Here is a 69,762-nt window from a genome sequence, read left to right as displayed (position 1 = left end):
TGGTTGAAGGCCGCCTCCAGCTGCCGTCGCCGCTGGATACGGCTGTACTCATGACGGAGGTTCTGGAAGATCTGCTCTGTAACACAAGAGGGGCAGCAGCAGGGTCAGGTGGAGGCTGATGGTGTAGGGTGGGGGTGATGGTGTAGGGTGGGGGTGATGGTGTAGGGTGGGGGTGATGGTGCTGACGGTGTAGGGTGGGGCTGACGGTGTAGGGTGGGGCTGACGGTGTAGGGTGGGGCTGACGGTGTAGGGTGGGGGGTGACGGTGTAGGATGGGGCTGACGGTGTAGGGTGGGGCTGACGGTGTAGGGTGGGGGGTGATGGTGTAGGGTGGGGGCTGACGGTGTAGGGTGGGGGTGACGGTGTAGGGTGGGGGTGACGGTGTAGGGTGGGGGTGACGGTGTAGGGTGGGGCTGACGGTGTAGGGTGGGGGTGACGGTGTAGGATGGGGCTGACGGTGTAGGGTGGGGGGTGATGGTGTAGGGTGGGGGCTGACGGTGTAGGGTGGGGGTGACGGTGTAGGGTGGGGGTGACGGTGTAGGGTGGGGGTGATCCTTGATTCCTTCAGAGCCTTCCTGTGTGGGGTAACTCTGGGTTAGAGCCAGCTCCACACACGGCCGACGCGCAGTTTCAAAACAACACGCACCCAAACATCCCAGAAGGAGGTTAGCGAAGGCCGAGTGGGGCGCAGTCCAACTGGAAGTGCCCTCAGAGGGTATTACCCAACGGCCTGGGGCCCCATCACAAGGGTGTCTGTTCACCAGCTGACTCAGTGCCCCCCCCCCCCACCTCAAGAGGAGGAACTCAACCCTACTTCCTGCTCTCCCCGCCCCGTGCTCCTAACTGGGGTCTGGCCCTGAGCACACTGGGGGCGGGTGGACGACGACGATGACTATCTGCCCGCCCCAGAGAGCAGAGGGTGGTCCTGCCTCCAGACCCCCCTGCCTCGGTTATCTGGGGCGGTGAGGCCATGACAGAGCGTGATAGTCGACCGTCGCCCCAGCTTTCTCGTTGGAGGCCATTTTGTGTCGTCTCTCCAGCCAGCGTGAGGAGGATTGAGGGGCCTTCTATGGTTCTAATCCCCTCTGGGGGTGTTGGTTCACAGGCTGCAGCAGAGGCTGTAGAGCCCTCAGTGGAGGGGACATACCCCAGGGCCCCAGGCTGTAGGGCCCTCAGTGGAGGGGACATACCCCAGGCTGTAGAGCCCTCAGTGGAGGGGACATACCCCAGGGCCCCAGGCTGTAGAGCCCTCAGTGGAGGGGACATACCCCAGGCTGTAGAGCCCTCAGTGGAGGGGACATGCCCCAGGGCCCCAGGCTGTAGGGCCCTCAGTGGAGGGGACATACCCCAGGGCCCCAGGCTGTAGGGCCCTCAGTGGAGGGGACAAACCCCAGGCTGTAGAGCCCTCAGTGGAGGGGACATACCCCAGGCTGTAGAGCCCTCAGTGGAGGGGACATACCCCAGGGCCCCAGGCTGTACAGCCCTCAGTGGAGGGGACATACCCCAGGCTGTAGAGCCCTCAGTGGAGGGGACATGCCCCAGGGCCCCAGGCTGTAGGGCCCTCAGTGGAGGGGACATACCCCAGGGCCCCAGGCTGTAGGGCCCTCAGTGGAGGGGACATACCCCAGGCTGTAGAGCCCTCAGTGGAGGGGACATGCCCCAGGGCCCCAGGCTGTAGGGCCCTCAGTGGAGGGGACATACCCCAGGGCCCCAGGCTGTAGAGCCCTCAGTGGAGGGGACATGCCCCAGGGCCCCAGGCTGTAGGGCCCTCAGTGGAGGGGACATGCCCTGTCCTCTCTAACGCCTCCACCAGAGGCGTTAGAGAGGAATGTTCAGGTAGGCTACACTGGAGCAGTCCAGCTAGGAAGTGATCAAGGATTTATTGAAGACTAGTTAGCGATGCTAAAGTGTAGGTTGGAGATGGTTATGTTTAGGTATGAGTTATAGAGATGGTTACGTTTAGCTATGAGACTATAGAGATGTTATGTTTAGCTATGAGACTATAGAGATGTTATGTTTAGCAATGAGACTATAGAGATGTTATGTTTAGCAATGAGACTATAGAGATGTTATGTTTAGCAATGAGACTATAGAGATGTTATGTTTAGCAATGAGACTATAGAGATGTTATGTTTAGCAATGAGACTATAGAGATGTTATGTTTAGCAATGAGACTATAGAGATGTTATGTTTAGCAATGAGACTATAGAGATGTTATGTTTAGCAATGAGACTATAGAGATGTTATGTTTAGCAATGAGACTATAGAGATGTTATGTTCAGCTATGAGACTATAGAGATGTTATGTTCAGCTATGAGACTATAGAGATGTTATGTTTAGCTATGAGACTATAAAAGGTGGTTATTTTTAGGTATACAATTGTTTACAAAACCATGATAATGGTCTTACTTTTAAGGGAGGTATTTATTTGATTACAGCAACAGAATGTAAAGTGATTAAATTGACAGCATTCCAACTGCTTGATGTGAGAATACCAGACCACGCCTAGCTTTAAGAGGTCTACGGCCTTCATACATAAAGTAACACCTCCACCCTCTTTACCACATCAAATCAACACACAAACCACCCCTCACATTTTACCTTGACGTACAAAAATACAAAACTACTAGGATCCCAACCAAGACTGTTGCCTGGCAACAGTGACCCAGCAATGACCAGGCTAGACAATCAACGTACTGGTCTGGTCCAGAACTGGGATCAGATCAGGACACTCCACTACGTTCATAACCAACAACCAAGAATCACCAAATACTATACAATGTTAACACAATCTCTTCAATACCTGCGATAAAGATAAACGACACTAGTCGAGGGTCGTTTATCACGCGTGAACAGTGGATCTACCTGCGACCGGGGCCAAACGCACACCCGTACAGGTGTGTCTCCACCCAGAAGCAGCCCCGACAGGTGGGATTGACAGCTAATAAAGTATGGAATTCTTCTGCTGCTCCTGTCCTAAGTTCAGCAGAAGGTTCCCCCTGACCACATCTCCGGACTCTCAGTCACTAATGAAAGCCAAACAATGGCTGGCACTCCCTCACCCCTCCCCCCCACTGAATCTTCCTTTCACTTGCATTCTGACTCGTTCCCATCTCTGGGTTTCTCTTTGGCTTTGGAGATACTAGCGTAATTCCCAGTGCTTCTAGTACAGCTGTACTGCCACCGAGCTTGGGAGAAATAAACACCCCCACAGGAAGCCATCGACGGTCCACCCTTTAGCTCAAACATTAGCTGCTAACACTGAGCCCCGCTCAGGGGGAAACACAGGAGAGAGACACACACACACACACACACACACACACACACACACACACACAAACACACACGCTTTCATAAGCACCATGACGCTGCAGTTCAGAGTCCAGTGGAGTTCGCTGATTTTCAGACACAATTCAGATCTTTCATCCAAAGAAGAAAATAGATATTTGATGAAGATGGTGTATAGAAAGCAGGCTCATTGTCGATGGATAAGCATCTGGTTGGGCCAACTAAGACAAAACAAATCAAGCCTTATTGGTCAATCAGTCTCTGCTCTCTATAGATATTACACCTCATATTTCTATGAAGCTCTGAAGCTCGGGGGGGGGGGGGGGGGAAGTATCTGCCGCAGGACAAAAGATAACGATGGCAGACAGGCTCTGCTGGAGTCCAGGTATGAGCCCTCAGGGGAGAGGCTGCATGGAGACCATCAGGGACGACATGCTGACCAAAAACAGCGGACAGGTGAGACCACCTTAGAGCCGACAGCCGAGACCGCCTTAGAGCCAACAGGTGAGACCGCCTTAGAGCCGACAGGTGAGACCAGGTCACCTTAGAGCCAGCAGGTGAGACCAGGCGAGACCGCCTTTGAGCCGACAGGTGAGACCAGGTCACCTTAGAGCCAGCAGGTGAGACCAGGCGAGACCGCCTTAGAGCCGACAGGTGAGACCAGGTGAGACCGCCTTAGAGCCGACAGGTGAGACCGCCTTAGAGCCGACAGGTGAGACTGCCTTAGAGCCGACAGGTGAGACTGCCTTAGAGACGACAGGTGAGACCAGGTGAGACCGAGGGACCACTTAGAGGGACCACTGCCTCCCCGGTGGGATGGAACCTCCACTAGCTGCTCGCTAACGCGTCAAACATTTTGTGTGCACGTTGTTTTGATAGCTTTGAAAGCTCTTTAGCCTTGAATATTATAGACTCCCAGGACCCGGGGAGACCCCAGGCTGGGTTTGGGGGCCAGAACCCCATTGACACCAAACAAACAGAGTGGGTTCAGGGGCCTCTGGCTACCGTCGGGGCCCGGGGAGCCACTGGGCACCAGCTTACACTCATTGAAATTCTCCCCACAGTCACTCTGAGTCAATACGTTTTATTGAAACAGGAAAGAGGGGCTCCGTGGAATAGGGAATCACCTTCCTGCTAAAGACACGCCGCCCCCGACAGCCAGAGGTGACTGGCACATGCAGCACCCGCTTATAACGCAGGCCTCGCATGTCAGATACTGATACAATGAATAATAAATAAGGAGAAATCATGGGAGTATTGGTACTGTGCTCCATCTTGGATAAAGAGACGACGAGGGGAACATGACAACCCAGAGCTTGGGCGTCTGAACTACAGAGCTGGAGATGTTGTGTGACAAAGCAGGGAGGGCCATCAGAGAGGGCGATAGATAATGAAGGTTCATGCACTTTCGTAATGTACGGGGGAAATGTCCTTTCCCTCCTTTAACCGGTGTGTATGCATACTGCCTAAAGTCTCGGGACTAGACTGAACCCTAATCCTAGTCCTGGGATTGGCTCACCGCCTTCTTATCCGACTCAACTCTTTCCAGGAAGAGATTGAGTAACATCAAAATACAAGAAAAACCCTTTTTAAAGAAACAGAAACTAACAGCCCAGGCATTAGCTACTGTCGACCTGTGGGGATCTCCAGGCCCAGACACAACGAGACCCGTTCTCTCCGCCTGAATGCGCTGGTTTTCACACCAATGGGGGGGCTGGCGGAGAGAAGGGAGGGGAGGCTGTCCACCCCCCCATCCCGCACCGGACACTCGAGGCCCGGTGAAGAGCCCTACCGGCTAACAGCTCATTAGCAGCCGACCAGGATTTATATTCCTAAAAAGTGTCAACGTTAGGGGTCTTTAAAACGGGACTCGGTTGAGAGCCGCCGGACAACAAAAGGCAGGACCCAGAGTTAGCATACAGGCCCATTGTTTCACAGCTATTGTGTTTTAAATCAATGTTTAAAGGGTTCTCATTGTTTTTCATTGTTAGCCACCGTACAATGCTCTTAACACGGGCTTTAGAACGGGGTTCGGCGGCGATGGTTCAGTTCGGGAGACAATTCTAGAAATAGGATTTGCTCCAACAATGCGTGAAGATAAGTTGTGTTTGAGGAGCATTGGGGCCGACGTCTGCTGTTCAGACCTCCACATGAGAGACAGAACCATCCGCACACCGAGGGCCTGGTGCTGGGTCCGCCAACACCAAGGGCCCGAGTTAGAGACGGAACCATTCGCACGCCGAGCGCCTGGCACCGGGTGCGTTCGGTGGGTCGGTCGGAGCAAGGAGAGGCTCTTTGTAGAGAGCTAGCCGACCTAGCGGTAGCTCAGCGAGGCTAGAGCTTTACCTTCCAACCCCCAACCCTGGCTCACCCCCTCCCCCATGTCGGCCCCATCCCCCCCGACCCTCCATCTTAACCACATCCATACCTGGGGTCAGCCGGGTCTCCCCTCCGGCGGTGGGAACCGGGGACATCGAGGGGCTGTCGACCGGCGGGCGGAGGCTGCACCTCTGCGGGGAGGGAGTGCTCGGAGCCCCCGGTAGCGGGCTGCACCGCCTCCGCTTGGGGGACCCGGGGCTGAGGAGGGCCTCGAACTCCAGGGATCGCTTCAACGTCGCTCCGCAGGCCATGGCGGTCCGCGGTACCGAAGGATTACTGTGATCTGAGGGGGAAACGACCCGTAGAAAGACCCGACGTTTTTTCGCGGATCTCCCGGTTCCTTTCTTGTGGTCACAGCGACGACTGGAGCTGAAGCCCCGCCCTCTCGTTCATACGTCACACGGCGGAGCGTACCATCCGGAGTGGATCAGGGGGGGACTCAAAATAGAGTCATGGTGTACATAATTACGCAGATAGATAGAATTATTTCTTGTGGTCACAGCGACGAGTCTCCGACTCAGCTCTGAGCGGTACCTCCGATGGTACGCTCGGTACGCTCCCCCCTTATCCACCTTGGATGGTACGCTCCGCCATGTGACGTAGAGACCAGGCTGGTTCATACGTCACAGGGCGGAGTGTACCATCCAGAAGGGGGCAGGGGGGAGCTCAACTTTCAAAATAGAGGTATACTAATTACGCAGATATTGGATACGTATGTTAAATAAATAAATGCTACGCGATTGTTTTTCCATTCTACGCTGGAATTAGTAAAGTTGATATCTATTCGTGGATGTTTCTTTTAAACCGTTTTTGTCTTCACGCACCGAGGTTCGTGTTTGTTGAGCTGTTTTGAATTGAACTTTAAAGGTTCACCAGGCCTCAGATCTCCAGGTCAATTGAAAGCAGTCCGACTCAGAGAGGACCATTCACTGCATCATCAACATCAGAGCTCCTCAAAGTCTTAGTGTCCTGGGTTCATATTCAAATACGTACATTCCTTTGTCCAGGAAGTGTAGTCCTCCTAGTGTCATTTGGGGCATTTCAACCTCATTATTTATTTATAACATAGTAAATCATTTCTCATTCCTCACAGAATCCATGGCAAGCAAAGTGTGAACATGAAACTGGGAGGACAAGGATCTGACCAGTAAAGAGCCGTCCAGTATTAAAACTCCCCTCACACTCGGCCAAAGCATTTTTTTTAATACTAATCCACCGTTACTAACACTATTTCCTACGTTTTTGTACTCAGTGTAACAGTGCTGGATATTTTCAACACAATCGTTACATTAAAAGCATTAAATGCCTCTAATATTCATAATATTGTTGTACACAGAAGTCCTTTTGTACCTCAAACCAGACTTTGGGCAATGAAAGATGCACTACATTGCTTGAGTCCTTCACCCAGCACGGAGACGGAGTTTACAAAAAAGCCCAACAACACATGTGTCTCCTGAGGAAGCTGAAAGGGTTCGATGTCAGAAAGGACATTTTATTAATGGTTTATCAGACACTGATCGAATCTGTCATCTCCTTTAACATTACATCTTGGCACAGCTTCATAGCAAGCATATGCAAGGGAAAACTGGCTAATTAAGGAGGCAAGCAAGAAAACCAGCATCCAACAAAAACAGCTTTCAGACTTGCACACTCAAGCAGTGGAAAGGAAGACCAATTCCATTCTCCTGGATCCCTCCCACCCCCTCCACGGCTGTTTTGAGCTGCTTCCATCAGGCAGAAGATACAGAGTGCCCCTAGCCAAAAAATCTCTCTATACAAAATCCTTCATACCCAAGGCAATACACACACACACACACACAACATACTTCTTACACAAGCACCACATACAGAGAACAGACTGCCTCCAATCAAAGAAAATTTTCTAATATGGCAACATGTTGGACAAATAAAGCTTTTGAACTTTGAACTTTGAAAGGAAACCAATCTGATGGGAAAATGGGTTGGATTAAGGGTAACTCTATCACATCATATGTTAAGAATATACATTAGAAATCTAAAATATATGCGCGTAATTCTCTTTGATCAGGTTCTGTGTGTATGCATGCCTGTCTGTAGGTCGCCAACTGCTATCGCTTCTTACTATTAAAACTAGTTTCTGTTTGGAGTCGGACGCACTCAGCACTTCATTTGAGCTAAAGAACGGGGGGGTCAAAGGGTGAATGCTGAGGTCACAAAGGTCCTCTCTAGGCTCTGTGCAGCTGGGTAGCATTAGCAGCGCAGCTAGCATTAGCAATACATTCAATCACTTATGGGGACATGAAACATTAATGTGTAAAAAAAAATTAATGTATTCTGTTAGAATTTACCATAATTTGCCGCACAATTACCTTAAATATCTATATATAGCCCTATATTTAGATATAGGACGTACAAAGTGGAGGATTGGGAAGGGAGTCCATGAGCCTCTGGCCTGGGAGCAATAAATAGGATCTTATCTTATAACACATAATATTATCCTTAATATAGTAATATAGTCCTTATATATAATAATGATATAATATGACATGGAGCTCCTCATGGTCCCACAGCCTGTCCTGAACAGAAGCCGTACATTCACGTTGAATCTCGAGACGGATGAACTAATACCATAACGGTGTCATAACCTCATCATCGTCGCCATATTCTTATATTACATTATTATTGTTGTAGATAAAAGGTTGTAACTAACTATATTTAATTAAGGTGTCCTAATTAACCTTATACTCCGCCCCCGTCACCTCCTCCTGCTCCTCCCCCCCTGCCCCCCTCCTCCTGTACCCCCATGCCCACTTCCTGCTTGCTCCCCCAGGGGGTGGTCAGGCCATAGGAGCTGATCCCCGTTCCGGACATCTCGGGCTGGGTCTGTCCTGACCCCCGGGGGGGCGGGGTCCCGGCCCTCGGACGGCAGCAGGCCCCTCCCCCCGTCAGGCACCGCAGCCGGACCACCAGGGCCAGCCGGATCTCCTGGCAGCGCAGTGCGTAGAGCAGGGGGTTGACGGCGGAGTTGACCAGGCACAGCATGCTGCAGAAGGCGAAGGCCCTCCTCTGGGTTCGGCTGAGCACCATGGAGACGTCGGCCAGCATGAAGCCCAACACGGGCAGCCAGCAGCCCACCAGGATGAGCAGCACGAGGCTCAGGGTGCGCGCCAGCTGGAGGTCCAGCCTCACGCGGGCGCGCTGCGGGGCGGTGGCGGCCTGCAGGGCGGCCATGGCGGCCGTGTGGAGGCGGGCCTTCCAGAGGATCATGGCGTAGGCGGCCAGGATGACCAGCAGCTCCAGCAACACGGCGGCCGTCCAGCAGACCAGGAAGCTGAGGCTGACGTAGGGGAAGAGCTCGGTGCAGGCCGGCCACAGCTCGGTGGAGCAGCGCCAGCCCATCAGCGGGAGGAAGGAGACCAGGAGGGTGGAGGTCCAGAGCAGGAGCAGGGCGAGGAGGGCGCGGCGTTGGGTCAGCACCACCCGGTAGCTGTGGGAGCGGTGCAGGCACAGGAAGCGGTCGACGGCGGTGAGCAGCAGGCTGCCCACGGACCCGCTGAAGGCCAGCGTCACGCCGCCCAGCTTGAAGAGCGAGGCGGCCGGCCCGTCGTGCCGCATGAAGAGGTGGAAGTCCAAGAAGCTGGCGGGGTAGAAGACGCTGGCCAAGAGGTCGGCCAGCGCCAGGCTGCCCATGAAGAGGTAGGTAGGGCGGCGGCGCAGCGCCGGGCTGCAGGCGATGACGCCCAACACCAGCCCGTTCTCCAGCAGGGCCACGCCCCCCGCCAGCAGGCTCAGCACCCCGATGGCCGTCTGCTCCCTGGTTGACAGCACCATGAAGCAGCTCAGGTTCTCACAGGGCCCTGGGGCTGGGGGGGAACACAGCGTTACATGAAGCAGCCCAGGCCCTCACATGGATACTAACAGTGAATGTCTTATTAGATACGCGGAGCAGGCAGGGATGAGGGCATCCTGCTCAACTCTGCGGGCATTCAGGTTCTAACCCAGAACCCATTCAGGTTCTAACCCAGAACTTTTCCCCTGGCAGTGAAACCCTTGAACCACGATACAGTTAATGGTTTCCACATAACAATCACATAGTTGCAGAATGATTGAAATAGGCAGAACATGTAATGGGTCATCGAAAGCCATACACCATATACACATTTACACACACCCACACGCACACACACACACACAGTTCACATGTGGGTACCTGTAGGTATTACTGAGGAGTTCTCCATCGATGGTCTTAATACCTTGGTTACACCAGAGGTGGAACCCTCCCACATATGCTGTCTGCTTCAGCTGTGATTCGTTTCTGAAGAAATTAGTTAAATTAGTTTACTTGCAGTCTTTCCCTGCAAAAGTGCAGTCTTTCCCTGCAATATTCCGGAACATTTCCTGCATTGGTTTATGTGGAATGGGGTACATGGATCAAGGCCTATTATTACATTTTTTGTGTTTCGATTTTTTCTCACATTTGGCATAACGTCTAGATAAATCATGATCTAGGCCCTAGATGTCCCAATCACTCAAGCCATGTGACCTGCTAGGTGCTGTATGCTGCCCCCTTTGGGAAATAAATATATGTTCTTTACTCAAAGGTAAAAGTAATCGGTATTTCTGCTAGGATACACATTAAATACATTTATTATGTGTAATGATCGTTATGGGAAAAGATTTTATAATTTGACCTCTTCATGCCCCTCAAGTTATAGCACATTATCTAAGGTACAAAGTCTAAATCAAACTTAAGACTAAATGCATTATCCCGATAAATGGAACCTATTGAAAGAAATATAAGTACATGAATAACTTTGAATTTGTGCTCATCATTCATGTATTTTACATTTGTTGGTTCTAATATTTATGTCTTTAAAGAGTTAAATTGACCACCAGTGGAAAAAGGTTGGGGCGAGATGGGTCAGTCTTTCATAAGGGTTCCCTAGAAATTACACCACTCTGAGGACATCCTCTTCCCGTATTTGCCGTCTCTGAGGCCTGCTGCTATTTCGGTTTCCTCAGACCCACACCGGAAACGTAGGCAGTAGTAAGGGCCAGTAGAAAAAATACATGGGCATTGTCATATAAATTGATGAAAAATATTATTTTGTACACAATTTAAGTGTACAAAAGAATATGCACAATAAGATTAACTACTTTGTGGTCATTCCTCTTCTTAGGAGATCAACCTTTGTCACATTAACAGTAGCACACCCCCAGCTGCGTCGAGGGGGAATACCCACCACCTCATCCTCTGCTCAGCCAGCCCCCCAAACTAAAAGTAAACTCTACATGCTCTGGTCCGGAATAAAGATAGAAAACGGCTTTGAATCCATCTCAAACAGACTCCCAAAACAAACATGACTTAATAAACATAAAATACCTTGAAGATGATGTTTTTCAATGATACCTTGAAACCACCTTTAGAGACCAATATTTCTGATGAGATGAAATGATGTTGATAGAGTAGGTGGTGGCGATGTGCTCTGGGGAGATATCCTTTACACAATGTGACGGGTAGCACACAACAGCAGAGGATGTCTGGGTTGTGGTGAGGAGGAGGAGATGGCGGCAGCCAGTAGATTGACACATCGGTCACCACTTATTCATGAAGCGGCTTGTTTTCAAATACGTTTAAAGAACTTAGCAGAAGCCCGGATTCATTTTGAAGTGAGGCTTAGAACAATCAAAGCATATCTAAAATGCTGCACCACTACCACAACTAGTGGCTGATAGCTACTGGCCAGGGTGCAGTGTAGCATCATTAATGCTTGTCCTAGTTACCTCAGAGTGGGTTCATTTCAGTAGTGCCTAGTGTGGGAGTTATTGCTAGATATTGTGAGCAAAATATTCCTGTAAATGTTTTTTTAATCAGATGTGCAGTACAACATGGTACTGTACAGTTCCATCCTTATGGTTGTACAGGAAACTATACAATAAGTTGACTGAAGTGTTCCAACACTTGATCCAGGGGTCCTTCAACCAAACCCTCTATTACCGGACCGAATCTTGCGACAGCCTCACCTGAATTAGGCCATTCCGTGCTTAAAACAGGCACTCTTCTGCCTTCCTTCCTTTAAGACACGTTTTAACCTGGCAGAAAACTGAGATGTTTGTGTTTGGTTTGATGAACACTAGGTAGGGCCTACGTATTTGAACTGTTTACACACAGCCTGTAGATAACGATAGAATGAATCAATGCATTTTCTATTTTTACAGCCTATCACACATATAAGTTAGTCATGTGGAAGACATCATTTATTTCAGAATGATGAATAAATGTGGTTGCCTTTTTCTTGTTGGCACTCTTAATTACTCTTAATTACTTGTTGGACACTGTTGAGAAGCCAGGGAATAAAGCATTTCATTGGCCGTTCCGGGCAGAAGACAATCAATGTGAAACTCGGTGTTCCTTCGCACTTTTGAGAGACGTCAGAGGTCCTTGATGTGCCCCCCGTTGGAAGCCCCCCCCCTCAGACCCTCGCCTGCTCCACATCAAAGATCACTCACAAAGCTTTTGTCTCTCTGTGCAGTAGGGTCTTTTTTAAGGGCCCACTTGTAAAACCCTTCTGTCCAGTACGGTCCTTCAAGGTGTGAGGGCCCCACCACAGGGGTCCACCTAGACATCAGAGCAGAAGACGGGCCTACCATCAGACTCAAGGGCCCCACCACAGGGGTCCACCCAGACCTGAACAAGATTGGTAATGGTTAGGGTTTGGGTAAGAGCTAACGCTAACCCTCATCATAAACTCCTGCAAACAGTTAGGACTGATCGAAACACGACCTAAAGGAGAGCCCTTCTAACCAATCGGAGGCGAGAATAGGTGAACCTGTTTGGGAAAAAATATTTCACGGCCAGGGACATGGTCGGTTCAGACCTGTGAACCAAACCAGTTCAACAGTCCAGCTCCTAACTGGCTTCGGTTCAGACCTGTTGAATTCCGTCTAACATAATTGGCCGTCTGTGTTTAGGGACAGGCCTGTGGTAATATGGGACTAGGAGGATGCGTTGGGTTAGTTTGTTTAGGGACAGGCCTATGGTAATATGGGACTAGGAGGATGCGTTGGGTTAGCTGGTTTAGGGACAGGCCTGTGGTAATATGGGACTAGGAGGAGGCGTTTGTTTAAGGCTCTTAAGTTTGTTGCCTTAGTTTGTAACCCTGAATCTATTCAGGGATGGGGGTTAAGAAACAGGGGATAGTTCTACAGTACTCAGACTGCAACACGTTCAAGACACAATAAGACCTAAATAAGGCAAAGGTTTAACTTCTTATATATGGCTCGTGCTCATATATCGTTCAGTTCTGCTAAACCCCACACAACTGTTTCAATAGGAATAAAATAGTTCATTAAAGAATAAGCCTCCTGAGAGTAGGGTTAATGAGATGAAAGGACAGAGTTCAGTGAGATAAGGGTGGTGTCTCAGAGGCTTTAACCACTCCTCACAAGCAACAGCTGCCTGTTCAACTTTGGTCCTGAGAGATTTATGGCGTCAGACAGCCAAACGACCTCAGACTCCTGACACAATACCATTAGTTAATAAAAACCCACAAATACAGACTGCTAGTTCATAATCACGTAACCTCAAGGCCTTCAGATTTTAGGACTTTCTTCCTTCCTTGTTCAAACATTTTTTAAATTTGTTTGTTAATTTATTTTTTAATTTGTTAATACATTACCGTAACATTCGTTGATTGACAGGAAAATACATGCTTCAAGAAATAATTGAAGCGAAACTGTTTCTCTGACCGTGGAGGTATCTCTGTGTTGTGTTTCTGGTCAGGAAGGGGCCCCCGAACAAAGGGCCAGAAGGGTGGGGGCTGGGTCCACCACGTCATCTCTCTCTGGCAACAGGCGTGAATGGGGCCGGGGCGTCGCTGATTGGCTATTCTCCCCCAGATGCGCCGTGCCATTGGTGGGAACTCGAATGGCTCGTGCCCGTATAAAAAGAAGCTGCGGAGTCCATTTTGTTGCAGTCGTTCAGAACGTAGTCGGGAGGAGTGAAGACAGAGCGGATATAGAGCGGAGAAAGAGCGGAGACAGACCAGAGAAAGAACCTCAGAGTCATCCACGAAGTTGAGATCTCTCGTTGGACATACAGTCCCTGTAGTTCTCAGTTATCTCGCTCCGAGGCGTTGAGGCACCCAGCGGACCAGACCCGAGCAGGAAGTCGGTAAGGAGAGCCGCCATGTTGTTGTTCTTCTTTGTTGTGGTCGGGCTCCTGTACCGGGTCCTGGGCTTCTGTACCGGGACTTGGGGTCGGGTTTATAATCGTCTATCGAGATGGTAACTCTATGTTTGATTTAATTCTGTGATTGATACATTGTCGCCAGACCATGTCGCGACAGGAGAACCAGAACAACAGCGACGGGTTGTTTTTCCCACACACGCACACACACCATTGGATTACCACAGTAATACTCCGTAATGTTAACTTATTTTCACAATAAGACACGTTTTAACCAAGACACTGTTAAAGTTTACCGATAAATGACACCGTTTTTACTAAACCGTCGAGTTTCCTTTGTCTCTGTCTGACCGTGACGCACTTGGAGCCGAGGTGGCCCTGACGTCACAAGGCTCACCATGACCTATATATCTATCGCTAAATATTTACCTGATCGTCTATAAATGTACTTCTTTTTCATGTTGTCTTTGTTTCTAATGTTTTTGTGTTGTGTCTCCAGAGCTCGGCTTCCTGAGCACCGTGCCCGGCCTGGTCAGGTTGATGTTGAGCAGCTCTCCGTGGCCCATGAGCAGCTCACCCCGGAGGACAGGTAGACCCAGGACGAGGACCTGGAGCCCGGCTAGGAGGAGACACCTCAGCTCCGGCAGCTCCCCCAGCGGCACAACAACACAGAGGTGGGTGGGGGAGGGGAGTGACGTCAGCCGTCTGAGGCGCGACCTTGTTGTTGTTGTTGTCGGGACACCCCGGTATTAATAGGGTGCTGGACCCTATTCAGCCCCTTATACAATATGTCCCATCATGGCTAGGTATTTTTTGTGATTTTTATACATTTTTCATAGTTTTCTTCAATTTGTTCATTGCATTTAAATAAAAGTCTGCATAACCCTGTCTCAGGTAGTTTGTTGGATTATCTTCTGATAAATTCTCCAACAGTTAATTAATTGTGTTTTTTTTTTTTTGTGTGAGCCATTTTTAGTGCCAATATGTTTTTTGTTTTTTTTTGTGATATGTTGTATTGGTCAAAAGATTGATCTATATCGTGAATTTGTAATTTATTCAAACCGTGTATAAACATGCACGTTTTTTTAAACGTGCTCTTAGGGCATGATGTGTTTAGACGGTAGATGTCTACGTCTGGTTGGCGTGTTTTGACTGATCGGGGGCCTTCTCTACCAGGACATGTTGCTCTAGTGTTAACGTGAAGGCCACTACAGAACAGGAAGTGGAACGGGTGACTATCCCGGGTGCTCACACTCCCTCCCTCCCTCTGCAGGTGACGTCTAGTCTGACAGCCATGGGAGGCGGAGAACGCTACAACATTCCAGTGTCACACCCTGAACGCCAGCTGCCAAAGAAGACCAAGCAGAGGGGGCGGGACCAAAGCGTGGTCATCGCCGTGGCAGCGGCCGCGGGCATCATGGGCGGCCTTCACAACCACCGGCGGGGCGATAAGAACCCCGCCTACCCCGGCTCCCTGGAGGCGCGGCAGGCCGCGTCAGCCGAGAAGAAGGGGGCGTCGGTTCGCTTCGCCGCCAGCTACGACCACAACTGGGAGGGCGCCGTGTCCCACCTCAACACGCTGCTCGCTGGCCAGGGGAGCCCAAAGTTCGCCGGGCCCAAGTTCAGCGAGCCGCCCTCCCCCAGCGTGCTGCCGCGGCCCCCCAGCCACTGGGTGTCCTTCCCCATGCGCTCCGGCGACAGCCGCGAGCTGATGGCCTTCCAGCTCAAGAGCCTCCTCAAGGTTCAGGCCTGAGGCGGACTCACCTTTGACCTCCCCCCCCCTTTAGTTCGACCCACCAACGCATGAACTGAGGCTCCGTGGGGGGGGGGCCGTCGCCCGGTAGCAACACAGCGGCGCCCTAGTGGTCCGAGGGGCCGTCAGCGCGTGGTGGGCATCGGGTTTACAGCCCGGTGCTACTCCCAGCGCCCGCCGGTCCTCACCTGGGCCGCTGCTGCCCTGCTGCTGGGCGACGCCCCCCCCCCACAGAGTCTGTTTCCCTAACGGACGATGGACTGGGTTCCCTTTGTGCTCCTGCTCTTCTGTTTTGTTTTGCTGAGGCCCCGGGGGCCCCTCTCAGGCCCTCATTGGAGGCGTGGAGGCTCTGACGCTCATCCACACGTAGCATTTACGTCCCCACATACTCAGCCCAGCTCGTATGTTTACCTTTTATGTTTGACCCAGTTATTTTGTTTTGACCTGTACCTTTATTCTGAAAAGACACTTAACAGGGATGGGGAGAGATATAGGAGGAGGGGCTTGCGTATCATGAGGTCCAATCAGAACCCCCGGTACCGGAGGGTCACCAGAGACGATTGCGCCGGGCCTGCGACCGTCAACTCTTGTGTTGTTTTTTAAAATGCGCTGTGCGCAATGCACTCTGGGAGTTGAGCTCGCACCCGGGCTGAGTCCTCACAGCTCATTATTCTGTGTGTGTGTGTGTGTGTGTGTGTTGTTCCGCCGTCCCCTGAGGCGGTCAGGCGGGGGGGTCCCAGTGCCATATCAATCCCGGCCATGACCCGAACCCCGCAGAACTGTCGTCTCCTTGCCGCCCCCGGTCCGTCGCCATGGCAGCAGCGTGGCGCCTGCGGAGGCCAGCGGCCTTCGGGCCGCTGGGCTGCGCTGCTGCTGAGGCTTACTGGGGCAGGCGGGGGGGCAGTGGGAGACGACCCCGGGCCCTGCTGGAGGGCGGCCCCCCTCCCTGTGTGGATGTGTGGTATGAAAGAGTGAATAGTGTGGCCATCCACAAAACGTACAGAATCTCACTGCCGCCCCCCCCCCCCCCCCCTCTTGCACTGCAATCAGACGCGTGGGGCGTAGACTATCCCCCCCCCGGGGGTCTCTGGTCTGGTGAGCCCCCCATACACCCCTCCTCTCCACCCCCTCCCCCTCCAGACAGCAGCTGTAGTCCGCCCCGGCTGGCAGAACAAAGTACCAGAGCACGAGCTCCGAAGAGCCATGTATATAATGAAATGTATAAAAATACTTGTAGCATATGTACATTATGCAGGGGATTTTCTTCCGCCCTGCGTGACAAAGTATTTTTAGTAATAACACTGAATGTACGGCGCTACGACGCGCCTTTACTTCAAATGCTGAGAGTTATTTTTGTTAAAAAAAAGAAAATCCTTGCATAGCGTTGCTCTGCACCCTTCACTGGTCTCTCTCCAGTGGTCTGCTACCTGCACTGGTCTCTCTCCAGTGGTCTGCACATGTGTTATTTTCTACAGTGTAGGGTCATGATGCAGGAGGTGCAAGATGAGCTGATCTAAACCGTAAACCATTCGACCTCTTTCTGGAGACTTTTGCATGCATGACCTGTGGTTATGATTCTGCTGATTTTAACTGTATTTTAACATCGCCCTGACCCCCTTAATTTTGAGACCCCCTATTGGAAAGGTTCTAAATGCTCTTGCCCTGTAATGGAATTTTAATTTAAGTCATTGTTGTCAATTTTTAAATTTTTAAAAGGTCATTTTTAAAACGCCAAAATGTGTTGGTTGTAACCGTCATCCTGTCCCAACATTCGAAGGTAAACTTAAGCCTGATTTGCACAGTATTGTAATGTTAGTCTATTGCCCCCCCCCCCCCCCCCTTCAGTATGCTGAAGGGTTGTTATTTTGTACCTGAAACGCCAAATTCAATCCTCTGTTAACCTCCGCTAGCTGATGACTGAATTTGGTGATTCATGTGTATCTGGCCGTCCTCGCTGACATGTTAATTGTATTGAGAAATGTCTGTCATGCATGCAAAAGTCTCAAAGAATTTAGAAAAAAAACAATTGGCTGTTAATTTGTCCCCCCCTTGTTCGAAGTCACCGATTATCAGAGATGTTTGCCCACCATGTACAATTTGGCTTTAATTCGAAGAAATGTGAACGAAATGCACTAGTTTAAACAAATATTTATACCAAAAAAATAAATCCCTTCCCTTACCCCCTAATGGTGTTGTCTGCCTCTTGACTTAAAACAATGTAATCAGGATTTTATTAGTGACAGTCAATTCTAGATTAAAGCAATATTGGGATACATTAGCAACTACTTATTGGAGGATATAGTATGTTGATTAATAATTAATCAGATATTTTTTATTAGAGCTTGACAGATTTACCTGAGTCAATAACCCAGAACGTTAGATTCATTCTGGGCCGCTGTAGTAGATGGTGTTGACCAGTTACATACAGAGGCTCCTTTATCTAGGAGCCTCTGGTTATTTACTTCACAAGCAGCTAGTGGAACCTCCCTTGAGGGTCCACTCCCTCCTGCTTGTGTGATTTGAGGGCCACCGTACTACTGAGGGGTCCCATGACGAGTTCTGAAGAACTAGAGGGGACCTGGTGGCTCAGCGGCTTCCTGCTGCACTCCCAGTTCAACACTAGTTCGAGCCCCAATGTCTTTAAATCGCAGTCCTGTTGAAGACGTGACTGCAGTCTCAGTACCAAACATAAGTGCATGCACCAACAGAATATTATTTTTCTCATATGTAAGGGATAATGTTCATAGAATATCAATTAGGCAGGCTACAATATAGCCCACCGTCTTAGATTAATCGTGCAGGCTTGTAAACTGCCTACACAATCCATTATTATTTTTAAAATCTCAGCTGGTTTGATATTTAAATGACAATTATTTTGGTGATTGGGTGCAAGCAGGCAAACGGGATGGCATCTTGAGTGAGGGGTAAGTAGATTGTTGGTTCTATTGCCCCGAGATGTTAGAGGATCTTTGGTTCTATGGCCCCAGACTATGAGATGTTAGTGGATATTTGGTTCTATTTCCCCAGAGGAGAAGTCAGTAGATATTTGGTTCTATTGCCCCAGACTATGAAATGTAAAATGGTTTGAAGAAAAAAAAGAAGTTAAACAAATAGCTAAAGTTTGAATAAATTTGAGGTAGAATATAGAATAGTTTAGCGGTTCAAGATGGAAATAGTTGAATCAAGTCAGTGTTGGTGTGTGTGTCATCACTTGTAACCAGGAAGTGTTGACGTTATTCCTTCACATCTAGGTAATAGAGATCTCAAAAAATGAGGCTTACACCCTTGGAAAACTGAGTGTCAGCTTTCATATATATCGGCATATCGTTGTGTAGACAGCATAAAGATATTTAAGCATTGTTAGCAGCTAGCTTCTATCGGAAGTAAACTTCATATGTAGCAATCAGCTAGTCTTTAGCCATATAAACGGCGGTCCCCACACACAAACACCCGGTTTATAACCATCCAATCGATGAATCATTGAAGAGAGCCAGGGACACTAACAGTTTAGGCTTAGCATTGCGCTCCGCGACGTCGTGGCTATCACAGCAGCTAGCTGGGACCCCACGGAGTACAAACGGGAGCGCGTGACGTCATCACGTCAATGGAGTCCAAGTGAAAAAATGTGGAAGGTGTTTCCGTTTCGAGAAGAAACCATTTTAGGTACAAGCGAGAAGCAGTTTTTTGGGACGCCAATTGAGACAACTTTCCAACACCAAGACATGTCTAACGGCGACAGATACTATTACTACGGCAGGGCTAGAAGCGTCTTACATGGTCGGTTATAGTCAGTCAGACTCCACTATGATGAGGACCTCATTGTCCTGCTACTGTGACACGGCTGAGTCATGTTGGGGGGGGGGGGGGGGGCAAACTGACCTTTCAGAAGATGCCTTCAGACAGACAACACCTTCACGACAGTGACATGTCAGACAGCATTTGGAATAGCTTCCATTTCGCTTACAAGGCAGTGAATTCTACGCATTACAGTATTTAATGCAGCAGAATTATAAACAAAAACATGTGGATCTGTCGGTGGTTCTGGGGTACTCTGTAGGATCCAGTGTCTCGGGGTAAATGGCTGTTAAGTTAGGAATCACTGATCTACTCCGTAACCATTTGGACAAGATAACATGAAAGTAAATGATACGTTTTTATTAGAATACTCAAGTATTCTACGTCTGAGCAGGTGGAAACGGGTCGATACTCAATACTTGTCATTAAAGTCAATACTTTTAATATCATTTTTGAAAACTAACAAATTAGTATGACTTGTTTGTTACAACGGACGCTGCCAGAAGCAACAGTATTTCATCTGAAACAAGACTTCCAAGTCCAAGAAGTTCAGGCCAATCTTTGAATTTGTCCATTTATTGCCAGATACAGAAAGCATTGAATACAAGTTGACGACCACGTTCTTCTCCCAAGACGCCACGCACACTTTGCACGCAAAGAAGTAGAAAAAACAGATTCAATGCTTTGTACTCTACTGAGTCAAGCTACTAGAACCCAACAGAACAAACTAAACAAAACAGAAACACGTTAAGTAGAAAAATATCACTTTGGTGAACTGCGACCACTGTCGTCAAACAAAAAAACCAATTAGACCAAATGATCCCGACTAACGTCCGGTCAGCTCGCTAACTAGTCAGCTCACCGGGGCCACGGATACTAAAGATGTCTGTGGGGGGTCGGCCAGGCCCCTAGCGACCTGGCCCCCTGCCAACAGACACATCTAAAAACACTGGGGGGTCAGCGGGCGTCCGCCTCGCGCCCCGCCCAGGAGCGGGAGCGCGAGCGGGAGCGCGACAGGGAGCGGGAGTAGGAGCGCCGGGAGCTCTGCCTCTGGCGGCCCCCGGAGGAGGGGGGGAGGTCCTGCAGCGGGGTGGCCGAGCGGGACGGACTCTTGCGGGCCTTGGGCCGCTGTCTGGCGGGGGAGCGGGACGCAGAGCGGCTCCGGGACCCGGGGCCCTGGGGGGGTCTGTGGTGGTCCCTGGGGGGGCCTCTGTACCTGGGGAGAGGGAGGAGTACGTTGGGGCTCGAACCAACAACCTTTCGACTGGTCACCAGGTAGGAGGGGATTATTTGGTGGCATTTTCTTACGAGGGGCCGTTCCTTAGAAGCTCATTTGTCAACGAAGCAGCCCACTTTAACGGGACGCTATTGTAACCGTTCCAACCCTGGTGTTACAACGGCTTACGGGTGTGGTGGCAGACCTACCTCTCCTGGTCAGGGGGCGGGCTGTGTCTGTTGCGGCCAGCGGAGCGAGACCTGGGGGGGTAGGAGGAGTAACTTTAGTCCACCAGATCTGATGTTACGTAGGGATTTAAATGACGCTTAGCCTTTTGATATCTCCCTTTGTACCTTTGTATATTCATATAGTCACAATTAATACTTGTTGTTCCGATACCGTTTTTTCCTTTCCGATACTGATTCCAATTCCTGAAATATAGTATATACCGATATAGCATCTAGCATTGTTACTGCCAATAGCAATCCTTCTTATTGTCTCCAGAAAAAGGTAATATACATTTATAATTATTGTAACATGCAGAGCATGTGCTTGACATGGTCTTCGCCCTTTGTGGTCAATGAGCTAGTCATGTGATGTATCGGTGAATAGACTAGCCTACTAGCCGATACCACATTGTAGGCAGTACCGGAGAAATTTCCGATACTGGCATCTATTGGAACAACTCTAGTCACATTGCCGAATCAAAACTCGACTTATGATAACTTGGTAAGGATAAATATTCATCTTAATAAGGATGGAGTCATTGTGTACATCACGTGACCTGGTAGTACAGACCTCAGAGTGTGGGGATGTGAGGGTTTTTAGTGACGTTGCTATGGCGTTATGATGGTGTTGGCGACGTAGTGGCGTTGTTAGTGACGTTGTGGAGGTGTTAGCAAGTGACACTTGACTAGTGGCGGCGGCGTGACTCACTCTCGGGGGCTGTTGGACCTGCGCGGGCGTCGGTCATGGCCGCGGGCGTCTCCGTGGCCTCGGCTCGGCGAGCGCCGTCTCTCGTAGCTGCGGCTCCGAGAGCGTCTCCTCCGGCCCTGGCGGTCCCCGTCGTCGTGGCGCGAGGACCCCCGGGGGGGAGAGTCCTTGGTCTTCATCTGGTTGGGCGCTGAAGGGAGAGGAGGGAGCGGCGGTGAGCCACGCCAGCCGGGGCTAGCCGGCTAGCGGGGCTCACGCTGGCTTCATGAGGGCGGGAGGAGGGTGCATACTCTTGCGGTCTCCCTGGGCGAACTGGATCTCGATCTGACGGCCGCAGACCCACTTGCGGTCCAGGTTGTGGAGCGCGTCCTCTGCGTCGCGGACGTCCTCGAACGTGCTAGGAGGGTTAAGGCTTTTGGCGGCGGCAACACAGGAGCCAGGCACTAAGATCTGGTGTAAACCCTGACGTCTTTACAGCGTCAGCCCCCTGCTGTCCACAGGCCGTCCATCAGACCGTTTGGGCGGTGGGTTCACTTAGGACTAGTGTGTGGATCAATAGGTTCACTAGAAGGGAAAGTCTGATTGGCCAGATTGGAGTGATTTAGGTGTGAAGAGACAGTAAGACAGTATGGAGTGGGAGATTCCTAGAGATGGGATTGGGTAGGATACAAAACATTTGACTTGTTACCTTTAACATGCTTGACCTTTGACCTTGACCTTGTGCTTGCTCTTTATTGGCTTGGCAGAAGAACTTGACTTGTTTCCTGCTTGTCTTTGCCCCATAAACTCTTTTCTTTCATTCTTTCTGTTCCTTGGGCCCATCTCTCTGTCTTTGTCTTCATGCTCTTGGTCTTAACGGAGCTACTCTAAACTGGACGGCTCCAACTGTATCTTTACCATCTCTGAGGTAACAGAAGAGATCAGGGTTAGCACGTCGTCCCGCGGCAGGACGCTACAACAACAGTCAACCTCCTCTCGTCGCACTAACATTCACATTTACATTTATCCAAAGCAACTTACAATAAGTACATTTGTCAGGAGAGAGGAACAAGAATACATCGCTGTTCGTACCGTAGATGTACTACTGAGCACTTACAATCGCTAGGTTAACCCATTCCCCGTATACAGCAGAGATAGCTAGGATAAGATGACAAAACATGATCATATCTACAAATACATCATACAAACATTTATCAGACGCAAATCAGCTAGCTCCTTCCTCCGGAGGAGGCGACGCTGGTCCCTGTGAATCAGAAGGTCAGCTCTGTGTTAAACCCACCACGGGGAGAAAGGATATTGGATGTAGGCGAATCCCCGGGGTCGGCGGTGGTAGAAGTCGAGGGGGATGTAGACGTCGACTATCGGGCCATAGCGAGCAAACTCACGGCGCAAGTCCTCCGGCCTGGAGGCATGGAACCAGACATTAGAGATCCCATATCAAGCGTTTATAGGCTTGAAATTGCATTGGGGGGGGGGGGGGGGGGGGGGGGGGGGTACTACTAGAAAAGGGTTACATGCCTGTTTGTTAGAAATACCCCTTATTATTCACACTTCATTTCTGCAAAACCAATTTCAACATCTTTAAAAACGGTGCTTTGTATCATGTTTCTTAAAGACCCCCTCCCGATTTGCCCAGTGATTGTGATTTGTCGAACGCGTTGCGCGTGTGTGGGTAAATTAGAGAAGTTGTACACATTGCGGGTAACCGGGAGGCGGGGCCAATCCACTTCAGCACCGCCCACTGCTCGTTAACGTCACAGCGTTACGAGAGTAAAGTTTGAGCACAAACAAGCTGTGCACTTATTGAGGGGCGTTCTCAGTGGGCACGAATACCCCCCCTGCCTCGGACTTAGCATACGTAATATAACAGTCTAAGGCAAAGGTCGAAAGGCATGATAGCACCCCTTTAATGTTTACCCTGCAGGCTGCAGACCCGGGGGTTCAACACCTCATGTGTAATGGTGTGTTCCAGATTCCTCGTACACCACCCGCACGAGTTGCAAAGTGGGACATCGCCCACCCTTCTAGCGGCATTTCACCGAGGCACCCCGCTCTTTGGTCGTAATATCTCGGGATTCTGAGAGTCCACCGAGTTCATTGAGGCCGACCGTACGACTCGACAAACAAAGATGGCTGCGCCCGTAATGAGATGCATTTTCTTTGTATTTGTACCGCGTTGGACACTTTAACGTCGATTTTAAATGCTCTTACACACGATTACATTGCTGCTTTAATCCGGTCACCAATGTGTGCATTGCACGGTCTGGCTGTGCGTACAATACAACGTCAAGTTGTGTCGTTTGTTTTCGAGCTGGTTTGCTAAAGAGGCTAATGTAGCTAACAATAACCCAGATGTCCACATAGACAAACGGGAACGCTACAAGTAATAAATTACGTCACAAGAGCAACTCGTAAGGGTGGTATACGAGGCATGTCGAACGCACCATAATAAATCCGCCTCGGCCATCGGTGCACACTCTCTCTCACAAATATGAGACACTTTAATACTGTATGTGCGTGGATCCATCCTGGACAGAAACCCCTTGGGCCGATTCACGGTTCAAAGTATAATTCACATGACCCTGAGGCGCAGAAACCCGGAGCGACAGAGATATAAACGATGAGACACAACACTCCATGTGGACCGCAGCAGCGGCGCTATCCCAGAGCTACAGCGGGGTTACAGAAAAACGACGAACAAAAGCTCGAGCCGCACATGCGCAGATGAGCCCCTCCAGCATGGCGACACCAGAAGCAGAAAGAGAGCAGAACGTAGTTTGGCTGCAGGGAGAGAGACCGAAAGGGGCCACATGTCCCCTGGTCTGACCTCTGACCCCTCAGATCACGGCTATATCAGAGCTCGATCCGCTCGGGTATCGAGGTCTCCATTATATCGAGGTCTCCGCGGCCTAGTGAGGTTCTATAAAGACCCGTCGGCTGGACCTACCTGGACTCGTCCGAGATGTTCCTGACGAACAGGGAGCTGTTGGGGGGTCGGAGGTACCTCGCCATGTTTCTGAATGCTCTGTACGCGGAGCAGCGACTGGGTTAATGGCGTCCGGTTCCTCGTTAAGGAGCCTTCGTGCTACAAGGGCCAGAGGAACGCGGAATGCACTGCGCATGCGCCTTTGAGGCTATAGGGGCCCCGCCCACTTACCCCATAACGTCAACATACTCCTTCAGTAAACACGGTTTATGTACCGATGTTCATACTTATTCATATTTATATGTATGTATAAAGATGTATCTTTTATCTGAACATATATTTAATAATCTATTTTGATGAAGATCATTTGATTCTCCCCTTTCTTCGTTAGAATTGTCCGTAGAATACGTCGATGGCCAACCTAACAGCGAGTATTATTATTTTGATTTATAATCATAGTATATGACAAATGTGGACGATATGAACTTTGAAATCCAGTGAGTTCACTAAATGTTCGGTTTTAAAAGGACAATCTGTGTGACCGGAGGTCGCTGCAGTCTGCGTCATATTATTCCCGACCAATCATGACCTAGAAGCGGGATCTGGAGCAAGCACGACCCCGTCACTCACTGGTCCATTGTAGTGTCTGTCAAAGTATCAATCAATACCGTCAGAGCTAATTAGATTAGATTATCTCTCTAAAAGGCTCCTAACACCGTGCAGTGTTAGATATAGATATATACCATCTCTGAAATCTTGATCCACTCATGAGTTGTCTAAAGTAGACCATCACTGTAAGACACACCTCTCTCCAACCCCTGCTTTTCTGTGTTTGGCCCAGACTCGGTTCCGTTACTCCCCAGAACTACTGCTCCACAACGGGACGCGGAATCCGAGGTTTCCCAAAATCTAATCCGGACACTTCGTCCTAAATGTCATCAATTCCCCGTATTGTGGTTTGTTGTTTGGCCATTTGCATGTACTGCACAGGGCCTTTCCCTCGATCACTGGTCTGTACTGCACAGGGCCTTTATTACTGACCTGTACTGCACAGGGCCATTACCTCGACCACTGGTCTGTACTGCACAGGGCCTTTATCACTGGGGTTAGGAGACATAATGACCCACACGTTTTGGGAGGCAATGGCTTTTATTTACACAGCTGAGTTCACATCTTCTTGCTCTTCCGGACCAGGGTGGTGGAGCCCATGGTCAGGGTCTGGAGTGGAACAGGTGAGACCGCCATTCATATTGAGACACATGATATCACACACTCTGCTGAAGTTCACACACGTTAATTAGTGATAGCAGAAGTGTGTTATTCATAGCAGCTTCAGCAATAATACAATGCCCTAGTGGACCGACCACAATCGAGTATTCAACAAAGCGGAATGTTTGTGTGTGTCTGCATGTTTGTGTATGTTTGTGCATGTTCATGTGTGTATGTTTGCGTGTGTGTGTTTGTGTGTGTATGTACGTGTGTGTGTGTGTGTGTGTGTGTTTGTCTATGTGTGCATGCTTCTATGTTCATCTGTGTATGTGTTTGCGTGTGTGTGCGTGTGTGTATGTGTGTTTGCGTGTGTGTGTGTGTTTGCGTGTGTGTGTGTGTTTGCGTGTGTGTGTTTGTTCAGGTGGATCACCTCGATCATCTCCCCTCCCTTCAGCTCTTGCACGTGGCAGAACTTGCCGGTGTTGCAGACCATCTTGCCCTGCTCCATGGTGACTGTGCACTAGGGGACGTGACTCATCGTTAGTGTTCCTTCAACATGATTATATCAAAGGTTCCCTTAAAGGTACATGTCACATTGTACACATGAAGTGACGCACATCAGGTCAGAGATACCTCATCATCTACTACATCAGGTCAGAGATACCTCATCATCTACTACATCAGGTCAGAGATACCTCTCATCTACTACATCAGGTCAGAGATACCTCTCATCTACTACATCAGGTCAGAGATACCTCTCATCTACTACATCAGGTCAGAGATACCTCTCATCTTCTACATCAGGTCAGAGATACCTCATCATCTACTGCATCAGGTCAGAGATACCTCTCATCTACTACATCAGGTCAGAGATACCTCTCATCTACTACATGAGGTCAGAGATACCTCTCATCTTCTACATCAGGTCAGAGATGCCTCTCATCTACTACATCAGGTCAGAGATACCTCTCATCTACTACATCAGGTCAGAGATACCTCATCATCTACTACATCAGGTCAGAGATACCTCTCATCTACTACATCAGGTCAGAGATACCACATCACCTTCTACATCAGGTCAGAGATACCTCTCATCTTCTACATCAGGTCAGAGATACCTCATCATCTACTACATCAGGTCAGAGATACCTCTCATCTACTACATCAGGTCAGAGATACCACATCACCTTCTACATCAGGTCAGAGATGCCTCATCATCTACAACATCAGGTCAGAGATACCTCATCACCTTCTACATCAGGTCAGAGATACCTCTCATCTTCTACATCAGGTCAGAGATACCTCTCATCTTCTACATCAGGTCAGAGATACCTCTCATCTTCTACATCAGGTCAGAGATACCTCATCATCTACTACATCAGGTCAGAGATACCTCTCATCTACTACATCAGGTCAGAGATACCTCATCATCTACTACATCAGGTCAGAGATACCTCTCATCTTCTACATCAGGTCAGAGATACCTCATCGTCTACTACATCAGGTCAGAGATACCTCATCATCTACTACATCAGGTCAGAGATACCTCATCATTTTCTGTATTTCCCTTTCTCTACCAAAGTGTTTCTCATTGGTGGGTCCTGCTGGCTACCTTGATCTTCTTGCCGTCCATGGTGGTGATTTCCGCCTCCTTGCCGATGGTGAAGGAGTTGGTGATGGACTTCCCGGGCGTCTTGGAGGTAATGACGAAGTCGTTCCCACTCTGCTGGATCTCAGTCACCGGCTTGATGTCCTTGGCGATCTTGATGATGTCATCGGTCAGACCTGGTGGAGGCGGGCCGGTGAGAACGTACTGAGAACCGCCCTGAACCACCTCAAGATGAGAGGAACCGATCCACATAGACCAAGCACCCTATCATTGAGTCCCAGTAACCGAACGGAACATAATCGTTGTGTTAGTAGAAAGGCAACGGCCAGTAGGACGTTTTGCTTGAATATGTTCCATTCTGTTACTGGTACAAAATGATAGACATAAGAGGCGGAAGAGATCTTTAGTCTCAGAGCTGATCTACGATCATCTCAAACGTTGAAACGACAGAATGAAGGCGGGCTCCACCCTGGGCAGCAGGAGGAGAGGAGGAGGAGAGGAGGAGAGGAGGAGGAGAGGGTCTTACCCATGGCCCTGAGGAACTCCTCGTAGTTCTCCTGGGCGTACACCTGCCACGTTCCGCTGAAGGCCATGTCCGTGGGGTTCCTCTTCACCGGGAGACGGGGACGAACGGGGGAAGATCAGCACAAAGTGGAGGGCCCCTTCCGAGAGGGAGAGGCTCATATAGTGGGGCCCGGGGGCCGGGTTAATGAGCAGCCGGCCCTTGGAGAGGGCCCGATGTTTGAACAACCGCAAGTTCACTGGAGGAGGCGGGGTGGTAGGTTGGGTTCCCGCCGAGCCAAGGGGCGTTGCTGGGTCCAGGGTGGCCCTGGAGGCCCCTGGAGGCCCCCGTGTTATCAGTAGTTCTGTGTAGGTTAGGTTAGTGGACCACAGGCTGGTTAGTGGAGATGGGGGAATGGGTGAATGCTTCAGATTGTGTGGATGACTGTTTGTGTGTGTGTGTGTGTGTGAATGGGTAAATGCTTCAGATTGTGTGGTTGAGTGTGTGTGTGTGTGTGTGTGTGTGTGTGGGTGTGGGAATGGGTGAATGCCTTGAGTGGCCCCAGTTGCAAGAGAAAAGCACGACATCAGTGCAGTGATGTCATCATGATTGGTCGCTGGGGAAGCGTTGTCTCTCTCTTTATCTCTGGGGGGGGGGGTGCATCAGGCCGCCCGCGAGGTCATCAGCCCCGGGGTCGGGGGGCGGGACGCTGCAGAAACACTCTCTGCTATTGGCTGAACATTGAGCTGGAGCCGGTGGAACGCTGCACGGAGCGCTCCCTCACTCCCTCACTGCCTCACTCCCCTCACTCCCTCACTGCCTCACTCCCTCACTCCACCACTCCCTCACTCCCTCACTCCACCACTCCCCTCACTCCCTCACCCCCTCACTCCACCACTCCCCTCACTCCCTCACTGCCTCACTCCCTCACTCCACCACTCCCCTCACCCCCTCACTCTCTCACTCCCTCACCCCCTCACCCCCTCACTCCCTCACTCCCCTCACTCCCTCACTCCCTCACTCCCTAACTCCCTCACTCCCTCACTCCTCTCACTCCCCTCACTCCCCACACTCCCTAACTCCCCTCACTCCTCTCACTCCACCACTCCTCTCACTCCCCTCACTCCCTCACTCCTCTCACTCCCTCACTCCCCTCACTCCCTAACTCCCCTCACTCCTCTCACTCCACCACTCCTCTCACTCCATCACTCCTCTCACTCCATCACTCCTCTCACTCCCTCACTCCTCTCACTCCTCTCACTCCATCACTCCTCTCACTCCCTCACTCCCTCACTCCCTCCCTCCCTCACTCCCCTCACTCCCTAACTCCCCTCACTCCTCTCACTCCACCACTCCTCTCACTCCATCACTCCTCTCACTCCATCACTCCTCTCACTCCATCACTCCTCTCACTCCTCTCACTCCATCACTCCTCTCACTCCCTCACTCCCTCACTCCCTCCCTCACTCCTCTCACTCCCTCACTCCCTAACTCCCCTCACTCCCTCACTCCCTCACTCCTCTCACTCCTCTCACTCCCTCACTCCCCTCACTCCCTCACCCCCTCACTCCCTAACTCCTCTCACTCCCTCACTCCCCTCACTCCCTCACTCCTCTCACTCCTCTCACTCCCTCACTCCCCTCACTCCCTCACCCCCTCACTCCCTAACTCCTCTCACTCCCTCACTCCCCTCACTCCCTCACTCCTCTCCCTCCCCTCACTCCTCTCACTCCCTCACTCCCTAACTCCCCTCACTCCCTCACTCCTCTCACTCCCTCACTCCTCTCACTCCCTCACTCCCCAAAGGGTCTCTTTCCTATGCTGACCCTTGGGTTGACCCTAGGGTCCAGTCTCCTGGGTGCTGAGACGGGCCCCCTTTAGAGGCAGAGGAACACACCAGGCCGAGGGGCCGGGGGCCGTAGAAGGAACAGCCTGTATTAGTACAGGACACAGACGGACACACAGCCCGCGCTCACCTCGCTAACACACCATGGCTGCCGTCAACCTGGAGGGAGAAAAACTCCTTGTAGGACGCAATATTTGGTTTAATTTTAGAGTATGATCAAGGGAAAGTACAGGCAGCAAAGTTATCAAGGATACATTCAGTGAGACGATTGGTGAACAAGATTCTTACAGGGAAACTTTCACATTGTTGGTAGTTAAATCAAAGGTAACAAAGGTGAGGAGGAGTGACCTAGGTGGAGAGTTTAGGATTGGCAGGAGAGGCCAAGTTAAACTGCAATACGCTATGGGTGAAGGGGGTATGTCTGCAAGTCTGCATACTTCATATCATAACATGTTCAACTACGTCACTGTTTAAAACCTCCAACCATACTTTATACCATAACATCTTAAACTACTCCACAATTCAAAACCACAAACAATACTTTATACCATAACATGTTATACTACGTCACTGTTTAAAACCTCAAACCATACTTTATATCATAACATGTTAAACTAAGTCACAATTTAAAACCACAAACTAAAACCACTCTCTTCACTCTGCCCCTCCAGGCCCCGCCCCTCCAGGCCCCGCCCCTCCAGGCCCCGCCCCCTCCAGGCCCTGTGGACCCTCAGAGGGTGGGGGAGTCTCCCCCACCCCGTACACGCTGACGGTCACCTGGGCGGTCTCGCCGCCGTGCGGGTTCAGCACGCGGACGGCGTAGGTGCCGGAGTCCTCGGCGGTCACCATGGTGATGGTGAGGGCGCGGCTGGCCCCCTGCTGGGCCGTGCTGTAGGGGGGGCTCTCCGGGAGGGGGACGCCGTTCCTCAGCCAGGTGGCCTCGGGGGGCGGGTCCCCCTCGACCAGGCAGGTCAGACACAGGGACTGAGGGGCAACGGTACGGGGGTCACTGAGGGCCCCCTCATGGCCACTGATCTCCATCACACTCATCATCACTGCGTTAGGAAAGGCTGTAGCGCCTGGCCCTTTAAGAGCACACTGCACCTGTGTAGAGTGAGGCTCCTCCCCTACCTGGCCCTTCAAGAGCACACTGCACCTGTGTAGAGTGAGGCTCCTCCCCTATCTGGCCCTTCAAGAGCACACTGCACCTGTGTGAGTGAGGCTCCTCCCCTACCTGGCCCTTTAAGGGCGCAGTGCACCTGTGTAGAGTGAGGCTCCTCCCCTACCTGGCCCTTTAAGGGCGATGTGCACCTGTGTAGATTGAGGCTCCTCCCCTACCTGGCCCTTTAAGAGCGCACTGCACCAGTGTAGAGTGAGGCTCCTCCCCTACCTGGTCCTTTAAGAGCGCACTGCACCTGTGTAGAGTGAGGCTACTGGCCCTTTAAGAGCGCAGTGCACCTGTGTGAGTGAGGCTCCTCCCCTTACCTTTCCCTCCATGATGGCCACGGTGTCCGGCAGGCCCTTGGTGACCTTGGCCCGCTCTGAGGAACACACAACAGGGTTCTAGTGAGAGGACTGATCCACTAAGGGCTAAGGGTTCTAGTGAGAGGACTGATCCACTAAGGGCTAAGGGTTCTAGTGAGTGGACTGATCCACTAAGGGCTAAGGGGCTAGTGAGTGGGCTGATCCACTAAGGGCTAAGGGGCTAGTGAGTGGACTGATCCACTAAGGGCTAAGGGGTGAGTGAGTGGACTGATCCACTAAGGGCTAAGGGGCTAGTGAGTGGACTGATCCACTAAGGGCTAAGGGGCTAGTGAGTGGACTGATCCACTAAGGGCTAAGGGTTCTAATGAGTGGACTGATCCACTAAGGGCTAAGGGGCTAGTGAGTGGACTGATCCACTAAGGGCTAAGGGTTCTAGTGAGTGGACTGATCCACTAAGGGCTAAGGGGCTAGTGAGTGGACTGATCCACTAAGGGCTAAAGGTTCTAGTGGGTGGACTGATCCACTAAGGGCTAAGGGGCTAGTGAGTGGACTGATCCACTAAGGGCTAAGGGTTCTAGTGAGTGGACTGATCCACTAAGGGCTAAGGGTTCTAGTGAGTGGACTGATCCACTAAGGGCTAAGGGGCTAGTGAGTGGACTGATCCACTAAGGGCTAAGGGGTGAGTGAGTGGACAGATTTACTAAGGGCTATGGGTTATAGTGAGTGAACTGATCCACTAAGGGATAAGGGCTGTGATCCACTAAGTGTTGTGATCAACTAAGGGCTAAGGGTTCTAGTTAGTGAATTGATCCACTAAGAGCTAAGGGCTGTTATCCACGAAGGACTAAGGGTTGTAGTGAATGAACTCATCCACTAAGGGCTAAGTGGGCTAGGTAATGAACTGATCCGCTAAGGGCTAAGGGGGCTAGTTAATTAACTGATCCGCTAAGGGCTAAGGGGGCTAGTTAATGAACTGATCCGCTAAGAGCTAAGTGGGCTAGTTAATGAACTTATCCGCTAAGGGCTAAGCTGAGGGCAGAGGGCTACTCACTTCTCTCTGCCACCGCTGATCGCCTGGAGGAGAAACACAGACACAGTTATCCTCTCCTCAAAGCACCTCATTCTGGACCTCCGGGGGGTGATATCAGGCTGTTTGAGGGGGAAACCCTCAGCATTACCGCCATCACTAAAGGGGCCCTTCGTACGTTCAACAGACTACCATTTGCTGCAGTCAGCAAAGAGGAGGCAGAACAACCAGAACATCAGCAGCAGCCTTTAGATCAACCAGCACAACTAGTATTTATTGATCCAATATTGATGAGTAACACCTTCAATGGATAAGAGTAGGTTTTGTATTCATTTGTAACTTAATGTAAGTTAATGTATCATCAGGTTGTTCATAGAGAACAGTTTGTTAGTTAGGGGTTAGTCATCTAGGGTTAGACAGTCCTCCATGCGAGGGGTTAGACAGTCCTCCATGCGAGGGGTTAGACAGTCCTCCATGCGAGGGGTTGGACAGTCCTCCATGCGAGGGGTTAGACAGTCCTCCATGCGAGGGGTTAGACAGTCCTCCATGCGAGGGGTTAGACAGTCCTCCATGCGAGGGGTTAGACAGTCCTCCATGCGAGGGGTTAGACAGTCCTCCATGCGAGGGGTTAGACAGTCCTCCATGCGAGGGGTTAGACAGTCCTCCATGCGAGGGGTTAGACAGTCCTCCATGCGAGGGGTTAGACAGTCCTCTATGCGAGGGGTTAGACAGTCCTCTACTCACTTCATCCTCTGGTGCTCGTCCAAGGCCTCAGCAAACTCTGGTGAAGGTTTCAGACAGCAGGACGTCAGCGTTGTCGGTCGCCATGGCAGTAAAGTTTAAACCGTTTGAACAGAGACAGGTGAGTCTGAATTCATGTGGGATGTAAGAAACATCTAGTGGGCTCTGACCCTAACTCTCCTCTGAGTGGACCATCAGCTACAGCGTCTGGGACCCCCCCCACCTGGTCCCAGAGAGAGGCTAGAGGGGACCCCCCCCCCCAACCTGGTCCCAGAGAGAGGCTGGTTACCCACCTGGTCCGGTCAGGTCCAGGTGGCGGGCGTGGCGGTCCTGGCCGTCAAACAGCTCCAGGGAGAACCGGCCCTGGTCGCTGTCTGCCGGGTCGCGGAGGTCCACCCAGACCGCGCCCCCGCTGGACCCGGGCCTTGCCCGGGGGTCCTGATCCAGCCCCCTCCCCCTGGACACAGAGGCGGCCACAGACTGGTTGGTGGCGGCCATTTAAACCAGTGACTAGCAAACCGGTCTGCACCAAACCAGTCACCACTAAACCAGTCACCACCAAACCAGTCACCACCAAACCAGTGACTAGCAAACCGGTCTGCACCAAACCAGTCAGCACCAAACCAGTCACCAGCAAACCAGTCAGCACCAAACCAGTCTGCACCAAACCAGTCAGCACCAAACCAGTCAGCACCAAACCAGTCACCACCAAACCAGTCACCACCAAACCAGTCACCAGCAAACCAGTCAACAGCAAACCAGTCAGCACCAAACCAGTCTGCACCAAACCAGTCAGCACCAAACCAGTCAGCACCAAACCAGTCAGCACCAAACCAGACACCAGCAAACCAGTCACCACCAAACCAGTCAGGTTGCGCGTTGATTACATCAGGAGGGAAATCCTGATCAAGTCCATGATAGACAAAGACATAATCTCATGGTGCAGTACGGTGTAGTGGGCCCTGGGACTGGGGCCAGGGCCAGGTGGCTCACCTGAAGCTCCAGGTGGTCTTCAGGTGGCTCTGGTAGACCTTCAGGGAGCAGGAGAGTCTCAGACCCTCAGCCGTACCCTGTACCCCCAACGGACCCGCCGACAGAGCTAGGAGGAGAGACCCCACGTTTAGAGAGAGACGAGAGAGAGAGGGGCGAGAGACACCACGTTTAGAGAGATACGAGAGAGAGAGGGGCGAGAGACACCACGTTTAGAGAGATACGAGAGAGCGAGGGGCGAGAGACACCACGTTTAGAGAGAGACGAAAGCGAGAGGGGCGAGAGACACCACGTTTAGAGAGAGACGAGAGAGAGAGAGGGGCGAGAGACACCACGTTTAGAGAGAGACGAGAGAGAGAGAGGGCCAGGAGACACCACGTTTAGAGAGAGACGAGAGAGAGGGGCGAGAGACACCACGTTTAGAGAGAGACGAGAGAGAGAGGGGCAAGAGACACCACGTTTAGAAAGAGACGAGAGAGAGAGGGGCGAGAGACACCACGTTTAGAGAGAGACGAGAGAGAGAGGGGTGAGAGACACCACGTTTAGAGAGAGACGAGAGAGAGGGGCGAGAGACACCACGTTTAGAGAGAGACGAGAAAGAGAGTGGCAGGAGAGACAGACAAGTGGGCAGACAGGAAGGCAGGTATACAGACAGACAGGTGACAAGATGGCAGGCAAGAAGGAAGGAAGGAAAGCAGGACAAAATACAACATGGAGGCTCAACATTGACCTCCTTCAGAGGGCCTGGTCCCTGACATGGAGCTCCATCAGAGGGCCTGGTCCCTGACACAGAGTTCCATCAGAGGGCCTGGTCCCTGACACGGAGCTCCACCAGAGGGCCAGGTCTCTGACACGGAGCTCCATCAGAGGGCCTGGTCCCTGACACGGAGCTCCACCAGAGGGCCTGGTCCCTGACCCGGAGCTCCACCAGAGGGCTGTATTAATGATGAACATACCGCAGTGTTTGCTGAGCTGCTGCAGGAACCTGTCAAACTCTGTGAACACAGAGAGCAGATCGGTCGGTAACAGGAACAGGAAACAGAGTCTTAATGAGGAGAGACGCCACGCCGATGGCCAGGAGGAGGAGGAGGAGGAGGAGGAGGAGGAGAATGAAGAGGCTCTCACCCTGGTCCAGGAGATCCAAGGTGCTGGTGTCCTCTCCCCTCCCATCAGCCACCTGGGCCCGGTACGACCCCGCCGACCCCAGGGTCACCTGACACATCACACGGTACGGTACTGTACTGTTATACTGTACGGTATATATAACTAGACTGTCTATAAATACACTGTTATACTGTACTGTATATATAACTAGACTGTCTATAAATACACTGTTATACTGTACTGTATATATAACTACACTGTCTATAAATACACTGTTATACTGTACGGTATATATAACTAGACTGTCTATAAATACACTGTTATACTGTACTGTATATATAACTACACTGTCTATAAATACACTGTTATACTGTACTGTATATAACTAGACTGTAAGTCTATAAATACACTGTTATACTGTACTGTATATATAACTAGACTGTATGTCTATAAATACACTGTTATACTGTACTTTATATATAACTAGACTGTATGTCTATAAATACACTGTTATACTGTACTGTATATATAACTAGACTGTCTATAAATACACTGTTATACTGTACTGTAAATATAACTAGACTGTATGTCTATAAATACACTGTTATACTGTACTGTATATATAACTAGACTGTATGTCTATAAATACACTGTTATACTGTACTGTATATATAACTAAACTGTATGTCTATAAATACACTGTTATACTGTACTTTATATATAACTACATACATATAGAAATAAATACTGAGCTAATGTTAATCTCTCTCTGCATGCTTTATACTTCATATTCACATTCACCTCAGTTCTTAACCCGGCTCCCTGGCTCTGCCACCCCATAGTAACCCTGCAGGTGTCTGAGGGGTTGGTAACCGTGGTTACCTGAGGGATGGAGAGTGTACCGACCCCGGAGGAGGGGTCGAAGGTCGTGGGGGTCAGCGGCTCCCCGTCCTTCGACCAGCGCAGAGAGCTGTCCTTGTTGAGGTTGGTGACCTGCGCACGACACGCACACACACACACACACAGACACACACGCACACACACACACACACACGCACAGACGCACACGCAAACACACACAGACACACACAGACACACACGCACAGACGCACACGCAAACTCACACAGACACACACGCACAGACGCACACGCAAACACACACAGACACACACAGACACACACGCACAGGCGCACATGCACGCAAACACACACAGACACACGACGCACAGACACACGTACGGACGCACACGCAAACACATACAGACGCACACGCACGCAAACACACACAGACACACGACGCACAGACGCACACGCACGCAAACACACACAGACACACGACGTACACGCACGCAAACACACACAGACACACGACGCACAGAAGCACGCATGCACGAACGCACGCACGCGCACGCATGCACGCCACACATGCACGCATGCACGCCACACATGCACGCATGCACGCCACACACAAACACACACAGACACGCGAAGCACAGACGCACGCATGCAGAGACACACATGCACACACACGCACGCACACACAGACAGACATACACAGACACACATACCCCACACATAACACACACACACACAGACAGACACACACACACACACACACACACACACCAACTCACATCAAATGCTTGTGTATTGAATAATGCATTCCTAGTTATTGATTTCGGGGCGTGATGATGCTGAGGAGGGCGTTGATGATGTCACCAGGTGACGTAGAACTACCTTACACCTGATCACCAGTGCACACTCCTCCGTCACCTCCCAGGACACACCGTCCAGGAAGTACGGACCTGGACACATAAACACAACAGGTCAGATATCACCTGATCAGAACTCAGCTCTTCTCTGTAGCAACAGATCAGGACAAGATACTGAACGATCGATGAAAACCATTAGGGAATACACTCCATTCAGGGTCTAGAGTAGCAGATCTAGAGTAGATTCAGGGTAAGATCTAGAGTAGATTCAGGGTTATATATAGGGTAGATTCAGGGTAAGATCTAGAGTAGATTCAGGGTTAGATCTAGAGTAGATTCAGGGTGAGATCTAGAGTAGATTCAGGGTTAGATCTAGAATAGATTCAGGATGAGATCTAGAGTAGATTCAGGGTTGCATCTAGAGTAGATTCAGGGTTACATCTAGAGTAGAATCAGGGTGAGATCTAGAGTAGATTCAGGGTTAGATCTAGAGTAGATTCAGGGTTAGATCTAGAGTAGATCCAGGGTGCGATCAGAGCAGTGATAGATGCTCTGTGTTTAGTAACGTAGACGACAGAGCGACAGCTGTTCAGAGAGTCCTGATGAACACCAGACTTTGAGCGGTGAGCAAGCGGCTCCTGGGTGAACGACCTCTCTGTCACTGACCTCTCTCTCTGACCCGACACTCACATGACAGCTGTGCTTTCTTTTAGTATATTATTATGGGCTGTTCTCTTCTTTCTGGTCAGGACAGTGAATCTAGTGACAGTGGTTCTCTCCCCAATGTCCACCTCTACCTGAGCACAGTGGACCTGACCCAGGTCGGTCACGAGGAAGCTATTTGAGAGTGTATTTGATTTGTGTAAAACTGTTCATGGAGTACGTGGACGAAGTGGACTATTGAATCCTGATGCTGTCAGCAATGCAACGAGGTATTCTTTATTCGTTTTCTGTCTTCTGTTTCATTAGTTCGTCCTGAGACAGATGTTTGGGTCCTCCTGAACATGAGACAGATGTTGGGGTTCTCCTGAACATGAGGCAGATGTTGGTTTGCAGACTGATCTGAACCAACAGAACAGAGCAGCAGAATTGTTCTCACCTTTCTTCTTCTGGACGTTCCGCCGGTTGGCCTGAGACTCGGCCAGAACCTGGTGGAACCCTGGAGGAGGAGAACGTTACAACGGGAAGATGAAGTGTGTGTGTGAGTTAATGAAGGTGTGTGTGTGTGTGTGTGTGTGTGTGTGTGTGTGTGTGTGTGTGTGTGTGTGTGTGTATGTGTGTGAGGTAATGAAGGTGTGTGTGTGTGTTTATGAGGTAATGAAGTTGTGTGTGTGTGTTTATGAGGTAATGTAGGTGTGTGTGTGTGTGTGTGTGTGTGTGTGTGTGAGGTAATGAAGGTGTGTGTGTCTATGAGTGTCTCTGTGTTTGTGTATATATGTTGCCTGTGATTCCGTGTGTGTAGGTGTGTGTGTGTGTGTGTGCGTGTGTGCGCAGGGTGCCTCACGCTGCTCCAGCAGCAGCAGGGTGAACTGGCCCCGGCTCCGCCCGTCCCTCAGCTGGGCGGTGTAGGAGCCCTGGTCCTCCGCCCCCAGGGGGTCCAGCAGCACCTCCACGAGCCCCCCCGCCCGGTCCAGACGCCAGCGCCGCCGCTGGGGGGGGGGAGCAGAGGTCACCTGTCAGTGTGTATATGTTAGTGTGTATGTGTTACTGTAAGTGTGTGAGTGTGAACGTGTCAGTGTGTATATGTTAGTGTGTATGTGTAAGTGTAAACGTGTGAGTGTGAATGCGTGAGCGTGTGCATGCTGACACACACACACCAATACACACAGCAGTCGGCTCTTCATGGGACATCACTGGAATTGGTTTACTCAAAGGCTTCAACACAGACACACTCTCACACATACACACACACACACACACAGACTCACACACACACACACACGCACACACAAATACAAAAGTTCCCCTTCTTCTCTCTATTAACATTTTGATCATGCTCCTCTAAAACAAAAGCGGGATCTAACATTCTTCCCGCTTTTAATTTGGAGGAACGTCCTGCCCGTCTTGAATGACGGTTTCCAGGAAGAGTACGATCATACATGCTCTCCTCACGCTCTAATGCTGTCTTCAAATCGTTCAGAGGTTTGGAAACTCTTTCGTGCCTTTGAGTAAACCTTCTCCTCTTCCGAAATAAGAAAGGAAACGCCCCTCAGAAGTTTGTAGGCTATGACATAAAACCAATAAAACTGATTGTTCGTGAGACTAGACTTTGGAACAGCAACAAGTATGGAAGCCCGCAGCGACCTCTATGCACGTCTTTGCTGAATCAAATGAATCAGTAATTAGAACTGCTTGTGATGGTTCAACATGAGCGAGACTTTCTCAGGTGATGTTTATAATTGTAAGCTGTAATGTATCGTAACGCAAATGTTCGGATGGGTGTTAAGTTTGCCTCTTGGTGCTTGCGGAGAGTTCACTTTAGTTTATCAATGCAATGACCAAGCCAACGGAGTGTTCTAAACACTTTCCTCCGAGCTCAAGGTCCAAACCTCGGAAACTCCGCTAATTCCGAGCGATTTGAAGACGGCATTACTTCAGAGGAACACCGTCACATGACCTCAACGCGGCGCTGTGATTGGCTCACCGGCGTGCTGGCGATCTCCTGGTCGTTGAGGACGAGCCGGAGCTCCGCCTCCGCGCTCAGCGGCTCCGTCTGCAGCCAGAGACGAACGCCCCCGTCCTCCGTCACCTCCACCTGCCAGCCCAACCGCAGCCCCACCTCTGGCAGAGAGCATCATGGGAGAAACATGGCGGACATGAGTCAGCAGAGCTGATACTTTAGAGTAGAGTGTTGAGTGTCTTAATGCTAGAGGAGATTAGATTAGATGGAGTTAAATAGAGTAGAATAGAATATAGAGTAGGGTGGAATATAGAGTAGACTACAGAGTATAGTATAATTTAGTACTTTATATATTAGATTACTGTAGAGATCAGAGTGGAGTCAACGTAGAATATAGAGTAGAGTAATGTGCAGACTAACATCAGACTAGAGTAGAATGAAGAGTAGAGTAAAGTAGAGATTAGAGTGGACCGGAGTAGAGTAGAGTAGAGTAGAGAGTACATTAGAGTAGAGTACATTAGAGTTCAGTTTAGTTGAGTACAGTACAGTAGAGTATAATCTAGTAGTTTATATGAAGTAAGATGACAGTAGAGTTCAGAGTAGAGTCCTAGTCGTCCTGTTTGGTTCTTCCGGAGGTGCGTACGGGGGTTCCTGATCTGCAGGCTGAGCTGGTTCAGTCTCTGGAGCTCGGCCTCCGTCAGCGTGTAGCTGGAGGAGAGGCCCGGCCGGTCGCTGAGCTCAACAGAGTACAGACCCAGGTCCTCCTGGGACGCAGCCGTGAAGGTCAGCACCGACCTGGAGAGAGAGACAGGCTCACCACTGGACCGGGGCTCGTTCTACCACTGGACCGGGGGTAGAACGTAGACTGGTCTGTGGTCCAGTCTATGGTCCAGTCTATGGTCCAGTCTATGGTCCAGTCCTATCTGGTTCTGACCGGTTTCCTCGGTCCTGCAGGGTTGCCCTCTCAACGGCGACGGCCTCCCGCTGCTTCCTGCTCCACAGGAAGTGGGTGGAGTCAGTGGGCGCGGCCTCAGGCACCTCGTAGGACAGGAAGACCCTTCCCTCGTCGTCCACGCCCGCCTCCACCTCCCGGGTGCCTGGAGGGCCGCGGTGGTTAAAGGGTGAATGGACTGCACCAATACAGCGCCGCTCTAACCAGGGGCCACTCAGAGCGCTTTACAATACAGTTTTACGCAACACTCACCCATTCATCCACACATTCACCCACCGACGGCGGAGTCAGCCACGCAGGGCGACAGCCAGCTGCTCAGGAGCAGTCGGGGGGGGCGTCTCGCTCAGGGACACCTCGAAACTCCGCTAGGAGGAGCCGGGGGTCGAACTGACAACCTGCCGCTGACCAGCCAACCCGCTCTGCCTCGTAGGCCACATGCCGCCGACAGGTTAGACCCTCGTGAGACTAGGGTGACCAGATGTCCCGCTTTATGCGGGACAGTCCCGCATTTCCATGACTTTGAACGCGTCCCGCAAATTGAGACATTGTCCCGCATTGTTATTGACAGTCAGACTCGATTTTTTTTTTTTTTGGAAATGCGTGATTTATCATCTAGCAGCTGCGTGCGGAGACAGCAGGGCTGTCATCAGGGGGAGGGGCAGGTTGTTTGATCATGTCAATGAAACTTGGTCTCGGACGCAGGTTAAGGGCACGCCCACCACCAAGAAGCAATGCAAGGGCGATCCTAGTCAATCGCCTAGGGCGGCAAATGCGTTGAAGGCGCCCTCTGGTGGCGGCCTTAATTAATTATGAAATATAACTAAATAAGCGAAATAAAACACGTTTATCAAATATGTTTCTAAATAGAACGGACAAGGGGGGAACGGGGGATTATCTGTTATTGCGGACTGAAACCCCCACTGAAGGTCCCAGGTCGCCTCCTCTCCCCCCCCCCCACTTTGTCCCGCATTGTCCCGCACAAACGTAGTCTTTTTCCCACTTCTGGTGAATTGGGATCTGGTCACCCTACGTGAGACCCGGGACTCTAGTCCCTCTGGGGGGGTCTGGGGTCACCCCAGAGAGGACTGGGGGTCCAGTCCCTCTGGGGCTGGGGGGGACACCCCAGAGAGGACTGGGGGTCCAGTCCCTCTGGGGGTGGGGGGGACACCCCAGAGAGGACTGGGGGTCCAGTCCCTCTGGGGGTGGGGGGGACACCCCAGAGAGGACTGGGGGTCCAGTCCCTCTGGGGGTGGGGGGGACACCCCAGAGAGGACTGGGGGTCCAGTCCCTCTGGGGGTGGGGGGGACACCCCAGAGAGGACTGGGGGTCCAGTCCCTCTGGGGGTGGGGGGGTCACCCCAGAGAGGACTGGGGGTCCAGTCCCTCTGGGGCTGGGGGGGCCACCCCAGAGAGGGATGAGCTGAGATAAGCTGGTGGCGGTGGTGACACCCCTCCAGGAGCAAATCCATAGGCCGGGCCTTCATTTACTTAAACCATGGCTACATCCCATAATATAGACCTTTATAAAGGTACGGATTCCTCATTAAATTAAAGGGGGAGCTAGAACCAGCAGACCTCTCAGTTGGAAACCCTCCCAGGTTCCATCAGGCGTAGCTCATGGCACACTCTAACAGACTTTAAATCTGCTTCAACACATCGTACCTCACTCCTTCAAACAGAGATCTAAAGCAAGGCCGCGCACGCTCATAACTGTTGATTCATTCGCTCAAAACCGTTGCCAGAGGGGCTATTCATTCATTGGACTATAACGATAGACAATTCATTTCAAGGCAAGTAATAATTTCAGTTAGATGTTAGATTCTAGTTCCTGTTGGATGTGATTGGGGGAGCAGGGAGACAATCTGCCGACAGAGATTGGTGTTCCTTATCCATTCTATCGGCTCACCTGGTGGGGTCAGAGCTGTAATTGGCTCAGTGGGCAGGGAAGCCCCGCCCACTCCTGCTTGATTGACAGCCGACACACGGAATCGGTAGGTCTGTCCGGTCTGGAGTCCTGAAGCCTGGACGGTATAAGATGGTTAACCTGAATGATCAATCATGATCTGACACTCATCCCAGTGAGGCAGTACCACTCATCCCAGTGAGGCCAGAACCACTCATCCCAGTGAGGCAGTACCACTCATCCCAGTGAGGCCAGAACCACTCATCCCAGTGAGGCAGTACCACTCATCCCAGTGAGGCAGTACCACTCATCCCAGTGAGGCAGTACCATTCATCCCAGTGAGGCAGTACCACTCATCCCAGTGAGGCAGTACCATTCATCCCAGTGAGGCAGTACCACTCATCCCAGTGAGGCAGTACCATTCATCCCAGTGAGACCAGTACCACTCATCCCAGTAGTGGGATGGGAGACTGGCTGATCAGATGTTGGGAACAGAAAGCGTCTCTCTGCGTCGCACCTGGTAGAAGGTGTCTGTGATTGGCTGGTCGTTGAGCACGGTCCAGCTCTCCGATTGGTCGTCTTGGCTGACGTGGAGCTGGTAGCCAATGAGAGGGCTGGCCCCCAGGTAGAGGGGCGGGACCCAGCGGAGGAGCAGCGATTCTGACCGCACCTGACGGGGCTGCAGGTCATAGGGAGGGCCTACACACACAGACTCACACACACAGACACCACACACAGACACACACACACACACACACTCAGACACACATACACACACACACACACACACAGACACACACTCACACAGACACAGACACACCACACAGACACAGACACACACACACACACACTCAGACACACACACACACACTCAGACACAAACACACACACACACTCAGACACACACAGACACACACACTCAGACACAGACACACACACACGCACACACAGACACACACTCACACAGACACAGACACACACACACACAGACACACACACACAGAGACACACACACATACACACACACACAGACTCACACACTCAGACACCACACACACACACAGACAAACACACACTCAGACACACACACACAGACACACACACACACACAGACTCACACACACAGACACCACACACACACACACACACACTCAGACACACACACACACGCACACACAGACACACACTCACACAGACACAGACACACACCACAGACACACACCACACTCACACAGACACACACACCACACACACACACACACACACCACACACACAAACACACACACACACACACACACACACGTACACACACACGTGTTCATTTTTAGGTCTTAGTGAGAGAGCTAGACCTGTTACGTGCTTTCTGTGTGGTAGACGAGATCTGCCGGCTACAGGCAGTGTGTGCAGCCCTCTGTCTGCAGGCTAGGTGCTATCTGCATGCTAGGTGCTATCTGAGGGCTAGGTGCTATCTGCATGCTAGTTCATAAATTATAAAATGTAAAACAGAAGTTACAGAAGTGATCAGAGAGAGGCTTTAATCGGCTCTCCTAATTGGCTGTTTGACCAATTTGTTAAGCACTTTAATGTCCAAAGAATGTCGAGATGAAAGCCCCTCCTGGTGGACGGGGCCCGGGCCCCCGGGGCCTCACCTGGCTGCTCCCCGGTCCAGGCCTCACACAGGAAGGCCTCGCTGGGGCCCGAAGGGGCCCCCAGCCCCACCAGGTTGGCCCCGAACACACGGAACTGGTAGGAGGCGCCGGGGGCCAGGTCACACACCTGCAACACACACGCACACACGCACACACACGGAAACACAGACGGACGCACACACACAAAACACACCCACGGACGGAGGCACACACACAGGGACGCATGCACGCACACACGCACACACGGACGCACACACACTCACGGACACACACACACACACACACACACACAGTGTGAGTGTGTGAGAGTGACAGGCTGAATGGTTCATCATGTGAGGAGAGTGACAGGCTGAATGGTACATCATGTGAGGAGAGTGACAGGCTGAATGGTACATCATGTGAGGAGAGTGACAGGCTGAATGGTACATCATGTGAGGAGAGTGACAGGCTGAATGGTACATCATGTGAGGAGAGTGACAGGCTGAATGGTACATCATGTGAGGAGAGTGACAGGCTGAATGGTTCATCATGTGAGGAGAGTGACAGGCTGAATGGTACATCATGTGAGGAGAGTGACAGGCTGAATGGTTCATCATGTGAGGAGAGTGACAGGCTGAATGGTTCATCATGTGAGGTGAGTGACAGGCTGAATGGGCATCTCCCGGCTGAGGAAACTTTTCTTAGAGACACTTCTAAAACCTTCACCGTTCAAAACATTCAACACCACCACTTCAATTCTAAACCAATTCTGTTAAACCTCAGATTTAAACTCCTTCCTTTTTAAACGACTCTATAAAACCTAAGACCCTATTTCCTCTCTTTATTCAAACCTTTCTATTTCAAACTATCCTATCTTTAAACCCCTGTTTCTAATCCCCCTCTATCTAAAACCCTGATAAAAGTCTTCGCTATAAACCCCTTCTATTTAAAGCTTTCTGTCTACCTAAGGATCGAGCTATATTTAAACGTGTCTGAGGTAGATGCTGCTCTTGTAGTTCCTCCTGCAGCAGGAGTCTTCCCCTTCCCGGATCGATAGTCCGTCTCTCCACCGGCCGCCAAATCATAGAAATGATCCAGCGATCGATGGGCCGCAGTTCAGCTCCCCACCACCAGATGGCGGCCAGCTCTCACTCTAACAAGGAACGGGTCGGGAGACATTCTGAATCACTCAGGCAGTGAGGGAGTGACTTCTCTCTCTCTCCCTCTTCTAGCCCTTTCTTTCTTTCTTTCTTTCTTTCTTTCTTTCTTTCTTTCTTTCTTTCTTTCTTTCTTTCTTTCTTTCTTTCTTTCTTTTCTTCTTCTTCCCTGAGGGGCGACTACAGGAACTCAGACAAAGCCCCGCCCACAACACCTCGTCATTCTCCTTGGTCTGAGTCTTAAGGGTCGCTAACGTACGGTCCAGGAGCCTCTGGGTCGCCATGGACAAAGCCTGCTGCCTGGAGACCAGGTCGAAATGGACGTCCTGCCAGGTTCTAGAAGGTTCTTCTGACAAGTGGTTGTTTGTTTTAATCTCAGGACTGACTGACTGAGGACCTGAGGGAGAACAAGGACTGACTGAGGACCTGAGGGAGAACCAGGACTGGCTGAGGACCTGAGGGAGAACCAGGACTGGCTGAGGACCTGAGGGAGAACCAGGACGAACTGTGGTGATGGAGGATAATGATGACTGATCGTGGGGATGGAGGATAATGATGACTGATCGTGGGGATGGAGGATAATGATGACTGATCGTGGGGATGGAGGATAATGATGACTGATCGTGGGGATGGAGGATATCGGGGACCCACGTGGTAGAGGCGTGTCTCAGCGGGTCCCTGGTTGACCTCTCTCCAGGTGTCCTGGTCCAGGCCCCTCTGGTCCAGGTAGTAGCCCAGCACGGGGGAACCCCCGTCGCAGGCGGGGACCCTCCAGCTCAGGACCATCCCAGACCCCGAGCACGTCAGCAGGGAGACGCCAGAGGGGGGGCCGGGGGCCCCTGGGGGCCGGAGAGAGGGGTCAGAGGGGTCTGGACCAGGTCTAGGACCAGGTGTCAAGGAGCAGGTAGGGGTAAGAATCAGCCTCTGTACTGTCTCACCCCTACCTGCTCCTTAATGACCTGTCTCTGTACTGTCTAACCCCTACCTGCTCCTTAATGACCTGTCTCTGTACTGTCTAACCCCTACCTGCTCCTTAATCACCCGTCTCTGTACTGTCTAACCCCTACCTGCTCCTTAATGACCCGTCTCTGTACTGTCCAACCCCTACCTGCTCCGTAATGACCCGTCTCTGTACTGTCTAACCCCTACCTGCTCCTTAATGACCTGTCTCTGTACTGTCTAACCCCTACCTGCTCCTTAATGACCTGTCTCTGTACTGTCTAACCCCTACCTGCTCTTTAATGATCTGTCTCTGTAATGTCTCACCCCTACCTGCTCCTTAATGACCTGTCTCTGTACTGTCTAACCCCTACCTGCTCCTTAATGACCTGTCTCTGTACTGTCTAATCCCTACCTGCTCCTTAATGACCTGTCTCTGTACTGTCTAACCCCTACCTGCTCCTAAATGACCCGTCTCTGTACTGTCCAACCCCTACCTGCTCTTTAATGACCTGTCTCTGTACTGTCTAACCCCTACCTGCTCCTTAATGACCCGTCTCTGTACTGTCCAACCCCTACCTGCTCTTTAATGATCTGTCTCTGTAATGTCTCACCCCTACCTGCCACTTACCGTCCTGTCCCTGTACTGTCTAACCATTACCTGCTCCTTACCGACCTGTCTCTAGCCCCTACCTAATCCTGCTATTGGCCCATTAAGCCGCTGATGTAACTCTGCTTCATCTGTGACAGACCACAGATGGAGGGCAGACCTTAACGCTAGCAGGAGAATCTAATTAGCGCGCCACAAATGAAATAACAGCAGAATAAGAAGCTCCTGATTCGTCCAGAGAGTTCCCTTAATGCGTGACTCATAATGCGTTATAATGTTGGCTTAAGGATCACATTCTCGTTCAGCGTGGGCATTCGGCCAATCAGGGCGTCGTCTAATGTCTCTGATCGGTGATTGGACACCTGCAGCCCGACGAGACGTTTGTTAATACAGCTGTGGTCCCAGTGATGAGGTGGAGATGATCCTCCTTCACTGAACCGGAGAACATTGTTTTTCAAGAGGTTCCAGTTAAGGAGGATCATCTCCACCACATCACTGGGACCGCAGGGTGGAACTAACCCCTCAGTGGGGTCTTCAAGGGGGTCCGTGAAACACGAGGGCCCCTGGTTCCAGTAAGGAGGACTATCTCTGACTTACCCCTCAGGGGGTCCCCTATCTCTCTGACTGACCCCGCCCGACGCTGGTACTCACGGATGGCGGCCCGGACCCGGACGGGGCGGGACTGGTGGGAGTAAGCGCTGGTCCCGGCACGGCCCACCGCCTTCACCCGGAACACGTAGTCCTGCTGGGTCTGGAGGCCGTGGGCCGTGAAACTGGACCGGGGAGACCCACACACACAGGAACAAGCTTTAGTCTGACCCGGTCTCGGTGCCATTACTCTCCCAGCCCCGGTCACCGATCGTATCGGCAACGGGAGGGGAATTTGTGCCGGGCGCCATCTTGTGAGGCGGAGGCAGCAGACAGAGGCAGCAACCTCTAAAGATGGCGCCCGGTGCAGCGTTCGACCTCACAGTCCCTCTTGTGTTTGTGTGACGCTGCCTTCATCTTCTACCTCAACCCTTTCTCATTGGCTCCTGTAACCTGTCGCTCAGGAGTCATATGCATTAACGCCGGCTTCTCATTGGCTCCGGGTCTATGGCTGCCTTACCCCGCCACCAAACAACTGTAGATGTTTCTTCCTGAAGGGCTCGTGTATTTGTATATCTTGTCATGTATTTTCTATCTGTGGTGTTCACCTCATCACTGTGATAGCCCGTGTGGGGTTGGCCTTCTGTCTAGCGTGACCCCAGGTTTACACGCTGCACGAAAAGCAGCTTTGGGTGTCTGGAAAAGCGCTACATAAACGCAATTAATTACTCTGATTCTTATTAATGTCCAGAGAGTTTCCTAACGACGACTAATGAAGAGTCCTGCGTGTTAGTTTAATGGGACCTGAAAATGAACAGATGCAGTCGGAGAACAGGACGCAGAAATATGGCCTTCTCTAAAGCCTCTCTGGAGGAGTCTGCAGAGGTCCCTTACAGCAGTTACAGCCTCGGGAAAATTACCTCACACAGCAGCGCTTAACCCTGAGCCTTGAATCAATGAGGAGGAACTCTCTAATCCAGAGGTGAGAAACCTTGAGAACAAACCAGAGGAATCCTTCCTCCCTGGGGAGGTCAGGATGGAATATGAGGACATGTAACACCAATACGAGGAGAGGCAGCAGTTTTACCTGTAGCAGTAGTAATATATGTATCTTTTATTTGGCAGTAGTCCTAGTGTCCCTTTAGTACCGTGTGCTGGAGATGGGCTTGTTGTTGATGGTGTTCCACTGGCCGGACCCGGTCAGGCTGTAGTACAGGTAGTAACCTAGAACCTCCTGGCCACTAAGGGGTGCCTCCCAGTGGAGGTCCACAGAGCTGTCAGAGTCCCTGAAGACCAGCACCGAGTGGGGAGGAGCCGGGACCTCTGGGGGAGCAAACACAACCTTCTAGAGCAGCTAGCCACCAAACACAACCTTCTAGAGCAGCTAGCCACCAAACACAACCTTCTAGAGCAGCTAGCCACCAAACAAAACCTTCTAGAGCAGCTAGCCACCAAACACAACCTTCTACAGCAGCTAGCCACCAAACACAACCTTCTAGAGCAGCTAGCCACCAAACACAACCTTCTAGAGCAGTAGAGATAAGATGCAGTCATTGCTACTAACCAACAAACAAAGAAACAAACTAACTACTCTAACTATAGCTATCTCCCTAACTCACCAACTCACTACCTGACTGACTGGTTTCCTGACCTCCTGACCTCCTGACCCACTCTGTGGTCAGCTGACTGACCTGGGGGTGGGGCTGACTGACCTGGGGGCGGGGCTGACTGACCTGGGGGCGGGGCCAGCTCCAGCGGCCCGCTGGCCTCTGACGGCTCGCTGACGCCGTGCTTGTTGACGGAGCGCGTGCGGAAGCGGTACTGCCCCCCCCGCTGGAGGTCAAAGACGGGGAACCGCGGCGAGGAGACCACCGCGCCCGGACTGGCCCTCTGCCACCGGCCCCCCTCCCCCATGGACTGGGAACGGAGAGATTACGTCATCCGCGTCCACACACACCATCATCATCTTCATCAGGGTATGTACGACGTCATCAGAACACAACATGACATCATCAGAAAGCACAACATGTGTGCATGTGTGTGCCTGCGTGTGTGTGTGTGTGTGTGCATGTGTGTGTGTGTGTGCGTTTGCGTGTGTGTGTGTGTGTGTGTGTGTGTGTGTGTGTGTGTGCGTGCCTGCGTGTGTGTGTGTGCGTGCCTGTGTGTGTGTGTGTTTGTTCTGACCCGCTCCACGTAGTAGGTGAGGGGTTCTGGTCCGCGGGGGTCCGGTTCGCTCCAGCTCAGGACGAGGTAGGTGCTGCTCACCTGGCAGGAGGTCAGCTGGGTGGGGGGGAGGGGCAGCCTCACCTCACCTGGGGGGGGGTGATCTCATGAACAGGGGAGTGATCTCATGAACAGGGGAGAGATCTCATGAACAGGGGAGTGATCACATGAACAGGGGGGCGATCACATGAACAGGGGAGTGATCACATGAACAGGGGAGTGATCACATGAACAGGGGAGTGATCACATGAACAGGGGAGTGATCTCATGAACAGGGGGGCGATCACATGAACAGGGGAGTGATCACATGAACAGGGGAGTGATCTCATGAACAGGGGAGTGATCACATGAACAGGGGAGTGATCTCATGAACAGGGCAATGATCACATGAACAGGGGAGTGATCTCATGAACAGGGGGGCGATCACATGAACAGGGGAGTGATCTCATGAACAGGGGAGTGATCACATGAACAGGCCCTCCTGCTCCTCATCCTGAACATGGTGGACCCCCTGGGTCATGATGAAGGTGAAGATGAGGTTTCCCTGGAGACGAGGACACTGATGACCAATCATCATTCTGTCTGCTTCTGAAGTCCCGCCCCTTAATGGGCTCTGGTCGCCTGCTCTGAGGGGCTCACACCCGCAGGTCAGAGGTCAGCTGACCCTGGAACAGGTCACCTGACTCGCTGACCGAGCTCTGTGTTGACTGGTTAACGGCTGAGCTGGGCGGACCGGTTAACACACGCAGGTGAGGATGATGATGATAACGACAGAAACAAGCAGCAAACCTTCCAGTTGGTCCTTAGTGATGACGATCTGCCCTCTGTCAGACTGCACCACTGGAGAGAGGGGGGGGGGGAGGGGGAAGGGGAGAGAGGGGGGAGGGGGAGAGGGAGGGGGAGAGAGATAGAGAGAGAGAGAGAGAGAAAGAGGGAGGGGGGAGAGAGAGGGGGGGAGAGGGAGGGGGAGAGAGAGAGAGGGAGGGGGAGAGGGAGGGGGAGAGAGAGAGAGGGAGGGGGAGAGGGAGGGGGAGAGGGAGGGGGGAGAGAGGGAGGGAGAGGGAGGGGGGAGAGATAGAGAGAGAGATAAATAGAGAGAGAGATAAATAGAGAGAGAGAGAGAGAGAGAGGGAGGGGGAGAGAGAGAGGGAGGGGGTAGAGAGAGAGAGAGAGAGCGGGGGAGAGAGAGCGGGGAGGAGAGAGAGAAGGAAGGGGGAGAGAGAGAGAGGGGGAGAGGAGGAGGTAGAGATGTAGTGAAGGCCAGTACAGGTCCCATCCTGTCTGTATCAGTATCAGGAATGCAGATTCATTTATATAACACCGTGAAAACATCAGGAGTTATAGGGTGAGGGGAGAGAGAGAGAGGGGGAGAGGGAGAGAGAGGGGGGAGAGCGAGAGAGGGAGAGAGAGGGAGGGAGAGAGAGGGAGAGAGAGGGAGGGAGAGAGAGGGAGAGAGAGAGAGAGAGGGAGAGGGAGAGAGGGGGGGGAGAGAGAGAGGGGGAGAGCGCTCCTGGCGGGTCCTTCTCTCTGTCCTTCATGAGTTTAATGATCCACAGAATGAGGCCAGATATCCCATCCCCCCCGCCCCCCCCCCCCCCCCCCCCCCCCCCCACACACACACACACACAAAAAAACACACGCCTGCTTTTGTGTTTGTGCTTGTGTGTTTGTGCTTGCGTGCGCGGGTGTGTATGTGGGTGCGTGCATAAGTGCGTGCGTGTGCGTGTGTGTGTGTTCTTTGCGTGTATGTGTGTGCGTGCGTGTGTGCGTGTGTAAGTAAGTACATTTAAAAACAGTTTTCACTGGCCAAAGTGCCGTACATGGTGCAAAAAGGCATGTTAAAGAACACATACTGTGCATGAAAAACATAAAAATAAACAACCTATCACAAAAGGGGAGGGAAGGCGGGAGTAGGGGTGTGGTTTGAGCCTCCATTTAAAAATGGTGACGGAAGGAGGGTCCGTTCCAAAGGCGGGGGTATGTGTGTGCGTGTGTGTGTGCGTGTGTGTGTGCGTGTGTGTGTGCGTGTGTGCATACCCATGGTCCTGCTGGCCTCCAGGGGGTCGGAGGTCAGGATGGGCGCGGTGGGTTTGGACCAGCGCCCAGCGCCCGCTTGATTGACAGCACACACCCGGAAGCGGTAGGAAGTCCCGCCCCTCAGCCCGGACACTGGGAAGTGACACGCCTTCTGCAGGGCGGGACTACAGCGTTCCCATTGGCCGACAGCCACATCACATCTGAAGGGGGAGAGAAGGAGGGAGGGAGGGAGGGAGGGAGAGGGGGAGGGAGGAGAGAGAGAGAGAGAGAGAGGAAAAAAAATCCTTTGAAAACGTAATACCTGAGCCAATAAAGTAATAATTGAGGTATCACTTCATTTTATTTTCAATTTCTGGAGAGAAATAGGGGTAACACTTTATAATAAGGTGCCATAATAAATAGCAAACTAGTCATTACCTTACCCTTTGTTAATATTTGTTAATTGTTACTAAAATATCTATTTGGCACAAGTTAATAGTTATTTCATCATTAATTAAATATTAGTTGTTTGCATAACCCTAACCCAACCCTAACACACGGCCCTAACCCTAACCCTAACCATAACACACGGCCCTAACCCTAACACACGGCCCTAACACTTACCCTAATCATAACACACGGCCCTAACCCTAACCCTAACCATAACACACGGCCCTAACCCTAACCCTAACCATAACACACGGCCCTAACCCTAACACATGGCCCTAACCTTAACACACGGCCCTAACCCTAACCCTAACCAGCGACACTCTGTGGTCAGTGAAAAAAACCGATTAACTTGTGCCAAATAGATATTTTAGTAAAAATTAGAAACTATTAACAAAGGGTTATGTAATGACTAGTTTGCTATTTATTATGGTACCTTATTTTACAGTGTTACCGAAATAGGATACTATTCGATTAGTCGCAATTAAAACTTTCAATCTTTGCCCAGCACTAATTATTACATTATCGGCTCCGTTTTTTTTTTTCAGCCAAATCTGCAAGCGGTCTGCAGATCAGGCTGGCCCCAAAGCTGTTCTGGCCGATTCAAGAATCCTAGAGTAAAAGTAAAGCTTAGTTTATGAAACTGCGTCAAGTGCTCTCCGTAGCCACTCAGAACGATGGAGACCGCGGGGCTTTCATTGGTCAGCTAACGTCTCATTCCCGCAGCCCGTAGCGTTCCAGCGGTGAATACCATACTGACAACTGCCACGCAGAACTTCGAAAGGCTCAGGACTCCGTCGAAGCGTCTGCGTGGTCACGGAGTTGGATACACAGAGTACTATAACAGAACCCTAAGAGTTACATTTAAATCCAAATTGACCAGATATTTAAGCATGTGTCACAAGCTGCAATATTAAGACTTATTGTGACAGTTTCTCTACAGAAATTGAACATGAAATAAAGCGATAACTCAGTTATTACATTATTGGCTCAGTTATTATATTTTCGAAGGATTTTTTTAATGCAAAGCCAATAACGTAATAACCAGTCAATAACGTTATACGTTATTACATTATTGGCAAAAAGTCATTACGTTATTGGCTCACAAACTTTATTACATTATTGGCAAAAAGTCATTACGTTATTGGCTCACAAACTTTATTACATTATTGGCAATTCATTACGTTATTGTCTTTATTACATTTTCATTATTACGTTATTGGCCGTCATTACATTATTGGTTGCTACAAGATGCAAACCAGATTAGCGGCAGAGGGATATGGGCTACAGTGTATGTACTTCACGTTCAGAATGTCCTATATTTCTTTTTAATGCATGCCTTCACCCCATGATGATCTGCCGAATGTCCTGCCAAATAAATCCAATGTCAGGCGAGGAAGAAGCAGGTCTTCCTGCCACCGATCGTCGGCCTCCGCAGTGCCAGTGCATTCCTCAGCTTTCCCCTCCAGTGATTAAGTTATGATTGCCCGTCTTAACTTGTCTCATCTTGTGTTATCTTAACTATTACAGACCATACGACAACATTTTTCTTACCATAGGTGCCACTACACAGCGAACCCTGACAAACTTAACACATCACAACTGAACATTAAGAGCTGAACGTATAGAACTGAACTCATCAAACCAACGATATCATACTAAACATGTTGATCAGAGCGTTTAAAAACGTATTTAACCCAATTTATTTTTACAGAAACTGTAGCTCCGTCGAAGCGTCTGCGTGGTCACGGAGTTGGATACACAGAGAACTATAACGAAACCCTAAGAGTTACATATGAATCCAAATTGACTAGATATTTAAGCATTTGTTGCAAGAAGCAATATAAAGGCTAAGTGTGACAGTTTCACTCCAGAAATTGAAGTTAAAATACAGCGATACCTCAGTTATTACATTATTGGCTCAGTTATTACATTTTCAAAGGATTTTTTTATACAAAGCCAATAACGTAATATGTTATTACATGGCAAAAAGTCATGTCCTTTATTTCTTTTTAATGTCTGCCTTCACCCCATGATGACCTGCCACATGTCCTGCCAAATAAATCCAATGTCAGGCGAGGAAGAAGCAGGTCTTCCTGCCACTGAACGTCGGCCTCCGCAGTGCCAGTGCATTCCTCAGCTTTCCCCTCCAGTGATTAAGTTATGATTGCCCGTCTTAACTTGTCTCATCTTGTGTTATCTTAAAGTGTAAATCCGGTGAAAATTGAACCCAGGGACTTTGTTTTGGCATGTATACCCATAAAATAAGCCCTCCAGATACTTTTTTCATTGGAAATTGAGCATAGAGTTTGGCTGCCATGTTATTGTTTAGGGGCACCGCGAACGCTTCTAAATCTGCCTTTTTTAACCACCAATATTGCTCAAAATAGCACCAAACCTCTGCAGTAGCATGATAAGGGTCCCTACACATAAAACTAAGCATCAACAACTTAGTTATCGTACCAGGAGTTTATTAAAAAAAGACTGTTTTCCAAGTCTGAGCCTTATTGGTAGGTCCATGTTTCCAGGAAGTCCATACAAGTTGATTACCTGCTACCGTAAATAATATAATAGAGACGCATACAAATTTAAAACAGCCAAGTATCAAGAGGGTTTTTGTTGGCGCCTCTATTATATCATATTGTAGAACTGTTTCAGGAAGTATGCAGGAGCAGTTAACTTCCCAAAAATTGAATAATACTTCCCGGGCAAATAGAATAAAGACAACTCATGAAGAACAGTAGATGTGCTTGCAGTCGCAACCACACTAATTATTCCATTAAAAGGTGCTTATTTTGGGTGGAGGTGCAACAGGAACTTGGCACACACAGAGCATCCGACTGAGTGTACTTAAGGTTACATACCTTAATACACAAGTATAACACGGTGTGATGTGGATGTGACTTGTGATGTGTGATGTGTTTTTCTGCAACCCAATCATCTCACCACCTTTAATTCCATGTGTACACTCATCCTCTGTGTCTTTCTGTGTGTCTCAGGACTTGCAGGCACCTGGTGCCTAGCCCGGACCTCCGAAGGAGAGCCTGTCCCTGAAAAAAGTTTTCGATAACCAAGCTCTATTTTTGATGCTTTGTAATACACTCTGGAACTTGAATCGCTTTCAAAGTACGCGTCGTAATCATTGAAGAATGTAAATGTGTACCTCCGAAAGTGTTTCCAGATTATTTAATTATGTTGTTGAAAAATATTACTAGGCTCTATTTGTTAGTAAGTATTATAAGTATTGAGTATAAACAGAATACTTCTCCACTCCAATGCTATTATTATGGTAGGCCACCAGTCTATAGAAAAAAACTTAAATGTATTGATAACACTTTATAATAAGGTGCCATAATAAATAGCAAACTCGTCATTACCTAACCCTTCGTTAATATTTGTTAATTTCTACTAAAACATCTATTTGGGACAGGTTAATACTTTTTTTTCACTGACCACAGTGTCGCTGGTTAGGGTTAGGGTTAGGGCCGTGTGTTAGGGTTAGAGTTAGGGTTATTATAAAGTGTTACCAATGTATTTATATTAAACATTAGTTTGGACATTAGTTACATGATTTTCACTCCCCCCCCCCCCCCCCCCCCCCATAGCAATATTGAGCGAGATAGATCTACATATAATGTTTCATTTAGTTATGAATACTCTAAATCAAGCATTAATAGGATACAAGTCCTAATACTCATAAAAACATACATCTACATCTTCTTTAAACAAGAACAAAATGAAAATAAAAGTTATTGGGACCACAATCCCTCCTGTCCTCGCGGGTACATTTTTCAGGTGTAAACCCATGGCTACTTTGATTTCTGCACCGGTAGCCTTGGAATTCGATCTCTTCACAGCAGCTGGAAAAAAGGCACAACAAAAAAATGATATTCATCTTAACAGAGCACCTCTTCTGATGATCCAAAGCGACTTACATCAGTTAATATACACATTGACACACCGACGGCAGAGTCAACCATGCAAGGTGACAGCCAGCTCGTCAGCAGCAGTTAGTGTTAAGTGTCTTGCTCAGGGACACATCAACAAACAGCTTGGGATCGAACTAGCGACTTTTCGGTTACAAGGCAACTAATCTACCTCCTGAGCTAAGCCGACCTGATGTTGGAGCATGTTTAGCCTGTCAACCCGCGAAACAAAGATTTCTTGCCATTGATAATCTTCGATGGCATATAAACACCAGTATCAGGATGGAGGAGGGTGAGAAGTTTGACTGCCAAAATACACAAGGGTTTGTCAATGAGCCCCACAGAGATAACGAAAACCAGCTATCCATGAGAATACGCCATGTAGCTTCAAATTCAACAGTTTATCATGCAATTAATAAATGGATAATGTCTTTCGAAATAAATTTGCATTTCAAATAAGAGAGTCTTTCCGAAACTCACTTGCAACTCGCAGGCCTGTCGAACTTGACGGCCACCTGCTGCGCATGTGTTGGAGGCCAAAGGATTTTTTTTTTTCCTAATTGGAACTCGAGGTAAACCATATACGTTTGGAATAAATAACACTCTTCAATAACACAATTCATGTGTAAAACATTACCGTTCACACTCATGCTACAAAGTTATATCCTTTTTAATTTAAACAGTGTTTATTCAGTTACAACACTGTCAAACAAGCTTTCCTCAAAATAACCAATTGCCTAGACATGTTTTCATGTCGGCAAATGGTAGAAATAAAGTCACGTATTGACTCGGTGTATATTAGACTTGTTGGATGCAGACATTTACATTTAGCAGAGTGTTTATTCGGTTACACCACTCTAAAATGAGTTTTCCTTTAAATCACCATTCCTCTAAGATTATGTTTTCATGTGGGCAAATGCTCGAAATTAAGTCCTGTTGTGACTCGACGTCTGGAATGTTTGCTAGGTAGGATCTTTTGTCTGAATATCTCGCTGAAAACGTCACTCATTTTGGACAACATGAGCGGAGCGCGTCTCGCTATAAATACCCTCCCAGCAGGCAGGACTCTGATCTGCTGCCTCCCCTCCTACCTGCGCGTAAACTCAACCGATCGGACGGCAACATGGCTGTAAGTATTAAGAAACAAGCATTTCCACTGATCGCGGCAGTGTTTCTCTGGACATCAGTTGTGTTTGTTTCATTCCGCGTGGTTTTACTGCTGCTCTGCTCTGAATGGAGTGACAGCTGTCATTACGCGTGTCATTACGCCTGGTTTAAATGTGGGCACCTCTTATACGCGCGGATCAGAACCAATAGTTGTCTCTTGTGGTGATGGGATCACTACTGTATATCATTCATAACTTTTCATAACCTGTTGTGCTTTTGTGCATTCGTATCAAATATTATATATATATATATATATATATATATATATATATATATATATATATATATATGGCCGGTGAAAACTCAGAACATGTTTGTGCGACTTTTTAAAGATAGTTTGACGAAAGTTATATTTAAACCATATTCATTAAAGGCAACTCTCGTAGTCGTGCGGTGTAAGGGGCGCGAGAGTTGCGTAACCGCTTAACCTGGGCTCCCGTCTCGTCCTCCCGCGCGGCTCGCCACGATATGTTGGTCTGAGGCGGTGGTGGACACAGGAAGTCTGCTGGTCAAACCATATCTCAACCTGTAATAAACCAGTGTATTTTTTTTATATAAAACAGCTCAACTGTCCGTTGCTCTCCCGCTCTCATTCTCTCTCATTCTCCTGATTATTTTCTCTCTCTCTCTCTCTCTCTCTCTCTCTCTCTCTCTCTCTCTCTCTCTCTCTCACCCACCCCCCCCCCCCCCCCACACCCCACCCCTAACAGGACATGCTGGTGAAGAACAGGCCCCTGAGGGTGGGCGAGACGTTGACCATCACCGGGATCCCCAAGACTGGTGTTCAACGGTGAGCATCAGTGGATCCACCGTCCCGTCGCGCTAACACTTTCACCCACTAGGGGGCGGTGTCCTCCACGCGCAGATGGCCCATGAATCTGTCCTCCTATACGTTCAAAAAAAAAAGCTTGGAACGTTTCCTTGTTTGATTATTTCACTTTACTGATGGAAATTGAACTGCAATAGAAAAGTCCAGTTCTGGAGTTGAGAGGTTAATCATGAGGGTGGGGGCCGAATGCAGGGGCCAAAGGTTAATCATGAGGGTGGGGGCCGGGTTCAAAGGTTAGTCTTGAGGGTGGGGGCCGGGTTCAGGGGCCAAAGGTTAGTCTTGAGGGTGGGGGCCGGGTTCAGGGGCCAAAGGTTAGTCTTGAGGGTGGGGGCCGGGGTCAGGGGCCAAAGGTTAGTCTTGAGGGTGGGGGCCGGGTTCAGGGGCCAAAGGTTAGTCTTGAGGGTGGGGGCCGGGTTCAGGGGCCAAAGGTTAGTCTTGAGGGTGGGGGCCGGGTTCAGGGGCCAAAGGTTAGTCTTGAGGGTGGGGGCCGGGTTCAAAGGTTAGTCTTGAGGGTGGGGGCCGGGTTCAGGGGCCAAAGGTTAGTCTTGAGGGTGGGGGCCGGGTTCAGGGGCCAAAGGTTAGTCTTGAGGGTGGGGGCCGGGTTCAGGGGCCAAAGGTTAGTCTTGAGGGTGGGGGCCGGGTTCAGGGGCCAAAGGTTAGTCTTGAGGGTGGGGGCCGGGTTCAGGGGCCAAAGGTTAGTCTTGAGGGTGGGGGCCGGGTTCAGGGGCCAAAGGTTAGTCTTGAGGGTGGGGGCCGGGTTCAGGGGCCAGCTGTAAAGGCTCCTCCCCTTTAGTTTGCCTCTCTATTCAAAGCCTTGAGTTAGCCTAGCCCACATACAAGCACACCTGCTAGTCTGTTCTCCTGGGTTTGAATGTTATTTGAAGCTGTTTCGCTGTAATGATTCAGATTAATAGAATCCCCAACCCTCACGATAATCTCTCCACAAAACTCCTCCTCCTCCTCCTCCTCCTCTCCCTCCTCCTCCTCCTCCTCCTCCTCCTCCTCTCCCTCCTCCTCCTCCTCCTCCTCCTCCTCCTCCTCCTCTCCCTCCTCCTCTTCCTCCTCTCCCTCCTCTTCCTCCTCTCCCTCCCCCTCCTCCTCTCCCTCCTCCTCCTCCTCCTCCTCCTCCCCCTCCTCCTCCTCTCCCTCCTCCTCCTCCTCCTCCTCCTCCTCTCCCTCCTCCTCCTCCTCCTCCTCTCCCTCCTCTCCCTCCTCCTCCTCCTCCTCCTCCTCCTCCTCCTCCTCCTCTTTTCCCTCCTCCTCCTCCTCTCCCTCCTCTTCCTCCCCTCCTCCTCCTCCTCCTCCTCCTCCTCCTCTCCCTCCTCCTCCTACTCCTCCTCTCTCCAGCTTTGTGGTGAACATCAGCTCCGGGGTTGACCATGCGCTCCACATGAGCGTTCAGTTCCACGGCGCGGTGATCTACAACTCGTACCAGGGGGGGGTCTGGGGGGAAGAGGTCCGCCAGGGGGGGTTCCCCTTCAAATACGACAAGCTCTTCAAGGTGAGGGGGGGAGAGGGGGGGAGGGAGAGGGGGGGGAGAGGGGGGGAGGGAGGGAGAAGGGGCAGGGAGGGGTGAAGAAGAGGGGGAGAGGGAGAGGGGGTGTATGAACATACATTTTCTTCATGCTGCTTTCTCTCTCTCTCTCTCTCTCCCTGTGTCCCGGTGTCTCTCTCTCTCTTTAGTTCACCGTCACCCTGACCCTTGAGGAGTTCCTGGTGGTTCTGAGCGATGGCTCTGAGATCCACTTCCCCAACCGCCTGGGGGCGTCTGAGTACAAGGACTTCTCCTTCGACGAGGGCGTCCTCATCCGCAGCTTTGAGATCAACTAACCCTGAGGTGGATCTCCTCCTTCAGTCTGGTGTCCTGTGGTGTGCAGGCCTCTCCTCACAGTAGACCGGTTCACAGGCAGAGGAGAACCACTCGCTACATCAACCTCTGACATCCCTGTGTTGCATGTTCTTTACAATGCTTTTTCTGCAGTGGTAAAACGGATTGATTTGTTTTGTTCAGGCCTTTGTATCCCTTTGGGAACATCGGCCACGATGAATTGCTTCTACCCTGGCCTGTCTTGGCCGATCTTGTCCAGCTGTTACCACGTCAGCCCTTCCTCCTTGAGTCGTACAACTGATGTGTATTAAAAATGTTTTTTTAGCAATGATTATCAGCATCTGGTGATTTATTTGTCAAGTTGTCGTTGTCCAACATTTTGTGTGTGCTTGTGTGTGTGTGTATGTGTGTGTGTGTCTGCTTGTGTATATTTGTGCATGTGTGTATGTTTGTGTGTGTGTGTGTGCACGTATATGTGTGTTTGTGTGTATGTAGATGTACATGTGTGTATGTGTGTGTGTGTGTGTAGTATATGTTGCTAATGGCATGGAAAAATAAGCATTTCCATTGGTGTGGCAGTTAATATTCTGTATATTCTTAACTTAAGCTGCATATAAGGGAAAGTGTTCCTTAGTAGTATTAATACTTCTCACAGAATACTTGTTTGATGCAGTGCATGAGTTGGCCTTTTGGGAATCAAACCCACACCTTGGTGTTCCAGCCCTAGCTGGACTCCAGGCCTTGATACATCTCTATCTCACGCGCTTGTCCGGCCTGCAAATAACATGATGACCATGCCATGAGAAATAATACCAATTATAATAACTAGCTAAAAATATAACTTCATAGTTTCATACTGTGTATAATTCTGCAAGGATGATCTGTTGGTGGCGCTAGAGCTCTTGACCTAGAGTTGCCTATATCACCACTTGGTAATAACTTCCCTTTAATGTATCATAGACTTTATTACATTATTGGTACAAAGATTATTACGTTCCTGGGAAATGCACTTTATTACAATATCGGGGAAGATATTAAATTATCATACAACATAACATGCTTATAAGGAAGTTCTCTATGTGCTCTGACTTTTTGAAGTGCTCACTGTTTATAACCTTCATCACACCGTTGTATACTGCTCAATTGTGGTCTAACTATAAAAAAAGAGTATGCATAGGCTCAAGGTAGAATAAAGCAATGCAATGAGGCTGCTACTTCGTGTCCCTAGGTGGCATAGTGCCAGTCAACTGTTTGTGTCCACTAGAGTGCCAACCTGTGAGGCACTAGACAGCTGTTGTTTAGCATTATGTTTCGCCTGGACAAGTCAGAGGACCTCATAATGGATGACCAAGCAGCTTTTCAGCTCTCTGAAAAGCTGCTATAGATTCACGTCTAGGTTAAGACAGCATTGGCGCAATAGCCTGGATCTATTTTTGTAACTCCTTTTTTCTTTATACTATTTATATTTATGATGTGTTATATGGACCTGTGTCTGCAATAAAGCTTTATTATTATCATGTTTTATTACAATTTCAAAGGGATCAAGTGCAAATTTTTATTACATTATTGGGGTTACTACATCATCGGGAATTTATTACATTATCAGGTTCTACACGTCTCGCTATAAATACCCTCCCAGCAGGCAGGACTCTCATCTACTGCCTCCTCTCCTCCCTGCGCGTAAACTCAACCGATCGGACGGCAACATGGCTGTAAGTATAAAGAAGCAAGCATTTCCACTGATCCCTGCAGTGTTTCTCTGGACATCAGTTGTGTTTGTTTCATTCCGTGTGGTTTTACTGCTGCTCTGCTCTGAATTGAGTGACAGCTGTCATTACGGCTGTCATTATGCGTGTCAGTACGTGTTGTTTAAATATGGGCTATGGCAAGCCAACCCCGAAAGAAAACGGGGTTGACATTTTACGCACTCTTGAAGGACTTCATTGCGGCGTAAAAAGCGGGGCATTTTTTGGGCATTACGGCGTAACAAACACAGTTTTTGAGGTCGATTACTGGCGGGGTTGGCATGCCATATATGGGCACCTCTCCAGACACGCGCACATCAGAACCAATAGTTGTCTATTGAGGTGATGGGATCACTACTCCGGGCATCATTCATAACTTTTCAGAACTTGTTGTGCTTTTGTTTATTTGTTTAATACGTTTGTGCGACTTTTTAAAGATAGTTTGAAGAAAGTTATATTTAAACTGTAACCTATTTAAAGTGAGTGTAGGATTACTCTATCAATTGTAAGGAACATGCCACACCTATTCGTTCTCATGTCGATATACTGATACACAATTTGTTAAATAATGTTTGTAAAAGTTAACCTTTTATAAAAATGTACAAATTCTAATCTAAACAAAAGGTGCCAACATCTTACTGAGACCATATTACCTTCCTTCTTCCAGTACAACATGAGTATGTGTGACCAGTAGAACTATAGATTAGCAGTTGCAGAATCAGGAAAGAGTATTTTCAGTATGAGCAGGCCTCAGTTTAGAGGCCAGACCCCGCCGAGGGAAGCCAGCAGACGGACTGAGAGGCTCCATGTCTGCTAATGGAGAGCACATGTTGGTCTGAGGCAGTGGTGGACACAGGAGTCTGCTGCTCAAACCATATCTCTCTCTCTCTCTCTCTCTCTCTCCTCTTTCTCTCTCCCTCTCTCTCCCACTCTCTCTCTTTCCCTCTCTCTCTCTCTCTCTCTCTCTCTCTCTCTCTCTCTCTCTCTCTCTCTCTCTCTCTCTCTCTCTCTCTCTCTCTCTCTCTCTCTCTCCCTCCCTCCCTAACAGGACATGCTGGTGAAGAACAGGCCCCTGAAGGTGGGCCATACGTTGACCATCACCGGGATCCCCAAGACTGGTGTTGACCGGTGAGTATCAGTGGATTCACCGTCCCGTCGCGCTAACACTTTCACCCACTAGGGGGCGGTGTCCTCCACGCGCAGATGGCCCATGAATCTGTCCTCCTATACGTTAAAAAAAAAAAGCTTGGAACGTTTCCTTGTTTGATTATTTCACTTTACTGATGGAAATTGAACTGCAATAGAAAAGTCCAGTTCTGGAGTTGAGAGGTTAAATATGAGGGTGGGGGCCGGGTTCAGGGGCCAAAGGTTAATCATGAGGGTGGGGGCCGGGTTCAGGGGCCAAAGGTTAGTCTTGAGGGTGGGGGCCGGGTTCAGGGGCCAAAGGTTACTCTTGAGGGTGGGGGCCGGGTTCAGGGGCCAAAGGTTACTCTTGAGGGTGGGGGCCGGGTTCAGGGGCCAAAGGTTAGTCTTGAGGGTGGGGGCCGGGTTCAGGGGCCAAAGGTTAGTCTTGAGGGTGGGGGCCGGGTTCAGGGGCCAAAGGTTAGTCTTGAGGGTGGGGGCCGGGTTCAGGGGCCAAAGGTTAGTCTTGAGGGTGGGGGCCGGGTTCAGGGGCCAAAGGTTAGTCTTGAGGGTGGGGGCCGGGTTCAGGGGCCAGCTGTAAAGGCTCCTCCCCTTTAGTTTGCCTCTCTATTCAAAGCCTTGAGTTAGCCTAGCCCACATACAAGCACACCTGCTAGTCTGTTCTCCTGGGTTTGAATGTTATTTGAAGCTGTTTCGCTGAAATGATTCAGATTAATAGAATCCCCAACCCTCACGATAATCTCTCCACAATCTTAAAGAGGCTGTAAAGTAATATCAGCGTAAAGTCGATGAGTCGACTCATCGATGGATCGGGGTCTGAACCGGAGCCTTGAGCAGCTTCAGTCCCGTGCGTGACGCGGTTATTGTACTGCAGCTGTAGTGACTAATGAGTACCGGGTGGTCCTCCTCCCCCTCCTCCTCCTCCTCCTCCTCCTCCTCCTCCTCCTCCTCCTCCTCCTCTCCCTCCTCCTCCTCCTCCTCCTCCTCCTCCTCTCCCTCCTCCTCCTCTCCCTTCTCCTCCTCCTCCTCCTCCTCCTCTTCCTCTTCCTCCCCCTCCTCTCCCTCCTCCTCCCCCTCCTCTTCCTCCTCCTCCTCCTCCTCCTCCTCCTCCTCTTCCTCTTCCTCCCCCTCCTCCTCCTCCTCCTCCCCCTCCTCTTCCTCCTCCTCCTCCTCCTCCCTCCAGCTTTGTGATGAACATCGCCTCCGGGTCCGACATCGCGTTCCACATGAGCGTGTGGTGGAAAGGAACATCAGTGGGCTACAAAGACGAGGAGATGGTGGTCTACAACACGAACCAGGGGGGGGGTCTGGGGGGAAGAGGTCCGTCACGTGTTGTTCCCCTTCAAACACAAGGAGCTCTTCAAGGTGAGGGGGGGGAGAGGGGGGAGGGAGAGGGGGAGAGGGGGGGTTCCCCTTCAACTACGATGAGTCTTTCAAGGTGAGAGGGGGATGGAGGGGGGAGCTAGGGGGGGGGAGGGAGGGAGAAGGGGCAGGGAGGGGTGAGGGAGAGGGAGAGGGGGTGTATGAACATACATTTTCTTCATGCTGCTTTCTCTCTCTCTCTCTCTCTTTCTCTCTCTCTCTCTCTCTCCCTGTGTCCCGGTGTCTCTCTCTCTCTTTAGTTCACCGTCACCCTGACCCTTGAGGAGTTCTTGGTGCTCCTGAGCGATGGCTCTGAGATCCACTTCCCCAACCGCCTGGGGGCGTCTGAGTACAAGGACTTCTCCTTCGACGAGGGCGTCCTCATCCGCAGCTTTGAGATCAACTAACCCTGAGGTGGATCTCCTCCTTCAGTCTGGTGTCCTGTGGTGTGCAGGCCTCTCCTCACAGTAGACCGGTTCACAGGCAGAGGAGAACCACTCGCTACATCAACCTCTGACATCCCTGTGTTGCATGTTCTTTACAATGCTTTTTCTGCAGTGGTAAAACGGATTGATTTGTTTTGTTCAGGCCTTTGGCCTTTGTATTCCTTTGGGAACATCGGCCATGATGAATTGCTTCTACCCTGGCCTGTCTTGGCCGATCTTGTCCAGCTGTTACCACGTCAGCCCTTCCTCCTTGAGTCGTACAACTGATGTGTATTAAAAATGTTTTTTTTAGCAATGATAATCAACATCTGGTGATTTATTTGTCAAGTTGTCGTTGTCCAACATTTTGTGTGTGCTTGTGTGTGTGTGTATGTGTGTGTGTGTCTGCGTGTGTATATTTGTGCATGTGTGTATGTTTGTGTGTGTGTGTGTGCACGTATATGTGTGTTTGTGTGTATGTAGATGTATATGTGTGTATGTGTGTGTGTGTGCAGTATATGTTGCTAATGGCATGGAAAAATAAGCATTTCCATTGGTGTGGCAGTTAATATTCCGTATATTCTTAACTTAAGCTGCATATAAGGGAAAGTGTTCCTTAGTAGTATTAATACTTCTCACAGAATACTTGTTTGATGCAGTGCATGAGTTGGCCTTTTGGGAATCAAACCCGCACCTTGGTGTTCCAGCCCTAGGCTGGACTCCAGGCCTTGATACATCTCTGTCTCACGCGCTTGTCCGGCCTGCAAATAACATGATGACCATGCCATGAGAAATAATACCAATTATAATAACTAGCTAATAATATAACTTCATAGTTTCATACTGTGTATAATTCTGCAAGGATGATCTGTTGGTGGCGCTAGAGCTCTTGACCTAGAGTTGCCTATATCACCACTTGGTAATAACTTCCCTTTAATGTATCATAGACTTTATTACATTATTGGTACAAAGATTATTACGTTCCTGGGAAATGCACTTTATTACATTATCGGGGAAGATATTAAATTTTCATACAACATAACATGCTTATAAGGGAGTTCTCTATGTGCTCTGACTCTTTGAAGTGCTCACTGTTTATAACCTTCATAACACCGTTATGTACTGCTCAATTGTGGTCTAACTATAAAAAAAGAGTATGCATAGGCTCAAGGTAGAATAAAACGATGCAATGAGGCTGCTACTTCGTCTCCCTAGGTGGCATAGTGCCAGTCAATTGTTTGTGTCCACTAGAGTGCCAACCTGTGAGGCACTAGACAGCTGTTGTTTAGCTTTATGTGTCGCCTGGACAAGTCAGAGGACCACATAATGGAAGACCAAGCAGCTTTTCAGCTCTCTGAAAAGCTGCTATAGATTCACGTCTAGGTTAAGACGGCATTGGCGCAATAGCCTGGATCCATTTTTGTAACTCCTTTTTTCTTTATACTATTTATATTTATGATGTGTTATATGGACCTGTGTCTGCAATAAAGCTTTATTATTATCAGGTTGTATTACATTTTCAAAGGGATCAAGTGCAAATTTTTATTACATTATTGGGGTTACTACATCATCGGGAATTTATTACATTGTCAGGTTCTACACGTCTTGCAATAAATACCCTCCCAGCAGGCAGGACTCTCATCTACTGCCTCCTCTCCTCCCTGCGCGTAAACTCAACCGATCGGACGGCAACATGGCTGTAAGTATAAAGAAACAAGCATTTCCACTGATCCCTGCAGTGTTTCTCTGGACATCAGTTGTGTTTGTTTCATTCCGCGTGGTTTTACTGCTGCTCTGCTATGAATTGAGTGACAGCTGTCATTACGCGTTTCATTATGCGTGTCAGTACGTGTGGTTTAAATATGGGCTATGGCAAGCCAACCCCGAAAGAAAACGGGGTTGGCTTTTTACACACTCTTGAAGGACTTCATTGCGGCGTAAATAGCGGCGCATTACGGCGTAACAAACACCGTTTTTTCACATTTTACGGCGTTTTTTACGCCGTGATGAAGGTGATTGGTGACTGAATGAGGACGATTACTGGCGGGGTTGGCATGCCATATATGGGCACCTCTCCAGACACGCGCACATTGGAACCAATAGTTGTCTCTTGAGGTGATGGGATCATTACTCCGGGCATCATTCATAACTTTTCAGAACTTGTTGTGCTTTTGTTTATTTGTTTTATTCCTTTTTATCGTCAAACTATACTGGCTTGGCCATTGATCGAGACGTCCAGTCTTATCATTGGTTAGACAGCTTAAACATGGGATATTAAATGTTATGTATATTCACCTGGCTGGTGAAAACTCTGAACACGTTTGTGCGACTTTTTAAAGATAGTTTGAAGAAAGTTATATTTAAACTGTACTCTATCCATTGTAAGAAACATGCCACACCTATTCGTTCTCATGTCGATATACTGATACACAATTTGTTAAATAATGTTTGCAAAAGTTAACCTATTATAAAAATGTACAAATCGTAAGGTGCCAACATCTGACTGAGACCATACTGCCTTCCTTCTTCCAGTTCAACACGAGGAAGTGTGACCAGAACTATAGATTAGCAGTAGCAGAATCAGGAAAGAGTATTTTCAGTATGAGCAGGCCTCAGTTTAGAGGCCAGACCCCGCCGAGGGAAGCCAGCAGACGGACTGAGAGGCTCCATGTCTGCTAATGGAGAGCACATGTTGGTCTGAGGCGGTGGTGGACACAGGAGTCTGCTGCTCAAACCATATCTCAACCTGTAATTAACCAGTGTATTTGTATCAAACAGCCCAACTGTCCCTCGCTCTCCCACACTCTCTCAATTCTCCTGATTGATTTTTCTCTCCCTTTCTTTCCCTCCCCCATATTCTCCCTCCAACATTCTTTCTTTACTCCATTCTCTCTCTCTCTCTCTCTCTCTCTCTCTCTCTCTCTCTCTCTCTCTTTCTCTCTCTCTCTCTTTCTCTGATGGAGTTGGTCGTGTTGAGAGCAGTGCGTGATCAGTTCGGTTTTTTGCAAATTCAGATGTTTTTTTTTCTTTACTAAACAAGTAGCTGTCTTAAACCAAGTGTAACATCGTTAAAAAAAGGCGATTTTGACCGGTTTGGTGCATCGCCAGCAACAGTTTTGCTGCTAACAAACAGTTGGCCGCGGGGTGGGATGGCCGGGCCAGGTGATCCAGGTGATGTGCAAAGCAGTTGGTAGTGGAAAGAACATCAGATCTGCCTCCTGCATGAATATAGCCATTGTGGTTTTCTTATCTGAAACTGCGATGGTGGATAAACTGATCGAGGAAGGGCTTGTTATTATGGATTCATTCGTTCAAGTTTTGCCTCTATCTTCTCCGGCCAAGAGGCTTGTTCTCTCCAATGTATCCCCGTATTTCGAAAATTAGATTTTGGAGAGGATCCTCTCCAGATACTGGAAACAAACGGCATCGATAAGGCTGGTCCTAGTCGGCTTTAAACAGGATAGGGGACGTTTTTTTAAGAACGGTATCACCCCAATGGGCCTGTATGAAAATCATTTGCCAACACTGTCAAGTGCCACCACACTATATAAGCCGAGAAGCCCATACCGGCGTTTCAACATTAGGCTACTTCAAGATCATGGGGTTGTGAGTTCTTTCACCTTTTTTGGAATAACTGGAGGGTGGAGAAAGCACAACACAAGTCCCTAACACAGTGGTGGGACCTTGGGAACGTCCAGATCAGATTGTTTTGTCAACAATAAACAGCAAATTCCACCCGAGCTGTAAAGACAAAACTTGAAGCTCTAGAGCAAGAGATCTTACTTATATCTGCTAAGGCCAGTGGTCGGGATATAGCAGGGTTTGAGACCTATTTAAATCAGAATAAGTTGCAACTCAGGAGATTTCTGGAGGATAGGGGGGAGGGGTCACTAGTTAGAGCCCGCTGTTAGATTCATGCAGACATGGATGGTCCCACTAAATTATTTTTTGGACTAGAGAAGCGGACATTAGAAACTGAACACATGCAGTGACTCAAGGTCCCAGGTGGAAGAGAGACAACTGACCCAGCAGATATTAGGTCACTTTCATTGTTGTTTTGAAGATCTGTTTAGAGCTGAGGATTGTGATAAATCTGCGGGGGATGAGCTCCTGCAAGATTTACCACGATAAGGAGAGGAGGAGGCCGTGAGGCTAGAGCACCCCCTTTTCTACAGTGAGCTCACCCAGGCAGTACAACAACAGAACTCTGGCCGGTCACCTGGTTTAGATGGCTGTCGGGGAGTTCTGTAAGGCTTTCTGGTCTCTTTTAGGGCCAGACCTGCATACCGTCCTCCAGGAGTCTATTGGACAGGGAAGTCACCCTAAGTTGTCATAGGGCAGTCCTGTCTTTGCTGCCCAAAAAAGGGGATTTGGGATGCTTAAAAAATTGGCGCCCTATCTACCTCCTATGCGTGGACACAAAGATCTTCGCCAGAGCACTCACAAATAGGTTAAAGGCTTTAGTAGGTTCAGTAGTTCATAGCGATCAAACATACTGCATTCCAAATCGATCGATTCTTGATAACCTGTTTCTGGCTCTTGACATCATAACCACTGCAGCCTATCATAAGCTGAACCTGGGCCTTCTCCCCTTAGACCACGAGAAGGCTTTTGATTGGGTCGACCATGGCTTTCTGTTTAGAATTTTAGAGGCTTTTGGGTTTGGTCCAGTTTTCATAGGCCTCATCAAATTGCTATATAAAGACATTTTTAGCATCCTTAAAATAACAACTCACTCACCAGACCTTTCTCTGTTTCCAGAGGAATACGGCAGGGGTGTGGCCTCTCTGGGCTACTTTATGCCATCTCTATTGAACCTCTCCTTGTTTTGCTGAGGGCACGCCTGGGCACCATCGCTGCACTAGGGATTCCACAGGCCCCTACCGTGTCACTCACAGCCTATACGGATGATGTAACTGTGATTCTGCAGTCGCAGGAGGATGTGAAGGTGCTCTCTCAGGTTTTACAAACCTACCAAAGCGCTGCGTCTGCTAAGATTAACTGGGAGAAATGTTCTTCCTCTTAATTGGAGACTGGCAGGACTCGACACCACCGGTATTGCCACAACGTTGTGTCTGGAATTTTGATGGCTTTAAGTTTTTTGGGTGTATATCTAGGAACTGTTGCATATATGCATAAGAACTGGGAGGGAATGGAAGAGAAAATAGCAGGTCGTGTGGTAGAAAATAACCGAGTTCTATCACTTCAACTAACTAAGAGAGCATGAGGAATCGGGGAGTCCTGATCGAGTATGACAAGAGACTTTATTGTTACCTGCGAAAAAGCAACAATGAAGCCGAGTGAGGTTTGCAAAGACACTGCCGGGTCATCTGATCCCGGTCTTTTTATTGTCCTAAAATAAGCTGTTTCTCCATATGGTATGACCGCCCTCCGCATGCTCATAAGGTCTCCTTATATGGTAAGGACGGTCAGACATCCATTCCTTTAAGTATGTGGTCATCATCCGCAGTTAATCTAATTAGGCGGACATCAGTACGCCTTGGCCCCAGACTCTCTGGCGCCGTGTGAGGCTCTTCTATGAATTCAGAGGCGATTTTGCCGCTTTCCACTAT

General features: G+C 49.8%; 7 protein-coding genes and 1 pseudogene across 8 annotated transcripts in view; 3 read left to right on the top strand and 5 right to left on the bottom strand.

Annotated features, from left to right (window-relative positions):
• akirin1 (akirin 1) overlaps positions 1 to 6,041 on the bottom strand; it is a 9,325-nt gene extending 3,284 nt beyond the window's left edge. Inside the window, exons 1-2 of the mRNA XM_079755599.1 lie at positions 5,716 to 6,041; positions 1 to 76 (exon numbers count right to left, since the gene is read on the bottom strand). The exon at positions 1 to 76 is cut by the window's left edge and continues 71 nt beyond it. Coding sequence (XP_079611725.1) covers positions 1 to 76; positions 5,716 to 5,917 — 278 coding nt within the window. The 5' untranslated portion in view covers positions 5,918 to 6,041. The remainder of the gene's footprint in view (positions 77 to 5,715) is intronic.
• Positions 6,042 to 8,384: 2,343 nt separating this feature from the next.
• On the bottom strand, positions 8,385 to 11,147 carry cnr2 (cannabinoid receptor 2; the record flags this gene model as incomplete). The annotated part of the gene is made up of 3 exons (XM_079728775.1): positions 11,029 to 11,147; positions 9,856 to 9,960; positions 8,385 to 9,508 (listed from the first exon to the last, which is right to left on the bottom strand). The coding sequence occupies exons 2-3, from the start codon at positions 9,929 to 9,931 to the stop codon at positions 8,385 to 8,387; spliced, it is 1,200 nt and encodes a 399-aa protein (XP_079584901.1). The 5' UTR covers positions 9,932 to 9,960; positions 11,029 to 11,147.
• A 2,484-nt stretch (positions 11,148 to 13,631) lies between these two features.
• On the top strand, positions 13,632 to 17,773 carry pnrc2 (proline-rich nuclear receptor coactivator 2). The gene is made up of 3 exons (XM_079755612.1): positions 13,632 to 13,818; positions 14,333 to 14,507; positions 15,107 to 17,773. Exon 3 carries the CDS (start codon positions 15,128 to 15,130, stop codon positions 15,584 to 15,586), a length of 459 nt encoding a protein of 152 aa, XP_079611738.1. The 5' UTR covers positions 13,632 to 13,818; positions 14,333 to 14,507; positions 15,107 to 15,127; the 3' UTR covers positions 15,587 to 17,773.
• A 2,107-nt stretch (positions 17,774 to 19,880) lies between these two features.
• Positions 19,881 to 24,623, bottom strand: srsf10a (serine and arginine rich splicing factor 10a). Its single transcript, XM_079755574.1, has 6 exons — positions 24,478 to 24,623; positions 22,828 to 22,932; positions 21,821 to 21,924; positions 21,534 to 21,720; positions 20,807 to 20,857; positions 19,881 to 20,597 (listed from the first exon to the last, which is right to left on the bottom strand). The coding sequence occupies exons 1-6, from the start codon at positions 24,540 to 24,542 to the stop codon at positions 20,339 to 20,341; spliced, it is 771 nt and encodes a 256-aa protein (XP_079611700.1). The 5' UTR covers positions 24,543 to 24,623; the 3' UTR covers positions 19,881 to 20,338.
• A 1,000-nt stretch (positions 24,624 to 25,623) lies between these two features.
• fabp10a (fatty acid binding protein 10a, liver basic) lies at positions 25,624 to 27,867 on the bottom strand (the record flags this gene model as incomplete). Its single annotated transcript, XM_079755666.1, has 4 exons — positions 25,624 to 25,674; positions 26,096 to 26,185; positions 27,278 to 27,450; positions 27,801 to 27,867. 4 exons carry the CDS (start codon positions 27,865 to 27,867, stop codon positions 25,624 to 25,626), a joined length of 381 nt encoding a protein of 126 aa, XP_079611792.1.
• A 1,748-nt stretch (positions 27,868 to 29,615) lies between these two features.
• Positions 29,616 to 48,272, bottom strand: myom3 (myomesin 3; the record flags this gene model as incomplete). Its single annotated transcript, XM_079728764.1, has 21 exons — positions 47,142 to 48,272; positions 45,593 to 45,780; positions 43,806 to 43,932; positions 42,673 to 42,854; positions 42,159 to 42,273; positions 40,236 to 40,398; positions 39,945 to 40,096; positions 39,326 to 39,462; positions 38,186 to 38,330; positions 37,781 to 37,840; positions 36,707 to 36,774; positions 35,852 to 35,962; positions 34,991 to 35,078; positions 34,822 to 34,860; positions 33,869 to 33,974; positions 33,169 to 33,332; positions 32,879 to 32,915; positions 32,159 to 32,181; positions 31,081 to 31,163; positions 30,379 to 30,606; positions 29,616 to 29,708 (listed from the first exon to the last, which is right to left on the bottom strand). Exons 1-21 carry the CDS (start codon positions 47,323 to 47,325, stop codon positions 29,616 to 29,618), a joined length of 2,493 nt encoding a protein of 830 aa, XP_079584890.1. The 5' UTR covers positions 47,326 to 48,272.
• An 8,454-nt stretch (positions 48,273 to 56,726) lies between these two features.
• Positions 56,727 to 59,845, top strand: LOC307089393 (beta-galactoside-binding lectin-like). Its single transcript, XM_079755651.1, has 4 exons — positions 56,727 to 56,819; positions 57,568 to 57,647; positions 59,034 to 59,187; positions 59,370 to 59,845. Exons 1-4 carry the CDS (start codon positions 56,814 to 56,816, stop codon positions 59,514 to 59,516), a joined length of 387 nt encoding a protein of 128 aa, XP_079611777.1. The 5' UTR covers positions 56,727 to 56,813; the 3' UTR covers positions 59,517 to 59,845.
• A 1,340-nt stretch (positions 59,846 to 61,185) lies between these two features.
• Positions 61,186 to 64,468, top strand: LOC307089383 (beta-galactoside-binding lectin-like; annotated as a pseudogene). The gene is made up of 4 exons (XR_013812791.1): positions 61,186 to 61,226; positions 62,308 to 62,387; positions 63,586 to 63,767; positions 64,025 to 64,468. The product of XR_013812791.1 is annotated as a beta-galactoside-binding lectin-like (transcript).
• Positions 64,469 to 69,762: the final 5,294 nt, after the last annotated feature.

This window comes from Pollachius pollachius (assembly GCF_949987615.1).
Source record: "Pollachius pollachius genome assembly, chromosome: 1".
Taxonomy (NCBI): domain Eukaryota; kingdom Metazoa; phylum Chordata; class Actinopteri; order Gadiformes; family Gadidae; genus Pollachius; species Pollachius pollachius.
The sequence above is the reverse complement of the archived record's forward strand: the minus strand, read 5'-3'. Positions and strand labels throughout refer to the sequence as shown.

Bases quoted from the DNA above. Each gene is read 5' to 3' on its own strand.
- pnrc2 (XM_079755612.1), top strand. From the start codon at position 15,128: ATGGGAGGCGGAGAACGCTACAACATTCCAGTGTCACACCCTGAACGC.
- srsf10a (XM_079755574.1), bottom strand. From the start codon at position 24,542: ATGGCGAGGTACCTCCGACCCCCCAACAGCTCCCTGTTCGTCAGGAAC. The intron at 20,858-21,533 runs GTGAGTCACGCC...CTACCCCCCCAG, and splicing joins AGGTCCAACAGCCCCCGAGA to GTCTCGCTCCGCTGGCCGCA. The intron at 20,598-20,806 runs GTAGGTCTGCCA...CCCTCTCCCCAG, and splicing joins CCGCCCCCTGACCAGGAGAG to GTACAGAGGCCCCCCCAGGG.
- LOC307089393 (XM_079755651.1), top strand. The intron at 57,648-59,033 runs GTGAGCATCAGT...TCCTCTCTCCAG, and splicing joins CCCAAGACTGGTGTTCAACG to CTTTGTGGTGAACATCAGCT. The intron at 59,188-59,369 runs GTGAGGGGGGGA...CTCTCTCTTTAG, and splicing joins AATACGACAAGCTCTTCAAG to TTCACCGTCACCCTGACCCT.